Source organism: Ovis canadensis, chromosome 24 (genome assembly GCF_042477335.2).
Source record: "Ovis canadensis isolate MfBH-ARS-UI-01 breed Bighorn chromosome 24, ARS-UI_OviCan_v2, whole genome shotgun sequence".
NCBI classification, from domain to species: domain Eukaryota; kingdom Metazoa; phylum Chordata; class Mammalia; order Artiodactyla; family Bovidae; genus Ovis; species Ovis canadensis.
In genome coordinates this window covers 7,855,018-7,925,917 of record NC_091268.1, presented here as the reverse complement: position 1 = coordinate 7,925,917, position 70,900 = coordinate 7,855,018, and positions in this window count along the sequence as shown.

Here is a 70,900-nt window from a genome sequence, read left to right as displayed (position 1 = left end):
AGCACGTGGGGTCCCGCACACATCCAGGGGAGCCCCGTTTCGCCTCCTAGCTCGAGATGAGGGATCCTTTCCCTGTTTCGTAGGGAAAGAATTCCCGGCGTTCCCGTCGCATCTCAAGAGGAGGCGCTCTCCACAGGAAAGGCGAGAGGAACTCCAGGGTCGTGCCACCATTCCAAGAGTCCCCCAGATGTGTCAGTCCATTCCAGAGGAACCTGTTTTCCCTGCACTGCCTTGACGTTCAAGCCGAGGATCCACTCCCACCACGTGTGCACGTGGGACAGCCCTGTGGGAAAGCCTCGTGGGAAAGCCTCGTGGGAAAGACTCGAGGGAAAACCATAGATCTTTTGATCCACGCGGCGGACTGCGTGACACTGCTGCTACCGCTCTGGAGGAAAGCGCAAGTACATGCCCGCATTCGAGACGAGGACTGACTCCCCTGGGGAGACTCCAGAAGTACCCCATGATCCATGTCAGCACTGGAGAGGAATACTCAGGTTCCGGCCCCGACTCCACACAAGGTCTTAGGCCCCGGCATCAATGGGAGAGGAATCCCGAGAGGCCTCCGAGGAACTCGCATGGGGACTGGCCTTTCCTGAGGTCACCAGAGCGGGTCCCTGAGGTCCCCGTCGTAAGTCGAGACCACATGCCGCAACTCGAGAAAATCCAGGAGGTTTTGCCCTCCAGGCGAGATGAGGCCCATTTCCGCTGATGCTTCTCGAGGCTAATCACGTCTAACCACTGGAACTTCCAAAGGGTCCTTCACACCCTTGCTGCAACTCAAGAAGTTCCCCGACATACCCGTCTCCACTCGAGAGGAAGCACGTTGGGTCCCGCACACATCCAGGGGAGCCCCGTTTCCGCCTCCTAGCTCGAGATGAGGGATCCTTTCCCTGTTTCTTAGGGAAAGAATTCCCGGCGTTCCCGTCGCATCTCAAGAGGAGGCGCTCTCCACAGGAGAGGCGAGAGGAACTCCAGGGTCGTGCCACCATTCCAAGAGACGCCCAGATGGGTCAGTCCATTCCAGAGGAACCTGTTTTCCCTGCACTGCCTTGACGTTCAAACCGAGGAGCGACTCCCACCACCTGTGCACGTGGGACAGCCCTGTGGGAAAGCCTCGTGGGAAAGCCTCGTGGGAAAGACTCGAGGGAAAACCATAGATCCTTTGATCCACGCGGCGGACTGCGTGACACTGCTGCTACCGCTCTGGAGGAAAGCGCAAGTGCATGCCCGCATTCGAGACGAGGACTGACTCCCCTGGGGAGACTCCAGAAGTACCCCAAGATCCATGTCAGCACTGGAGAGGAATCCTCAGGTTCCGGCCCCGACTCCACACAAGGTCTTAGGCCCCGGCATCGACGGGAGAGGAATCCCGAGAGGCCCCCGAGGAACTCGCATGGGGACTGGCCTTTCCTGAGGCCACCAGAGCGGGTCCCTGAGGTCCCCGTCGTAAGTCGAGAGCACCTGCCGCAACTCGAGAAAATCCAGGAGGTTTTGCCCTCCAGGCGAGATGAGGCCCATTTCCGCTGAGGCTTCTCGAGGCTAATCACGTCTAAACACTGGAACTTCCAAAGGGTCCTTCACACCCTTGTTGCAACTCAAGAAGTTCCCCGACATACCCGTCTCCACTCGAGAGGAATCACGTGGGGTCCCGCACACATCCAGGGGAGCCCCGTTTCCGCCTCCTAGCTCGAGATGAGGGATCCTTTCCCTGTTTCGTAGGGAAAGAATTCCCGGCGTTCCCGTCGCATCTCAAGAGGAGGCGCTCTCCACAGGAAAGGCGAGAGGAACTCCAGGGTCGTGCCACCATTCCAAGAGTCCCCCAGATGTGTCAGTCCATTCCAGAGGAACCTGTTTTCCCTGCACTGCCTTGACGTTCAAGCCGAGGATCGACTCCCACCACGTGTACACGTGGGACAGCCCTGTGGGAAAGCCTCGTGGGAAAGCCTCGTGGGAAAGACTCGAGGGAAAACCATAGATCCTTTGATCCACGCGGTGGACTGGGTGACACTGCTGCTACCGCTCTGGAGGAAAGCGCAAGTGCATGCCCGCTTTCGAGACGAGGACTGACTCCCCTGGGGAGACTCCAGAAGTACCCCAAGATCCATGTCAGCACTGGAGAGGAATCCTCAGGTTCCGGCCCCGACTCCACACAAGGTCTTAGGCCCCGGCAACGACGGGAGAGGAATCCCGAGAGGCCCCCGAGGAACTCGCATGGGGACTGACCTTTCCTGAGGCCACCAGAGCGGGTCCCTGAGGTCCCCGTCGTAAGTCGAGAGCACCTGCCGCAACTCGAGAAAATCCAGGAGGTTTTGCCCTCCAGGCGAGATGAGGCCCATTTCTGCTGAGGCTTCTCGAGGCTAATCACGTCTAACCACTGGAACTTCCAAAGGGTCCTTCACACCCTTGCTGCAACTCAAGAAGTTCCCCGACATACCCGTCTGCACTCGAGAGGAAGCACGTGGGGTCCCGCACACATCCAGGGGAGCCCCGTTTCCGCCTCCTAGCTCGAGATGAGGGATCCTTTCCCTGTTTCGTAGGGAAAGAATTCCCGGCGTTCCCGTCGCATCTCAAGAGGAGGCGCTCTCCACAGGAAAGGCGAGAGGAACTCCAGGGTCGTGCCACCATTCCAAGAGTCCCCCAAATGTGTCAGTCCATTCCAGAGGAACCTGTTTCCCTGCACTGCCTTGACGTTCAAGCCGAGGATCGACTCCCACCACGTGTGCACGTGGGACAGCCCTGTGGGAAAGCCTCGTGGGAAAGCCTCGTGGGAAAGACTCGAGGGAAAACCATAGATCCTTTGATCCACGCGGCGGACTGCGTGACACTGCTGCTACCGCTCTGGAGGAAAGCCCAAGTGCATGCCCGCATTCGAGACGAGGACTGACTCCCCTGGGGAGACTCCAGAAGTACCCCAAGATCCATGTCAGCACTGGAGAGGAATCCTCAGGTTCCAGCCCCGACTCCACACAAGGTCTTAGGCCCCGGCATCGACGGGAGAGGAATCCCGAGAGGCCCCCGAGGAACTCGCATGGGGACTGGCCTTTCCTGAGGCCACCAGAGCGGGTCCCTGAGGTCCCCGTCGTAAGTCGAGAGCACCTGCCGAAACTCGAGAAAATCCAGGAGGTTTTGCCCTCCAGGCGAGATGAGGCCCATTTCCGCTGAGGCTTCTCGAGGCTAATCACGTATAACCACTGGAACTTCCAAAGGGTCCTTCACACCCTTGCTGCAACTCAAGAAGTTCCTCGACATACCCGTCTCCACTCGAGAGGAAGCACGTGGGGTCCCGCACACATCCAGGGGAGCACCGTTTCCGCCTCCTAGCTCGAGATGAGGGATCCTTTCCCTGTTTCTTAGGGAAAGAATTCCCGGCGTTCCCGTCGCATCTCAAGAGGAGGCGCTCTCCACAGGAAAGGCGAGAGGAACTCCAGGGTCGTGCCACCATTCCAAGAGTCCCCCAGATGTGTCAGTCCATTCCAGAGGAACCTGTTTTCCCTGCACTGCCTTGACGTTCAAGCCGAGGATCGACTCCCACCACGTGTGCACGTGGGACAGCCCTGTGGGAAAGCCTCGTGGGAAAGCCTCTTGGGAAAGACTCGAGGGAAAACCATAGATCCTTTGATCCACGCGGCGGACTGCGTGACACTGCTGCTACCGCTCTGGAGGAAAGCCCAAGTGCATGCCCGCATTCGAGACGAGGACTGACTCCCCTGGGGAGACTCCAGAAGTACCCCAAGATCCATGTCAGCACTGGAGAGGAATCCTCAGGTTCCGGCCCCGACTCCACAAATGGAATTAGACCCTGGCATTGACGGGAGAGGAATCCCGAGAGGCCCCCGAGGAACTCGCATGGGGACTGGCCTTTTCTGAGGCCACCAGAGCGGGTCCCTGAGGTCCCCGTCGTAAGTCGAGAGCACCTGCCACAACTCGAGAAAATCCAGGAGGTTTCGCCCTCCAGGCGAGATGAGTCCCATTTCCGCTGAGGCTTCTCGAGGCCAATCACATCTAACCACTGGAATTTCCAAACGGTCCTTCACACCCTTGCTGCAACTCAAGAAGTTCCCCGACATACCTGTCTCCACTCGAGAGGAAGCACGTGGGGTCCCGCACACATCCAGGGGAGCCCCGTTTCCGACTCCTCGCTCGAGATGAGGGATCCTTTCCCTGTTTCGTAGGGAAAGAATTCCCGGCGTTCCCGTCGCATCTCAAGAGGAGGCGCTCTCCACAGGAAAGGCGAGAGGAACTCCAGGGTCATCCCACCATTCCAAGAGTCCCCCAGATGTGTCAGTCCATTCCAGAGGAACCTGTTTTCCCTGCACTGCCTTGACGTTCAAGCCGAGGATCGACTCCCACCACGTGTGCACGTGGGACAGCCCTGTGGGAAAGCTTCGTGGGAAAGCCTCGTGGGAAAGACTCGAGGGAAAATCATAGATCCTTTGATCCACGCGGCGGACTGCGTGACACTGCTGCTACCGCTCTGGAGGAAAGCGCAAGTGCATGCCCGCATTCGAGACGAGGACGACTCCCCTTAGGAGACTCCAGAAGTTCCCCAAGATCCATGTCAGCACTGGAGAGGAATCCTCAGGTTCCAGCCCCGACTCCACACAAGGTCTTAGGCCCCGGCATCAACGGGAGAGGAATCCCGAGAGGCCCCCGAGGAACTCGCATGGGGACTGGCCTTTCCTGAGGCCACCAGAGCGGGTCCCTGAGGTCCCCGTCGTAAGTCGAGAGCACCTGCCACAACTCGAGAAAATCCAGGAGGTTTTGCCCTCCAGGCGAGATGAGGCCCATTTCCGCTGAGGCTTCTCGAGGCTGATCACATCTAACCACTGGAACTTCCAAAGGGTCCTTCACACCCTTGCTGCAACTCAAGCAGTTCGGGGACATACCCGTCTCCACTCGAGAGGAAGCACGTGGTGTCCCGCACACATCCAGGGGAGCCCCGTTTCCGCCTCCTAGCTCGAGATGAGGGATCCTTTCCCTGTTTCGTAGGGAAAGAATTCCCGGCCTTCCCGTCGCATCTCAAGAGGAGGCGCTCTCCACAGGAAAGGCCAGAGGAACTCCAGGGTCATGCCACCATTCCAAGAGTCCCCCAGATGTGTCAGTCCATTCCAGAGGAACCTGTTTTCCCTGCACTGCCTTGACGTTCAATCCGAGGATCGACTCCCACCACGTGTGCTCGTGGAACAGCCCTGTGGGAAAGCCTCGTGGGAAAGCCTCGTGGGAAAGACTCGAGGGAAAACCATAGATCCTTTGATCCACGCGGCGGACTGCGTGACACTGCTGCTACCGCTCTGGAGGAAAGCGCAAGTGCATGCCCGCATTCGAGACGAGGACTGACTCCCCTGGGGAGACTCCAGAAGTACCCCAAGATCCATGTCAGCACTGGAGAGGAATCCTCAGGTCCCGGCCCCGACTCCACACAAGGTCTTAGGCCCCGGCATCGACGGGAGAGGAATCCCGAGAGGCCCCCGAGGAACTCGCATGGGGACTGGCCTTTCCTGAGGCCACCAGAGCGGGTCCCTGAGGTCCCCGTCGTAAGTCGAGAGCACCTGCCGCAACTCGAGAAAATCCAGGAGGTTTCGCCCTCCAGGCGAGATGAGGCCCATTTCCGCTGAGGCTTCTCGAGGCCAATCACATCTAACCACTGGAACTTCCAAAGGGTCCTTCACACCCTTGCTGCAACTCAAGAAGTTCCCCGACATACCCGTCTCCACTCGAGAGGAAGCACGTGGGGTCCCGCACACATCCAGGGGAGTCCGTTTCCGCCTCCTAGCTCAAGATGAGGGATCCTTTCCCTGTTTCGTAGGGAAAGAATTCCCGGCGTTCCCGTCGCATATCAAGAGGAGGCGCTCTCCACAGGAAAGGCGAGAGGAACTCCAGGGTCATGCCACCATTCCAAGAGTCCCCCAGATGTGTCAGTCCATTCCAGAGGAACCTGTTTTCCCTGCACTGCCTTGACGTTCAAGCCGAGGATCGACTCCCACCACGTGTGCTCGTGGGACAGCCCTGTGGGAAAGCTTCGTGTGAAAGCCTCGAGGGAAAGACTCGAGGGAAAACCATAGATCCTTTGATCCACGCGGCGGAATGCGTGACACTGCTGCTACCGCTCTGGAGGAAAGCGCAAGTGCATGCCCGCATTCGAGACGAGGACTGACTCCCCTGGGGAGACTCCAGAAGTACCCCAAGATCCATGTCAGCACTGGAGAGGAATCCTCAGGTTCCGGCCCCGACTCCACACAAGGTCTTAGGCCCCGGAATCGACGGGAGAGGAATCCCGAGAGGCCCCCGAGGAACTCGCATGGGGACTGGCCTTTCCTGAGGCCACCAGAGCGGGTCCCTGAGGTCCCCGTCGTAAGTCGAGAGCACCTGCCGCAACTCGAGAAAATTCAGGAGGTTTTCACCTCCAGGCTAGATGAGGCCCATTTCCGCTGAGGCTTCTCGAGGCCAATCACATCTAACCACTGGAACTTCCAAAGGGTCCGTCACACCCTTGCTGCAACTCAAGAAGTTCCCCGACATACCCGTCGCCACTCGAGAGGAAGCACGTGGGGTCCCGCACACATCCAGGGGAGCCCCGTTTCCGCCTCCTAGCTCGAGATGAGGGATCCTTTCCCTGTTTCGTAGGGAAAGAATTCCCGGTGTTCCCGTCGCATCTCAAGAGGAGGCGCTCTCCACAGGAAAGGCGAGAGGAACTCCAGGGTCATGCCACCATTCCAAGAGTCCCCCAGATGTGTCAGTCCATTCCAGAGGAACCTGTTTTCCCTGCACTGCCTTGACGTTCAAGCCGAGGATCGACTCCCACCACGTGTGCACGTGGGACAGCCCTGTGGGAAAGCCTCGTGGGAAAGCCTCGTGGGAAAGACTCGAGGGAAAACCATAGATCCTTTGATCCACGCGGCGGACTGCGTGACACTGCTGCTACCGCTCTGGAGGAAAGCGCAAGTGCATGCCCGCATTCGAGACGAGGACTGACTCCCCTGGGGAGACTCCAGAAGTACCCCAAGTTCCATGTCAGCACTGGAGAGGAATCCTCAGGTTCCGGCCCCGACTCCACACAAGGTCTTAGGCAACGGCATCGACGGGAGAGGAATTCCGAGAGGCCCCCGAAGAACTCGCTTGGGGACTGGCCTTTCCTGAGGCCACCAGAGCGGGTCCCTGAGTTCCCCGTCGTAAGTCAAGAGCACCTGCCGCAACTCGAGAAAATCCAGGAGGTTTTGCCCTCCAGGCGAGATGAGGCCCATTTCCGCTGAGGCTTCTCGAGGCTAATCACGTCTAACCACTGAACTTCCAAAGGGTCATTCACACCCTTGCTGCAACTCAAGAAGTTCCCCGACATACCCGTCTCCACTCGAGAGGAAGCACGTGGGTCCCGCACACATCCAGGGGAGCCCCGTTTCCGCCTCCTAGCTCGAGATGAGGGATCCTTTCCCTGTTTCGTAGGGAAAGAATTCCCGGCGTTCCCGTCGCATCTCAAGAGGAGGCGCTCTCCACAGGAAAGGCGAGAGGAACTCCAGGGTCGTGCCACCATTCCAAGAGTCCCTCAGATGTGTCAGTCCATTCCAGAGGAACCTGTTTTCCCTGCACTGCCTTGACGTTCAAGCCGAGGATCGACTCCCACCACGTGTGCACGTGGGACAGCCCTGTGGGAAAGCCTCGTGGGAAAGCCTCGTGGGAAAGATTCGAGGGAAAACCATAGATCCTTTGATCCAAGCGGCAGACTGCGTGACACTGCTGCTACCGCTCTGGAGGAAAGCGCAAGTGCATGCCCGCATTCGAGACGAGGACTGACTCCCCTGGGGAGACTCCAGAAGTACCCCAAGATCCATGTCAGCACTGGAGAGGAATCCTCAGGTTCCGGCCCCGACTCCACACAAGGTCTTAGGCCCCGGCATCGACGGGAGAGGAATCCCGAGAGGCCCCCGAGGATCTCGCATCTGGACTGGCCTTTCCTGAGGCCAGCAGAGCGGTTCCCTGAGGTCCCCTTCGTAAGTCGAGAGCACCTGCCGCAACTCGAGAAAATCCAGGAGGTTTTGCCCTCCAGGCGAGATGAGGCCCATTTCCGCTGAGGCTTCTCGAGGCCAATCACGTCTAACCACTGGAACTTCCAAAGGGTCCTTCACACCCTTGCTGCAACTCAAGAAGTTCCCCGACATACCCGTCTCCACTCGAGAGGAAGCACCTGGTGTCCCGCACACATCCAGGGGAGCCCCGTTTCCGCCTCCTAGCTCGAGATGAGGGATCCTTTCCCTGTTTCTTAGGGAAAGAATTCCCGGCCTTCCCGTCGCATCTCAAGAGGAGGCGCTCTCCACAGGAAAGGCGTGAGGAACTCCAGGGTCGTGCCACCATTCCAAGAGTCCCCCAGATGTGTCAGTCCATTCCAGAGGAACCTGTTTTCCCTGCACTGCCTTGACGTTCAAGCCGAGGATCGACTCCCACCACGTGTGCACGTGGGACAGCCCTGTGGGAAAGCCTCGTTGGAAAGCCTCGTGGGAAAGACTCGAGGGAAAACCATAGATCCTTTGATCCACGCGGCGGACTGCGTGACACTGCTGCTACCGCTCTGGAGGAAAGCGCAAGTGCATGCCCGCATTCGAGACGAGGACTGACTCCCCTGGGGAGACTCCAGAAGTACCCCAAGATCCATGTCAGCACTGGAGAGGAATCCTCAGGTTCCGGCCCCCACTCCACACAAGGTCTTAGGCCCCGGCATCGACGGGAGAGGAATCCCGAGAGGCCCCCGAGGAACTCGCATGGGGACTGGCCTTTCCTGAGGCCACCAGAGCGGGTCCCTGAGGTCCCCGTCGTAAGTCGAGAGCACCTGCCGCAACTCGAGAAAATCCAGGAGGTTTTGCCCTCCAGACGAGATGAGGCCCATTTCCGCTGAGGCTTCTCGAGGCTAATCACGTCTAACCACTGGAACTTCCAAAGGGTCATTCACACCCTTGCTGCAACTCAAGAAGTTCCCCGACATACACGTCTCCACTCGAGAGGAAGCACGTGGGGTCCCGCACACATCCAGGGGAGCCCCGTTCCCGCCTCCTAGCTCGAGATGAGGGATCCTTTCCCTGTTTCGTAGGGAAAGAATTCCCGGCGTTCCCGTCGCATCTCAAGAGGAGGCGCTCTCCACAGGAAAGGCGAGAGGAACTCCAGGGTCGTGCCACCATTCCAAGAGTCCCCCAGATGTGTCAGTCCATTCAAGAGGAACCTGTTTTCCCTGCACTGCCTTGACGTTCAAGCCGAGGATCGACTCCCACCACGTGTGCACGTGGGACAGCCCTGTGGAAAAGCCTCGTGGGAAAGCCTCGTGGGAAAGACTCGAGGGAAAAACATAGATCCTTTGATCCACGCGGCGGACTGCGTGACACTGCTGCTACCGCTCTGGAGGAAAGCGCAAGTGCATGCCCGCATTCGAGACGAGGACTGACTCCCCTGGGGAGACTCCAGAAGTACCCCAAGATCCATGTCAGCACTGGAGAGGAATCCTCAGGTTCCGGCCCCGACTCCACACAAGGTCTTAGGCCCCGGCATCGACGGGAGAGGAATCCCGAGACACCCCCGAGGAACTCGCATGGGGACTGGCCTTTCCTGAGGCCACCAGAGCGGGTCCCTGAGGTCCCCGTCGTAAGTCGAGAGCACCTGCCGCAACTCGAGAAAATCCAGGAGGTTTTCACCTCCAGGCGAGATGAGGCCCATTTCCGCTGAGGCTACTCGAGGCCAATCACATCTAACCACTGGAACTTCCAAAGGGTCCTTCACACCCTTGCTGCAACTCAAGAAGTTCCCCGACATACCCGTCTCCACTCGAGAGGAAGCACGTGGGGTCCCGCACACATCCAGGGGAGCCCCGTTTCCGCCTCCTAGCTCGAGATGAGGGATCCTTTCCCTGTTTCGTAGGGAAAGAATTCCCGGCCTTCCCGTCGCATCTCAAGAGGAGGCGCTCTCCACAGGAAAGGCGAGAGCAACTCCAGGGTCGTGCCACCATTCCAAGAGTCCCCCAGATGTGTCAGTCCATTCCAGAGGAACCTGTTTTCCCTGCACTGCCTTGACGTTCAAGCCGAGGATCGACTCCCACCACGTGTGCACGTGGGACAGCCCTGTGGGAAAGCCTCGTGGGAAAGCCTCGTGGGAAAGACTCGAGGGAAAACCATAGATCCTTTGATCCACGCGGCGGACTGCGTGACACTGCTGCTACCGCTCTGGAGGAAAGCGCAAGTGCATGCCCGCATTCGAGACGAGGACTGACTCCCCTGGGGAGACTCCAGAAGTACCCCAAGATCCATGTCAGCACTGGAGAGGAATCCTCAGGTTCCGGCCCCGACTCCACACAAGGTCTTAGGCCCCGGCATCGACGGAAGAGGAATCCCGAGAGGCCCCCGTGGAACTCGCATGGGGACTGGCCTTTCCTGAGGCCACCAGAGCGGTTCCCTGAGGTCCCCGTCGTAAGTCGAGAGCACCTGCCGAAACTCGAGAAAATCCAGGAGGTTTTGCCCTCCAGGCGAGATGAGGCCCATTTCCGCTGAGGCTTCTGGAGGCCAATCACATCTAACCACTGGAACTTCCAAAGGGTCCTTCACACCCTTGCTGCAACTCAAGAAGTTCCCCGACATACCCGTCTCCACTCGTGAGGAAGCACGTGGTGTCCCGCACACATCCAGGGGAGCCCCGTTTCCGCCTCCTAGCTCGAGATGAGGGATCCTTTCCCTGTTTCGTAGGGAAAGAATTCCCGGCCTTCCCGTCGCATCTCAAGAAGAGGCGCTCTCCACAGGAAAGGCGAGAGGAACTCCAGGGTCGTGCCACCATTCCAAGAGTCCCCCAGATGTGTCAGTCCATTCCAGAGAAACCTGTTTTCCCTGCACTGCCTTGACGTTCAAGCCGAATATCGACTCCCACCACGTGTGCACGTGGGACAGCCCTGTGGGAAAGCCTCGTGGGAAAGCCTCGTGGGAAAGACTCGAGGGAAAACCATAGATCCTTTGATCCACGCGGCGGACTGCGTGACACTGCTGCTACCGCTCTGGAGGAAAGCGCAAGTGCATGCCCGCATTCGAGACGAGGACTGACTCCCCTGGGGAGACTCCAGAAGTACCCCAAGATCCATGTCAGCACTGGAGAGGAATCCTCAGGTTCCAGCCCCGACTCCACACAAGGTCTTAGGCCCCGGCATCGACGGGAGAGGAATCCCGAGAGGCCCCCGAGGAACTCGCATAGGGACTGGCCTTTCCTGAGGCCACCAGAGCGGGTCCCTGAGGTCCCCGTCGTAAGTCGAGAGCACCTGCCACAACTCGAGAAAATCCAGGAGGTTTTGCCCTCCAGGCGAGTTGAGGCCCATTTCCGCTGAGGCTTTTCGAGGCTGATCACATCTAACCACTGGAACTTCCAAAGGGTCCTTCACACCCTTGCTGCAACTCAAGCAGTTCCGGGACATACCCGTCTCCACTCCAGAGGAAGCACGTGGTGTCCCGCACACATCCAGGGGAGCCCCGTTTCCGCCTCCTAGCTCGAGATGAGGGATCCTTTCCCTGTTTCGTAGGGAAAGAATTCCCGGCCTTCCCGTCGCATCTCAAGAGGAGGCGCTCTCCACAGGAAAGGCGAGAGCAACTCCAGGGTCTTGCCACCATTCCAAGAGTCCAACAGATGTGTCAGTCCATTCCAGAGGAACCTGTTTTCCCTGCACTGCCTTGACGTTCAAGCCGAGGATCGACTCCCACCACGTGTGCACGTGGGACAGCCCTGTGGGAAAGCCTCGTGGGAAAGCCTCGTGGGAAAGACTCGAGGGAAAAACATAGATCCTTTGATCCACGCGGAGGACTGCGTGACACTGCTGCTACCGCTCTGGAGGAAAGCGCAAGTGCATGCCCGCATTCGAGACGAGGACTGACTCCCCTGGGGAGACTCCAGAAGTACCCCAAGATCCATGTCAGCACTGGAGAGGAATCCTCAGGTTCCGGCCCCGACTCCACAAATGGAATTAGACCCTGGCATTGACGGGAGAGGAATCCCGAGAGGCCCCCGAGGAACTCGCATGGGGACTGGCCTTTTCTGAGGCCACCAGAGCGGGTCCCTGAGGTCCCCGTCGTAAGTCGAGAGCACCTGCCACAACTCGAGAAAATCCAGGAGGTTTCGCCCTCCAGGCGAGATGAGGCCCATTTCCGCTGAGGCTTCTCGAGGCCAATCACATCTAACCACTGGAATTTCCAAACGGTCCTTCACACCCTTGCTGCAACTCAAGAAGTTCCCCGACATACCTGTCTCCACTCGAGAGGAAGCACGTGGGGTCCCGCACACATCCAGGGGAGCCCCGTTTCCGACACCTCGCTCGAGATGAGGGATCCTTTCCCTGTTTCGTAGGGAAAGAATTCCCGGCGTTCCCGTCGCATCTCAAGAGGAGGCGCTCTCCACAGGAAAGGCGAGAGGAACTCCAGGGTCATCCCACCATTCCAAGAGTCCCCCAGATGTGTCAGTCCATTCCAGAGGAACCTGTTTTCCCTGCACTGCCTTGACGTTCAAGCCGAGGATCGACTCCCACCACGTGTGCACGTGGGACAGCCCTGTGGGAAAGCTTCGTGGGAAAGCCTCGTGGGAAAGACTCGAGGGAAAATCATAGATCCTTTGATCCACGCGGCGGACTGCGTGACACTGCTGCTACCGCTCTGGAGGAAAGCGCAAGTGCATGCCCGCATTCGAGACGAGGACGACTCCCCTTAGGAGACTCCAGAAGTACCCCAAGATCCATGTCAGCACTGGAGAGGAATCCTCAGGTTCCCGCCCCGACTCCACACAAGGTCTTAGGCCCCGGCATCGACGGGAGAGGAATCCCGAGAGGCCCCCGAGTAACTCGCATGGGGACTGGCCTTTCCTGAGGCCACCAGAGCGGGTCCCTGAGGTCCCCGTCGTAAGTCGAGAGCACCTGCCACAACTCGAGAAAATCCAGGAGGTTTTGCCCTCCAGGCGAGATGAGGCCCATTTCCGCTGAGGCTTCTCGAGGCTGATCACATCTAACCACTGGAACTTCCAAAGGGTCCTTCACACCCTTGCTGCAACTCAAGCAGTTCCGGGACATACCCGTCTCCACTCGAGAGGAAGCACGTGGTGTCCCGCACACATCCAGGGGAGCCCCGTTTCCGCCTCCTAGCTCGAGATGAGGGATCCTTTCCCTGTTTCGTAGGGAAAGAATTCCCGGCCTTCCCGTCGCATCTCAAGAGGAGGCGCTCTCCACAGGAAAGGCCAGAGGAACTCCAGGGTCATGCCACCATTCCAAGAGTCCCCCAGATGTGTCAGTCCATTCCAGAGGAACCTGTTTTCCCTGCACTGCCTTGACGTTCAAGCCGAAGATCGACTCCCACCACGTGTGCTCGTGGGACAGCCCTGTGGGAAAGCTTCGTGTGAAAGCCTCGAGGGAAAGACTCGAGGGAAAACCATAGATCCTTTGATCCACGCGGCGGAATGCGTGACACTGCTGCTACCGCTCTGGAGGAAAGCGCAAGTGCATGCCCGCATTCGAGACGAGGACTGACTCCCCTGGGGAGACTCCAGAAGTACCCCAAGATCCATGTCAGCACTGGAGAGGAATCCTCAGGTTCCGGCCCCGACGCCACACAAGGTCTTAGGCCCCGGAATCGACGGGAGAGGAATCCCGAGAGGCCCCCGAGGAACTCGCATGGGGACTGGCCTTTCCTGAGGCCACCAGAGCGGGTCCCTGAGGTCCCCGTCGTAAGTCGAGAGCACCTGCCGCAACTCGAGAAAATTCAGGAGGTTTTCACCTCCAGGCTAGATGAGGCCCATTTCCGCTGAGGCTTCTCGAGGCCAATCACATCTAACCACTGGAACTTCCAAAGGGTCCGTCACACCCTTGCTGCAACTCAAGAAGTTCCCCAACATACCCGTCTGCACTCGAGAGGAAGCACGTGGTGTCCCGCACACATCCAGGGGAGCCCCGTTTCCGCCTCCTAGCTCGAGATGAGGGATCCTTTCCCTGTTTCGTAGGGAAAGAATTCCCGGTGTTCCCGTCGCATCTCAAGAGGAGGCGCTCTCCACAGGAAAGGCGAGAGGAACTCCAGGGTCATGCCACCATTCCAAGAGTCCCCCAGATGTGTCAGTCCATTCCAGAGGAACCTGTTTTCCCTGCACTGCCTTGACGTTCAAGCCGAGGATCGACTCCCACCACGTGTGCACGTGGGACAGCCCTGTGGGAAAGCCTCGTGGGAAAGCCTCGTGGGAAAGACTCGAGGGAAAACCATAGATCCTTTTATCCACGCGGCGGAATGCGTGACACTGCTGCTACCGCTCTGGAGGAAAGCGCAAGTGCATGCCCGCATTCGAGACGAGGACTGACTCCCCTGGGGAGACTCCAGAAGTACCCCAAGTTCCATGTCAGCACTGGAGAGGAATCCTCAGGTTCCGGCCCCGACTCCACACAAGGTCTTAGGCCCCGGCATCGACGGGAGAGGAATCCCGAGAGGCCCCCGAAGAACTCGCTTGGGGACTGGCCTTTCCTGAGGCCACCAGAGCGGGTCCCTGAGTTCCCCGTCGTAAGTCGAGAGCACCTGCCGCAACTCGAGAAAATCCAGGAGGTTTTGCCCTCCAGGCGAGATGAGGCCCATTTCCGCTGAGGCTTCTCGAGGCTAATCACGTCTAACCACTGAACTTCCAAAGGGTCATTCACACCCTTGCTGCAACTCAAGAAGTTCCCCGACATACCCGTCTCCACTCGAGAGGAAGCACGTGGGTCCCGCACACATCCAGGGGAGCCCCGTTTCCGCCTCCTAGCTCGAGATGAGGGATCCTTTCCCTGTTTCGTAGGGAAAGAATTCCCGGCGTTCCCGTCGCATCTCAAGAGGAGGCGCTCTCCACAGGAAAGGCGAGAGGAACTCCAGGGTCGTGCCACCATTCCAAGAGTCCCTCAGATGTGTCAGTCCATTCCAGAGGAACCTGTTTTCCCTGCACTGCCTTGACGTTCAAGCCGAGGATCGACTCCCACCACGTGTGCACGTGGGACAGCCCTGTGGGAAAGCCTCGTGGGAAAGCCTCGTGGGAAAGATTCGAGGGAAAACCATAGATCCTTTGATCCACGCGGCAGACTGCGTGACACTGCTGCTACCGCTCTGGAGGAAAGCGCAAGTGCATGCCCGCATTCGAGACGAGGACTGACTCCCCTGGGGAGACTCCAGAAGTACCCCAAGATCCATGTCAGCACTGGAGAGGAATCCTCAGGTTACGGCCCCGACTCCACACAAGGTCTTAGGCCCCGGCATCGACGGGAGAGGAATCCCGAGAGGCCCCCGAGGAACTCGCATCTGGACTGGCCTTTCCTGAGGCCAGCAGAGAGGTTCCCTGAGGTCCCCTTCGTAAGTCGAGAGCACCTGCCACAACTCGAGAAAATCCAGGAGGTTTTGCCCTCCAGGCGAGATGAGGCCCATTTCCGCTGAGGCTTCTCGAGGCCAATCACGTCTAACCACTGGAACTTCCAAAGGGTCCTTCACACCCTTGCTGCATCTCAAGAAGTTCCCCGACATACCCGTCTCCACTCGAGAGGAAGCACGTGGGGTCCCGCACACATCCAGGGGAGCCCCGTTCCCGCCTCCTAGCTCGAGATGAGGGATCCTTTCCCTGTTTCGTAGGGAAAGAATTCCCGGCGTTCCCGTCGCATCTCAAGAGGAGGCGCTCTCCACAGGAAAGGCGAGAGGAACTCCAGGGTCGTGCCACCATTCCAAGAGTCCCCCAGATGTGTCAGTCCATTCCAGAGGAACCTGTTTTCCCTGCACTGCCTTGACGTTCAAGCCGAGGATCGACTCCCACCACGTGTGCACGTGGGACAGCCCTGTGGAAAAGCCTCGTGGGAAAGCCTCGTGGGAAAGACTCGAGGGAAAACCATAGATCCTTTGATCCACGCGGCGGACTGCGTGACACTGCTGCTACCGCTCTGGAGGAAAGCGCAAGTGCATGCCCGCATTCGAGACGAGGACTGACTCCCCTGGGGAGACTCCAGAAGTACCCCAAGATCCATGTCAGCACTGGAGAGGAATCCTCAGGTTCCGGCCCCGACTCCACACAAGGTCTTAGGCCCCGGCATCGACGGGAGAGGAATCCCGAGAGGCCCCCGAGGAACTCGCATGGGGACTGGCCTTTCCTGAGGCCACCAGAGCGGGTCCCTGAGGTCCCCGTCGTACGTCGAGAGCACCTGCCGCAACTCGTGAAAATCCAGGAGGTTTTGCCCTCCAGGCGAGATGAGGCCCATTTCCGCTGAGGCTTCTCGAGGCTAATCACGTCTAACCACTGGAACTTCCAAAGGGTCATTCACACCCTTGCTGCAACTCAAGAAGTTCCCCGACATACACGTCTCCACTCGAGAGGAAGCACGTGGGGTCCCCCACACATCCAGGGGAGCCCCGTTCCCGCCTCCTAACTCGAGATGAGGGATCCTTTCCCTGTTTCGTAGGGAAAGAATTCCCGGCGTTCCCGTCGCATCTCAAGAGGAGGCGCTCTCCACAGGAAAGGCGAGAGGAACTCCAGGGTCGTGCCACCATTCCAAGAGTCCCCCAGATGTGTCAGTCCATTCCAGAGGAACCTGTTTTCCCTGCACTGCCTTGACGTTCAAGCCGAGGATCGACTCCCACCACGTGTGCACGTGGGACAGCCCTGTGGGAAAGCCTCGTGGGAAAGCCTCGTGGGAAAGACTCGAGGGAAAACCATAGATCCTTTGATCCACGCGGCGGACTGCGTGACACTGCTGCTACCGCTCTGGAGGAAAGCGCAAGTGCATGCCCGCATTCGAGACGAGGACTGACTCCCCTGGGGAGACTCCAGAAGTACCCCAAGATCCATGTCAGCACTGGAGAGGAATCCTCAGGTTCCGGCCCCGACTCCACACAAGGTCTTAGGCCCCGGCATCGACGGGAGAGGAATCCACAGAGGCCCCCGAGGAACTCGCATGGGGACTGGCCTTTCCTGAGGCCACCAGAGCGGGTCCCTGAGGTCCCCGTCGTAAGTCGAGAGCACCTGCCGCAACTCGAGAAAATCCAGGAGGTTTTCACCTCCAGGCGAGATGAGGCCCATTTCCGCTGAGGCTTCTCGAGGCCAAACACATCTAACCACTGGAACTTCCAAAGGGTCCTTCACACCCTTGCTGCAACTCAAGAAGTTCCCCGACATACCCGTCTGCACTCGAGAGGAAGCACGTGGGGTCCCGCACACATCCAGGGGAGCCCCGTTTCCGCCTCCTAGCTCGAGATGAGGGATCCTTTCCCTGTTTCGTAGGGAAAGAATTCCCGGCCTTCCCGTCGCATCTCAAGAGGAGGCGCTCTCCACAGGAAAGGCGAGAGGAACTCCAGGGTCATGCTACCATTCCAAGAGTCCCCCAGATGTGTCAGTCCATTCCAGAGGAACCTATTTTCCCTGCACTGCCTTGACGTTCAAGCCGAGGATCGACTCCCACCACCTGTGCACGTGGGACAGCCCTGTGGGAAAGCCTCGTGGGAAAGCCTCGTGGGAAAGACTCGAGGGAAAACCATAGATCCTTTGATCCACGCGGCGGACTGCGTGACACTGCTGCTACCGCTCTGGAGGAAAGCGCAAGTGCATGCCCGCATTCGAGACGAGGACTGACTCCCCTGGGGAGACTCCAGAAGTACCCCAAGATCCATGTCAGCACTGGAGAGGAATCCTCAGGTTCCGGCCCCGACTCCACACAAGGTCTTAGGCCCCGGCATCGACGGGAGAGGAATCCCGAGAGGCCCCCGAAGAACTCGCTTGGGGACTGGCCTTTCCTGAGGCCACCAGAGCGGGTCCCTGAGGTCCCCGTCGTAAGTCGAGAGCACCTGCCGCAACTCGAGAAAATCCAGGATGTTTTGCCCTCCAGGCGAGATGAGGCCCATTTCCGCTGAGGCTTCTCGAGGCTAATCACGTCTAACCACTGAACTTCCAAAGGGTCATTCACACCCTTGCTGCAACTCAAGAAGTTCCCCGACATACACGTCTCCACTCGAGACGAAGGACGTGGGTCCCTCACACATCCAGGGGAGCCCCGTTTCCGCCTCCTAGCTCGAGATGAGGGATCCTTTCCCTGTTTCGTAGGGAAAGAATTCGCGGCGTTCCCGTCGCATCTCAAGAGGAGGCGCTCTCTACAGGAAAGGCGAGAGGAACTCCAGGGTCGTGCCACCATTCCAAGAGTCCCCCAGATGTGTCAGTCCATTCCAGAGGAACCTGTTTTCCCTGCACTGCCTTGACGTTCAAGCCGAGGATCGACTCCCACCACGTGTGCACGTGGGAGAGCCCTGTGGGAAAGCCTCGTGGGAAAGCCTCGTGGGAAAGACTCGAGGGAAAACCATAGATCCTTTGATCCACGCGGCAGACTGCGTGACACTGCTGCTACCGCTCTGGAGGAAAGCGCAAGTGCATGCCCGCATTCGAGACGAGGACTGACTCCCCTGGGGAGACTCCAGAAGTACCCCAAGATCCATGTCAGCACTGGAGAGGAATTCTCAGGTTCCGGCCCCGACTCCACACAAGGTCTTAGGCCCCGGCCTCGACGGGAGAGGAATCCCGAGAGGCCCCCGAGGAACTCGCATGGGGATTGGCCTTTCCTGAGGACAGCAGAGCGGTTCCCTGAGGTCCCCTTCGTAAGTCGAGAGCACCTGCCGCAACTCGAGAAAATCCAGGAGGTTTTGCCCTCCAGGCGAGATGAGGCCCATTTCCGCTAAGGCTTCTCGAGGCCAATCACGTCTAACCACAGAACTTCCAAAGGGTCATTCACACCCTTGCTGCAACTCAAGAAGTTCCCCGACATACCCGTCTCCACTCGAGAGGAAGCACCTGGGTTCCGCACACATCCAGGGGAGCCCCGTTTCCGCCTCCTAGCTCGAGATGAGGGATCCTTTCCCTGTTTCGTAGGGAAAGAATTCCCGGCGTTCCCGTCCCATCTCAAGAGGAGGCGCTCTCCACAGGAATGGCGAGAGGAACTCCAGGGTCGTGCCACCATTCCAAGAGTCCCCCAGATGTGTCAGTCCATTCCAGAGGAACCTGTTTTCCCTGCACTGCCTTGACGTTCAAGCCGAGGATCGACTCCCACCACGTGTGCACGTGGGACAGCCCTGTGGGAAAGCCTCGTGGGAAAGCCTCGTGGGAAAGACTCGAGGGAAAACCATAGATCCTTTGATCCACGCGGCGGACTGCGTGACACTGCTGCTACCGCTCTGGAGGAAAGCGCAAGTGCATGCCCGCATTCGAGACGAGGACTGACTCCCCTGGGGAGACTCCAGAAGTACCCCAAGATCCATGTCAGCACTGGAGAGGAATCCTCACATTCCGGCCCCGACTCCACACAAGGTCTTAGGCCCCGGCATCGACGGGAGAGGAATCCCGAGAGGCCCCCGAGGAACTCGCATGGGGACTGGCCTTTCCTGAGGCCACCAGAGCGGGTCCCTGAGGTCCCCGTCGTAAGTCGAGAGCACCTGCCGCAACTCGAGAAAATCCAGGAGGTTTTGCCCTCCAGACGAGATGAGGCCCATTTCCGCTGAGGCTTCTCGAGGATAATCACGTCTAAGCACTGGAACTTCCAAACGGTCATTCACACCCTTGCTGCAACTCAAGAAGTTCCCCGACATACCCGTCTCCACTCGAGAGGAAGCACGTGGGGTCCCGCACACATCCAGGGGAGCCCCGTTCCCGCCTCCTAGCTCGAGATGAGGGATCCTTTCCCTGTTTCGTAGGGAAAGAATTCCCGGCGTTCCCGTCGCATCTCAAGAGGAGGCGCTCTCCACAGGAAAGGCGAGAGGAACTCCAGGGTCGTGCCACCATTCCAAGAGTCCCCCAGATGTGTCAGTCCATTCCAGAGGAACCTGTTTTCCCTGCACTGCCTTGACGTTCAAGCCGAGGATCGACTCCCACCACGTGTGCACGTGGGACAGCCCTGTGGGAAAGCCTCGTGGGAAAGCCTCGTGGGAAAGACTCGAGGGAAAACCATAGATCCTTTTATCCACGCGGCGGAATGCGTGACACTGCTGCTACCGCTCTGGAGGAAAGCGCAAGTGCATGCCCGCATTCGAGACGAGGACTGACTCCCCTGGGGAGACTCCAGAAGTACCCCAAGATCCATGTCAGCACTGGAGAGGAATCCTCAGGTTCCGGCCCCGACTCCACACAAGGTCTTAGGCCCCGGCATCGACGGGAGAGGAATCCCGAGAGGCCCCCGAGGAACTCGCATGGGGACTGGCCTTTCCTGAGGCCACCAGAGTTGGTCCCTGAGGTCCCCGTCGTAAGTCGAGAGCACCTGCCGCAACTCGAGAAAATCCAGGAGGTTTTGCCCTCCAGGCGAGATGAGGCCCATTTCCGCTGAGGCTTCTCGAGGCTAATCACATCTAACCACTGGAACTTCCAAAGGGTCCTTCACACCCTTGCTGCAACTCAAGAAGTTCCCCGACATACCCGTCTCCACTCGAGAGGAAGCACGTGGGGTCCCGCACACATCCAGGGGAGCCCCGTTTCCGCCTCCTAGCTCGAGATGAGGGATCCTTTCCCTGTTTCGTAGGGAAAGAATTCCCGGCGTTCCCGTCGCATCTCAAGAGGAGGCACTCTCCACAGGAAAGGCGAGAGGAACTCCAGGGTCGTGCCACCATTCCAAGAGTCCCCCAGATGTGTCAGTCCATTCCAGAGGAACCTGTTTTCCCTGCACTGCCTTGACGTTCAAGCCAAGGATCGACTCCCACCACGTGTGCACGTGGGAGAGCCCTGTGGGAAAGCCTCGTGGGAAAGCCTCGTGGGAAAGACTCGAGGGAAAACCATAGATCCTTTGATCCACGCGGCGGACTGCGTGACACTGCTGCTACCGCTCTGGAGGAAAGCGCAAGTGCATTCCCGCATTCGAGACGAGGACTGACTCCCCTGGGGAGACTCCAGAAGTACCCCAAGATCCATGTCAGCACTGGAGAGGAATCCTCAGGTTCCGGCCCCGACTCCACACAAGGTCTTAGGCCCCGGCATCGACGGGAGAGGAATCCCCAGAGGAACTCGCATGGGGACTGGCCTTTCCTGAGGCCACCAAAGCGGGTCCCTGAGGTCCTCGTCGTAAGTCGAGAGCACATGCCGCAACTCGAGAAAATCTCGGAGGTTTTGCCCTCCAGGCGAGATGAGGCCCGTTTCCGCTGAGGCTTCTCGAGGCCAATCACATCTAACAACTGGAACTTCCAAAGGGTCCTTCACACCCTTGCTGCAACTCAAGAAGTTCCCCGACATACCCGTCTGCACTCGAGAGGAAGCACGTGGTGTCCCGCACACATCCAGGGAAGCCCCGTTTCCGCCTCCTAGCTCGAGATGAGGGATCCTTTCCCTGTTTCGTAGGGAAAGAATTCCCGGCGTTCCCGTCGCATCTCAAGAGGAGGCGCTCTCCACAGGAAAGGCGAGAGGAACTCCAGGGTCATGCCACCATTCCAAGAGTCCCCCAGATGTGTCAGTCCATTCCAGAGGAACCTGTTTTCCCTGCACTGCCTTGACGTTCAAGCCGAGGATCGACTCCCACCACGTGTGCACGTGGGACAGCCCTGTGGGAAAGCCTCGTGGGAAAGCCTCGTGGGAAAGACTCGAGGGAAAACCATAGATCCTTTGATCCACGCGGCGGACTGCGTGACACTGCTTCTACCGCTCTGGAGGAAAGCGCAAGTGCATGCCCGCATTCGAGACGAGGACTGACTCCCCTGGGGAGACTCCAGAAATACCCAAAGATCCATGTCAGCACTGGAGAGGAATCCTCAGGTTCCGGCCCCGACTCCACACAAGGTCTTAGGCCCCGGCATCGACGGGAGAGGAATCCCGAGACGCCCCCGAGGAACTCGCATGGGGACTGGCCTTTCCTGAGGCCACCAGAGCGGGTCCCTGAGGTCCCCGTCGTAAGTCGAGAGCACCTGCCGCAACTCGAGAAAATCCAGGAGGTTTCGCCCTCCAGGCGAGATGAGGCCCATTTCCGCTGAGGCTTCTCGAGGCTGATCACATCTAACCACTGGAACTTCCAAAGGGACCTTCACACCCTTGCTGCAACTCAAGCAGTCCCGCGACATACACGTCTCCACTCGAGAGGAAGCACGTGGTGTCCCGCACACATCCAGGGGAGCCCCGTTTCCGCCTCCTAGCTCGAGATGAGTGATCCTTTCCCTGTTTCATAGAGAAAGAATTCCCGGCGTTCCCGTCGCATCTCAAGAGGAGGCGCTCTCCACAGGAAAGGCGAGAGGAACTCCAGGGTCGTGCCACCATTCCAAGAGTCCCCCAGATGTGTCAGTCCATTCCAGAGGAACCTGTTTTCCCTGCACTGCCTTGACGTTCAAGCCGAGGATCGACTCCCACCACGTGTGCACGTGGGACAGCCCTGTGGGAAAGCCTCGTGGGAAAGCCTCGTGGGAAAGACTCGAGGGAAAACCATAGATCCTTTGATCCACGCGGCGGACTGCGTGACACTGCTGCTACCGCTCTGGAGGAAAGCGCAAGTGCATGCCCGCATTCGAGACGCGGACTGACTCCCCTGGGGAGACTCCAGAAGTACCCCAAGATCCATGTCAGCACTGGAGAGGAATCCTCAGGTTCCGGCCCCGACTCCACACAAGGTCTTAGGCCCCGGCATCGACGGGAGAGGAATCCCGAGAGGCCCGCGAGGAACTCGCATGGGGACTGGCCTTTCCTGAGGCCACCAGAGCGGGTCCCTGAGGTCCCGTCGTAAGTCGAGAGCACCTGCCGCAACTCGAGAAAATCCATGATGTTTTGCCCTCCAGGCGAGATGAGGCCCATTTCCGCTGAGGCTTCTCGAGGCTAATCATATCTAACCACTGGAACATCCAAATGGTCCTTCACACCCTTGCTGCAACTCAAGGAGTTCCGCGACATACCCGTCTCCACTCGAGAGGAAGCCCGTGGGGTGCCGCACACATCCAGGGGAGCCCCGTTTCCGCCTCCTAGTTCGAGATGAGGGATCCTATCCCTGTTTTGTAGGGAAAGAATTCCCGGCGTTCCCTTCGCATCTCAAGAGGAGGCGCTCTCCACAGGAAAGGCGAGAGGAACTGCAGGGTCGTGCCACCATTCCAAAAGTCCCCCATTTATGTCAGTCCATTCCAGAGGAACCTGTTTTCCCTGAACTGCCTTGACGTTCAAGCCGAGGATCGACTCCCACCACGTGTGCACGTGGGACAGCCCTGTGGGAAAGCCTCGTGGGACAGCCTCGTGGGAAAGACTCGAGGGAAAACCATAGATCCTTTGATCCACGCGGCGGACTGCGTGACACTGCTGCTACCGCTCTGGAGGAAAGCGCAAGTGCATGCCCGCATTCGAGACGAGGACTGACTCCCCTGGGGAGACTCCAGAAGTACCCCAAGATCCATGTCAGCACTGGAGAGGAATCCTCAGGTTCCGGCCCCGACTCCACACAAGGTCTTAGGCCCCGGCATCGACGGGAGAGGAATCCCGAGAGGCCCCCGAGGAACTCGCATGGGGACTGGCCTTTCCTGAGGCCTCCAGAGCGGGTCCCTGAGGCCGTCGTAAGTCGAGAGCACCTGCCGCAACTCGAGAAAATCCAGGAGGTTTTGCCCTCCAGGCGAGATGAGGCCCATTTCCGCTGAGGCTTCTCGAGGCTAATCACATCTAACCACTGGAACTTCCAAAGGGTCCTTCACACCCTTGCTGCAACTCAAGAAGTTCCCCGACATACCCGTCTCCACTCGAGAGGAAGCACGTGGGTTCCCGCACACATCCAGGGGAGCCTCGTATCCGCCTCCTAGCTCGAGATGAGGGATCCTTTCCCTGTTTCGGAGGGAAAGAATTCCCGGCGTTCCCGTCGCATCTCAAGAGGAGGCGCTCTCCACAGGAAACGCGAAAGGAACTCCACGGTCGTGTCACCATTCCAAGAGCCCCCCGGATGTGTCAGTCCATTCCAGAGGAACCTGTTTTCCCTGCACTGCCTTGACGTTCAACCCGAGGATCGAGTCCCACCACGTGTGCACGTGTGACAGCCCTGTGGGAAAGCCTCGTGGGAAAGCCTCGTGGGAAAGCCTCGTGGGAAAGACTCGAGGGAAAAGCATAGATCCTTTGATCCACGCGGCGGACTGCGTGACAATGCTGCTACCGCTCTGGAGGAAAGCGCAAGTGCATGCCCGCATTCGAGACGAGGACTGACTCCCCTGGGGACACTCCAGAAGTACCCCAAGATCTATGTCAGCACTGGAGAGGAATCCTCAGGTTCCGGCCCCGACTCCACACAAGGTCTTAGGCCCCGGCATCGACCGGAGAGGAATCCCGAGAGGCCCCCGAGGAAGTCGCATGGGGACTGGCCTTTCCTGAGGCCACCAGAGCGGGTCCCTGAGGTCCCCGTCGTAAGTCGAGAGCACCTGCCGCAACTCGAGAAAATCCAGGAGGTTTTGCCCTCCAGGCGAGATGAGGCCCATTTCCGCTGAGGCTTCTCGAGGCTAATCACATCTAACCACTGGAACTTCCAAAGGGTCCTTCACACCCTTGCTGCAACTCAAGAAGTTCCCCGACATACCCGTCTCCACTCGAGAGGAAGCACGAGGGTCCCGCACACATCCAGGGGAGACCCGTTTCCGCCTCCTAGCTCGAGATGAGGGATCCTTTCCCTGTTTCGTAGGGAAAGAATTCCCGGCGTTCCCGTCGCATCTCAAGAGGAGGCGCTCTCCACAGGAAAGGCGAGAGGAACTCAGGGTCGTGGCACCATTCCAAGAGTCCCCCAGATGTGTCAGTCCATTCCAGAGGACCTGTTTTCCCTGCACTGCCTTTACGTTCAACCCGAGGATCGACTCCCACCACGTGTGCACGTGGGACATCCCTGGGGGAACGCCTCGTGGGAAAGCCTCGTGGGAAAGACTCGAGGGAAAAGCATAGATCCTTTCATCCACGCGGTGGACTGCGTGACACTTCTGCTACCGCTCTGGAGGAAAGCGCAAGTGCATGCCCGCATTCGAGACGAGCACTGACTCTTCTGGGGAGACTCCAGAAGTACCCCAAGATCCATGTCAGCACTGGAGAGGAATCCTCAGGTTCCGGCCCCGACTCCACACAAGGTCTTAGGCCCCGGCATCAACGGGAGAGGAATCCCGAGAGGCCCCCGAGGAACTCGCATGGGGACTGGCCTTTCCTGAGGCCACCAGAGCGGGTCCCTGATGTCACCGTCGTAAGTCGAGAGCACCTGCCGCAACTCGAGAAAATCCAGGAGATTTTGCCCTCCAGGCGAGATGAGGCCCATTTCCGCTGAGGCTTCTCGAGGCTAATCACATCTAACCACTTGAACTTCCAAAGGGTCCTTCACACCCTTGCTGCAACTCAAGCAGTTCCGCAACATACCCGTCTCCAATCGAGAGGAAGCACGAGGGTCCAGCACACATCCAGGGGAGCCCCGTTTCCGCCTCCTAGCACGAGATGAGGGATCCTTTCCCTGTTTCGTAGGGAAAGAATTCCCGGTGTTCCCGTCGCATCTCAAGAGGAGGCGCTCTCCACAGGAAAGGCGAGAGGAACTCCAGGGTCGTGCCACCATTCCAAGAGTCCCCCAGATGTGTCAGTCCATTCCAGAGGAACCTGTTTTCCCTGCACTGCCTTGACGTTCAAGCCGAGGATCGACTCCCACCACGTGTGCACGTGGGACAGCCCTGTGGGAAAGCCTCGTGGGAAAGACTCGAGGGAAAACTATAGATTCTTTGATCCCCGCGGCGGACTGCGTGACACTGCTGCTACCGCTCTGGTGGAAAGCGCAAGTGCATGCCCGCATTCGAGACGAGGACTGACTCCCCTGGGGAGACTCCAGAAGTACCCCAAGATCCATGTCAGCACTGGAGAGGAATCCTCAGGTTCCGGCCCCGACTCCACGCAAGGTCTTAGACCCCGGCATCGACGGCAGAGGAATCCCGAGAGGCCCCCGAGGAACTCGCATGGGGACTGGCCTTTCCTGAGGCCTCCAGAGCGGGTCCCTGACGTCCCCGTCGTAAGTCGAGAGCACCTGCCGCAACTCGAGAAAATCCAGGAGGTTTTGCCCTCCAGGCGAGATGAGGCCCATTTCCGCTGAGGCTTCTCGAGGCTATTCACATCTAACCACTGGAACTTCCAAAGGGTCCTTCACACCCTTGCTGCAACTCAAGAAGTTCCCCGACATAACCGTCTCCACTCGAGAGGAAGCTCGTGGGCTCCCGCACACATCCAGGGGAGCTCCGTTTCCCCCTCCTAGCTCGAGATGAGGGATCCTTTCCCTGTTTAGTAGGGAAAGAATTCCCGGCGTTCCCGTCGCATCTCAAGAGGAGGCGCTCTCCACAGGAAAGGCGAGAGGAACTCCAGGGTCGTGCCACCATTCCAAGAGTCCCCCAGATGTGTCATTCCATTCCAGAGGAACCTGTTTTCCCTGCACTGCCTTGACGTTCAAGCCGAGGATCGACTCCCACCACGTGTGCACGTTGGACAGCCCTGTGGGAAAGCCTCGTGGGAAAGCCTCGTGGGAAAGACTCGAGGGAAAAACATAGATCCTTTGATCCACGCGGCGGACTTCGTGACACTGCTGCTACCGCTCTGGAGGAAAGCGCAAGTGCATGCCCGCATTCGAGACGAGGACTGACTCCCCTGGGGAGACTCCAGAAGTACCCCAAGATCCATGTCAGCACTGGAGAGGAATCCTCAGGTTCCGGCCCCGACTCCACACAAGGTCTTAGGCCCCGGCATCGACGGGAGAGGAATCCCGAGAGGCCCCCGAGGAACTCGCATGGGGACTGGCCTTTCCTGAGGCCACCAGAGCGGGTCCCTGAGGTCCCCGTCGTAAGTCGAGAGCACCTGCCGCAACTCGACAAAATCCAGGAGGTTTTTCCCTCCAGGCGTGATGAGGCCCATTTCCGCTGAGGCTTCTTGAGGCTAATCACATCTAACCACTGGAACTTCCAAAGGGTCCTTCACACCCTTGCTGCAACTCAAGCAGTTCCGCGACATACCCGTCTCCACTCGAGAGGAAGCACGTGGGGTGCCGCACACATCCAGGGGAGCCCCGTTTCAGCATCCTAGCTCGAGATGAGGGATCCTTTCCCTGTTTCGTAGGGAAAGAATTCCCGGCGTTCCCGTCGCATCTCAAGAGGAGGCGCTCTCCACAGGAAAGGCGAGAGGAACTCCAGGGTCGTGCCACCATTCCAAGAGACCCCCAGATGTGTCAGTCCATTCCAGAGGAACCTGTTTTCCCTGCACTGCCTCGAGGTTTCTCGAGGCTAATCACATCTAACCACTGGAACTTCCAAAGTGTCCTTCACACCCTTGCTGCAACTCAAGAAGTTCCGCGACATACCCGTCTCCACTCTAGAGGAAGCACGTGGAGTCCCGCACACATCCAGGGGAGCCCCGTTTCCGCCTCCTAACTAGAGATGAGGGATCCTTTCCTTGTTTCGTAGGGAAAGAATTCCCGGCGTTCCCCTCGCATCTCAAGAGGAGGCGCTCTCGACAGAAAAGGCGATAGGAACTCCAGGGTCGTGACACCATTCCCGGAGTCCCACAGATGTGTCAGTCCATTCCAGAGGAACCTGTTTTCCCTGCACTGCCTTGACGTTTAAGCCGAGGATCGACTCCCACCACGTGTGCACGTGGGACAGCCCTGTGGGAAAGCCTCGTGGGAAAGCCTCGTGGGAAAGACTCGAGGGAAAACCATAGATCCTTTGATCCACGCGGCCGACTGCGTGACACTGCTGCTACCGCTCTGGAGGAAAGCGCAAGTGCATGCCCACATTCGAGACGAGGACTGACTCCCCTGGGGAGACTCCAGAAGTACCCCAAGATTCATGTCAGCACTGGAGAGGAATCCTCAGGTTCCGGCCCCTACTCCACACAAGGTCTTAGGCCCCGGCATCGAAGGGAGAGGAATCCCAAGAGGCCCCCGAGGAACTGGCATGGGGACTGGCCTTCCTGAGGTCACCAGAGCGGGTCCCTGAGGTCCCCGTCGTAAGTCGAGAACACCTGCCGGAACTCGAGAAAATCCAGGAGGTTTTGCCCTCCAGGCGAGATGAGGCCCATTTCCGCTGAGGCTTCTCGAGGCTAATCACATCTAACCACTGGAACTTCCAAAGGGTCCTTCACACCCTTGCTGCAACTCAAGAAGTTCCCCGACATACCCGTCTCCACTCGAGAGGAAGCACGTGGGGTCCCGCACACATCCAGGGGAGCCCCGTTTCCGCCTCCTAGCTCGAGATGAGGGATCCTTTCCCTGTTTCGGAGGGAAAGAATTCCCGGCGTTCCCGTCGCATCTCAAGAGGAGGCGCTCTCCACAGGAAAGGGGAGAGGAACTCCAGGGTCGTGCCACCATTCCAAGAGACCCCCAGATGTGTCAGTCCATTCCAGAGGAACCTGTTTTCCCTGCACTGCCTTGACGTTCAAGCCGAGGATCGACTCCCACCACGTGTGCACATGGGACAGCCCTGTGGGAAAGCCTCGTGGGAAAGCCTCGTGGGAAAGACTCGAGGGAAATCCATAGATCCTTTGATCCTCGCGGCGGACTGCGTGACACTGCTGCTACCGCTCTGGAGGAAAGCGCAAGTGCATGCCCACATTCGAGACGAGGACTGACTCCCCTGGGGAGACTCCAGAAGTACCCCAAGATCCATGTCAGCACTGGAGAGGAATCCTCAGGTTCCGGCCCCGACTCCACACAAGGTCTTAGGCCCCGGCAACGACGGGAGAGGAATCCCGAGAGGCCCCCGAGAAACTCGCATGGGGATTGGCCTTTCCTGAGGCCACCAGAACTTGTCCCTGAGGTCCCTGTCATAAGTTGAGAGCACCTGCCCCAACTCGAGAAAATCCAGGAGGTTTAGCCCTCCAGGCGAAATGAGGCCCATTTCCGCTGAGGCTTCTTGAGGCTAATCACATCTAACCACTGGAACTTCCAAAGGGTCCTTCACACCCTTGCTGCAACTCAAGAAGTTCCCCGACATACCCGTCTCCACTCGAGAGGAAGCACGTGGGGTCATGCACACATCCAGGGGAGCCCCGTTTCCGCCTCCTAGCTCGAGATGAGGGATCCTTTCCCTGTTTCGTAGCGAAAGAATTTCCGGCGTTCCCGTCGCATCTCAAGAGCAGGCGCTCTCCACAGGAAAGGCGAGAGGAACTCCAGGGTCGTGCCAGCATTCCAAGAGACACCCAGATGTGTCAGTCCATTACAGAGGAACCTGTTTTCCCTGCACTGCCTTGACGTTCAAGCCGAGGATCGACTCCCACCACGTGTGCACGTGGGACAGCCCTGTGGGAAAGCCTCGTGGGAAAGCCTCGTGGGAAAGACTCGAGGGAAAACCATAGATCCTTTGATCCACGCGGCGGACTGCGTGACACTGCTGCTACCGTTCTGGAGGAAAGCGCAAGTGCATGCCCACATTCGAGACGAGGACTGACTCCCCTGGGGAGACTCCAAAAGTACCCCAAGATCCATGTCAGCACTGGAGAGGAATCCTCAGTTTCCGGCCCCGACTCCACACAAGGTCTTAGGCCCCGGCATCGACGGGAGAGGAATCCCGAGAGGCCCCCGAGGAACTCGCATGGGGACTGGCCTCTCCTGAGGCCACCAGAGCGGGTCCCTGAGGTCCCCGTCGTAAGTCGAGAGGACCTGCCGCAACTCGAGAAAATCCAGAAGGTTTTGCCCTCCAGGCGAGATGAGGCCCATTTCCGCTGAGGCTTCTCGAGGCTAATCACATCTAACCACTGGAACTTTCAAAGGGTCCTTCACACCCTTGCTGCAACTCAAGAAGTTCCACGACATACCCGTCTCCACTCGAGAGGAAGCACGAGGGTCCCGCACACATCCACGGGAGCCCTGTTTCCGCCTCCTAGCTTGAGATGAGGGATCCTTTCCCTGTTTTGTAGGGAAAGAATTCCCAGCGTTCCCGTCGCATCTCAAGAGGAGGCGCTCTCCACAGGAAAGGCGAGAGGAACTCCAGGGTCGTGCCACCATTCCAAGAGTCCCCCAGATGGGTCAGTCCATTCCAGAGGAACCTGTTTTCCCTGCACTGCCTTGACGTTCAAGCCGAGGATCGACTCCCACCACGTGTGCACGTGGGACAGCCCTGTGGGAAAGCCTCGTGGGAAAGCCTCGTGGGAAAGACTCGAGGGAAAACCACAGATCCTTTGATCCAAGCGGCGGACTGCGTGACACTGCTGCTACCGCTCTGGAGGAAAGCGCAAGTGCATGCCCGCATTCGAGACGAGGACTGACTCCCCTGGGGAGACTCCAGAAGTACCCCAAGATCCATGTCAGCACTGGAGAGGAATCCTCAGGTTCCGGCCCCGACTCCACACAAGGTCTTAGGCCCCGGCATCGACGGGAGAGGAATCCCGAGAGGCCCCCGAGGAACTCGCATGGGGACTGGCCTTTCCTGAGGCCATCAGAACGGGTCCCTGTGGTCCCTGTCGTAACTTGAGAGCACCTGCCGCAACTCGGGAAAATCCAGGAGGTTTTGCCCTCCAGGCGTGATGAGGCCCATTTCCGCTGAGGCTTCTCGAGGCTAATCACATCTAACCACTGGAACTTCCAAAGGGTCCTTCACACCCTTGCTGCAACTCAAGAAGTTCCCCGACATACCCGTCTCCACTCGAGAGGAAGCACGTGGGGACATGCACACATCCAGGGGAGCCTCTTTTCCGCCTCCTAGCTCGAGATGAGGGATCCTTTCCCTGTTTCGTAGCGAAAGAATTCCCGGCGTTCCCGTCGCATCTCAAGAGCAGGCGCTCTCCACAGGAAAGGCGAGAGGAACTCCAGGGTCGTGCCAGCATTCCAAGAGACACCCAGATGTGTCAGTCCATTACAGAGGAACCTGTTTTCCCTGCACTGCCTTGACGTTCAAGCCGAGGATCGACTCCCACCACGTGTGCACGTGGGACAGCCCTGTGGGAAAGCCTCGTGGGAAAGCCTCGTGGGAAAGACTCGAGGGAAAACCATAAATCCTTTGATCCACGCGGCGGACTGCGTGACACTGCTGCTACCGCTCTGGAGGAAAGCGCAAGTGCAGGCCCGCATTCGAGACGAGGACTGACTCCCCTAGGGAGACTCCAGAAGTACCCCAAGATCCATGTCAGCACTGGAGAGGAATCCTCAGGTTCCGGCCCCGACTAGACACAAGGCCTTAGGCCCCGGCATCGACCTGAGAGGAATCCCGAGAGGCCCCCGAGGAACTCGCATGGGGACTGGCCTTTCCTGAGGCCACCAGAGCGGGTCCCTGAGGTCCCAGTCGTAAGTCGAGAGCACCTGCCGCAACTCGAGAAAATCCAGGAGATTTTGCCCTCCAGGCGAGATGAGGCCCATTTCCGCTGAGGCTTCTCGAGGCTAATCACATCTAACCACTGGAACTTCCAAAGGGTCCTTCACACCCTTGCTGCAACTCAAGCAGTTCCGCGACATACCCGTCTCCACTCGAGAGGAAGCACTTGGGGTCCCGCACACATCCAGGGGAGCCCCGTTTCCGCCTCCTAGCTCTAGAGCAGGGATCCTTTACCTGTTTCGTAGGGAAAGAATTCCCGGCGATTCCGTCGCATCTCAAGAGGAGGCGCTCTCCACAGGAAAGGCGAGAGGAACTCCAGGGTCGTGCCACCATTCCAAGAGTCCCCCAGATGGGTCAGTCCATTCCAGAGGAACCTGTTTTCCCCGCACTGCCTTGACGTTCAAGCCGAGGATCGACTCCCACCACGTGTGCACGTGGGACGGCCCTGTGGGAAAGCCTCGTGGGAAAGCCTCGAGGGAAAGACTCGAGGGAAAACCATAGATCCTTTGATCCACGCGGCGGACTGCGTGACACTGCTGCTACCGCTCTGGAGGAAAGCGCAAGTGCATGCCCGCATTCGAGACGAGGACTGACTCCCCTGGGGAGACTCCAGAAGTACCCCAAGATCCATGTCAGCACTGGAGAGGAATCCTTAGGTTCCGGCCCCGAATCCACACAAGGTCTTAGTCCCCGGCATCGACGGGAGAGGAATCCCGAGAGGCCCCCGAGGAACTCGCATGGGGACTGGCCGTTCCTGAGGCCACCAGACCGGGTCCCTGAGGTCCCCGTCATAAGTCGAGAGCACCTGCCGCAACTCGAGAAAATCCAGGAGGTTTTGCCCTCCAGGCGAGATGAGGCCCATTTCCGCTGAGGCTTCTCGAGGCTAATTATATCTAACCACTGGAACTTCCAAAGGGTCCTTCACACCCTTGCTGCAACTCAAGCAGTTCCGCGACATACCCGTCTCCACTCGAGAGGAAGCACGTGGGGTCCCGCACACATCCAGGGGAGCCCCGTTTCCGCCTCCTAGCTCGAGATGAGGGATCCTTTCCCTGTTTCGTAGGGAAAGAATTCCCGTCGTTCCCGTCGCATCTCAAGAGGAGGCGCTCTCCACAGGAAAGGCGAGAGGAACTCCAGGGTCGTGGCACCATTCCAAGAGACCCTCAGATGTGTCAGTCCATTCCAGAGGAACCTGTTTTCCCTGCACTGCCTTGACGTTCAAGCCGAGGATCGAGTCCCACCACGTGTGTACGTGGGACAGCCCTGTGGGATAGCCTCGTGGGAAAGCCTCGTGGGAAAGACTCGAGGGAAAACCATAGATCCTTTCATCCACGCTGTGGATTGCGTGACACTGCTGCTACCGCTCTGGAGGAAAGCGCAAGTGCATGCCCGCATTCGAGACGAGGACTGACTCCCCTGGGGAGACTCCAGAAGTACCCCAAGATCCATGTCAGCACTGGAGAGGAATCCTCAGGTTCCGACCCCGAATCCAGACAAGGTCTTAGGCCCCGGCATCGACGGGAGAGGAATCCCGAGAGGCCCCCGAGGAACTCGCATGGGGACTGGCCTTTCCTGAGGCCACCAGAGCGGGTCCCTGAGGTCCCCGTCGTAAGTCGAGAGCACCTGCCGCAACTCGAGAAAATCCAGGAGTTTTGCCCTCCAGGCAAGATGAGGCCCATTTCCGCTGAGGCTTCTCGAGGCTAATCACGTCTAACCACTGGAACTTCCACAGGGTCCTTCACACCCTTGCTGCAACTCAAGATTTTCCCCGACATACCCGTCTCCACTCGAGAGGAAGCACGTGGGGTCCCGCACACATCCAGGGGAGCCCCGTTTCCGCCTCCTAGCTCGAGATGAGGGATCCTTTCCCTGTTTCATAGGGAAAGAATTCCCGGCGTTCCCGTCGCATCTCAAGAGGTGGCTCTCTCAACAGGAAAGGCGAGAGGAACTCCAGGGTCGTGCCACCATTCCAAGAGACCCCCAGATGTGTCAGTCCATTACAGAGGAACCTGTTTTCCCTGCACTGCCTTGAACTTCAAGCCGAGGATCGACTCCCACCACGTGTGCACGTGGGACAGCCCTGTGGGAAAGCCTCGTGGGAAAGCCTCGTGGGAAATACTCGAGGGAAAACCATAGATCCTTTGATCCAAGCGGCGGACTGCGTGACACTGCTGCTACAGCTTTGGAGGAAAGCGCAAGTGCATGCCCGCATTCGAGACGAGGACTGACTCCCCTGGGGAGACTCCAGAAGTACCCCAAGATCCATGTCAGCACTGGAGAGGAATCCTCACGTTCCGGCCCCGACTCCACACAAGGTCTTAGGCCCCGGCATCGACGGGAGAGGAATCCCGAGAGGCCCGCTAGGAACTCGCATGGGGACTGGCCTTTCCTGAGGCCACCAGAGCGGGTCCCTGAGGTCCCGTCGTAAGTCGAGAGCACCTGCCGCAACTCGAGAAAATCCATGATGTTTTGCCCTCCAGGCGAGATGAGGCCCATTTCCGCTGAGGCTTCTCGAGGCTAATCATATCTAACCACTGGAACATCCAAATGGTCCTTCACACCCTTGCTGCAACTCAAGGTGTTCCGCGACATACCCGTCTCCACTCGAGAGGAAGCCCGTGGGGTGCCGCACACATCCAGGGGAGCCCCGTTTCCGCCTCCTAGTTCGAGATGAGGGATCCTATCCCTGTTTTGTAGGGAAAGAATTCCCGGCGTTCCCTTCGCATCTCAAGAGGAGGCGCTCTCCACAGGAAAGGCGAGAGGAACTGCAGGGTCGTGCCACCATTCCAAAAGTCCCCCAGATATGTCAGTCCATTCCAGAGGAACCTGTTTTCCCTGAACTGCCTTGACGTTCAAGCCGAGGATCGACTCCCACCACGTGTGCACGTGGGACAGCCCTGTGGGAAAGCCTCGTGGGACAGCCTCGTGGGAAAGACTCGAGGGAAAACCATAGATCCTTTGATCCACGCGGCGGACTGCGTGACACTGCTGCTACCGCTCTGGAGGAAAGCGCAAGTGCATGCCCGCATTCGAGACGAGGACTGACTCCCCTGGGGAGACTCCAGAAGTACCCCAAGATCCATGTCAGCACTGGAGAGGAATCCTCAGGTTCCGGCCCCGACTCCACACAAGGTCTTAGGCCCCGGCATCGACGGGAGAGGAATCCCGAGAGGCCCCCGAGGAACTCGCATGGGGACTGGCCTTTCCTGAGGCCTCCAGAGCGGGTCTCTGAGGTCCCTGTCGTAAGTCGAGAGCACCTGCCGCATCTCGAGAAAATCCAGGAGGTTTTGCCCTCCAGGCGAGATGAGGCCCATTTCCGCTGAAGCTTCTCGAGGCTAATCACATCTAACCACTGGAACTTCCAAAGGGTCCTTCACACCCTTGCTGCAACTCAAGAAGTTCCCCGACATACCCGTCTCCACTCGAGAGGAAGCACGTGGGGTCCCGCACACATCCAGGGGAGCCCCGTTTCCGCCTCGTAGTTCGAGATGAGGGATCCTATCCCTGTTTCGTAGGGAAAGAATTCCCGGCGTTCCCGTCGCATCTCAAGAGGAGGCGCTCTCCACAGGAAAGGCGAGAGGAACTCCAGGGTCGTGCCACCATTCCAAAAGTCCCCCAGATGTGTCAGTCCATTCCAGAGGAACCTGATTTCCCTGAACTGCCTTGACGCTCAAGCCGAGGATCGACACTCACCACGTGTGCACGTGGGACAGCCCTGTGGGAAAGCCTCGTGGGACAGCCTCGTGGGAAAGACTCGAGGGAAAACCATAGATCCTTTGATCCACGCGGCGGACTGCGTGACACTGCTGCTACCGCTTGGAGGAAAGCGCAAGGGCATGCCCGCATTCGAGACGAGGACTGACTCCCCTGGGGAGACTCCAGAAGTACCCCAAGATCCATGTCAGCACTGGAGAGGAATCCTCAGGTTCCGGCCCCGACTCCACACAAGGTCTTAGGCGCCGGCATCGACGGGAGAGGAATCCCAAGAGGCCCCCGAGGAACTCGCATGGGGACTGGCCTTTCCTGACGCCACCAGAGCGGGTCCCTGAGGTCCCCGTTGTAAGTCGAGAGCACCTGCCGCAACTCGAGAAAATCCAGGAGGTTTTGCCCTCCAGGCGAGATGAGGCCCATTTCCGCTGAGGCTTCTCGAGGCTAATCACATCTAACCACTGGAACTTCCAAAGGGTCTTTCACACCCTTGCTGCAACTCAAGGAGTTCCACGACATACCCGTCTCCACTCGAGAGGAAGCCCGTGGGGTTCCGCACACATCCAGGGGAGCCCCGTTTCCGCCTCCTAGCTCGAAATGAGGGATCCTTTCCCTGTTTCGTAGGGAAAGAATTCCCGGCGTTCCCGTCGCATCTCAAGAGGAGGCGCTCTCCACAGGAAAGGCGAGAGGAACTCCAGGGTCGTGCTACCATTCCAAGAGACTCCAGATGTGTCAGTCCATTCCAGAGGAACCTCTTTTCCCTGTACTGCCTTGACGTTCAAGCCGAGGATCGACTCCCACCACGTGTGCACGTGGGACAGCCCTGTGGAAAAGCCTCGTGGGAAAGCCTCGTGGGAAAGACTCGAGGGAAAACCATAGATCCTTTGATCCACGCGGCGGAATGCGTGACACTGCTGCTACCGCTCTGGAGAAAAGCGCAAGTGCATGCCCGCATTCGAGACGAGGACTGACTCCCCTGGGGAGACTCCAGAAGTACCCCAAGATCCATGTCAGCACTGGAGAGGAATCCTCAGGTTCCGGCCCCGACTCCACACAAGGTCTTAGGCCCCGGCATCGACGGGAGAGGAATCCCGAGAGGCCCCCGAGGAACTCGCATGGGGACTGGCCTTTCCTGAGGCCACCAGAGTGGGTCCCTGAGGTCCCCGTCGTAAGTCGAGAGCACCTGCCGCAACTCGAGAAAATCCAGGAGGTTTTGCCCTCAAGGCGAGATGAGGCCCATTTCCGCTGAGGCTTCTCGAGGCTAATCACATCTAACCACTGGAAATTCCAAAGGGTCCTTCACACCCTTGCTGCAACTCAAGCAGTTCCGCGACATACCCGTCTCCACTCGAGAGGAAGCACGTGGGGTCCCGTACACATCCAGGGGAGCCCCGCTTCCGCCTCCTAGCTCGACATGAGGGATCCTTTCCCTCTTTCGTAGGGAAAGAATTCCCGGCGTTCCCGTCGCATCTCAAGAGGATGCGCTCTCGACAGTAAAGGCGAGAGGAACTCCTGGGTCATGCCACCATTCCAAGAGTCCCCCAGATGTGTCAGTCCATTCCAGAGGAACCTGTTTTCCCTGCACTGCCTTGACGTCCAAGCCGAGGATCGACTCCCACCACGTGTGCACGTGGGACAGCCCTGTGGGAAAGCCTCGTGGGAAAGAGTTGTGGGAAAGACTCGAGGGAAAACCATAGAACCTTTGTTCCACGCGGCGGACTGCGTGACACTGCTGCTACCGCTCTAGAGGAAAGCGCAAGTGCATGCCCGCATTCGAGACGAGGACTGACTCCCCTGGGGAGACTCCAGAAGTACCCCAAGATCCATGTCAGCACTGGAGAGGAATCCTCAGGTTCCGGCCCCGACTCCACACAAGGTCTTAGGCCCCGGCATCGACGGGAGAGGAATCCCGAGAGGCCCGCGAGGAACTCGCATGGGGACTGGCCTTTCCTGAGGCCACCAGAGCGGGTCCCTGAGGTCCCGTCGTAAGTCGAGAGCACCTGCCGCAACTCGAGAAAATCCAGGAGGTTTTGCCCTCCAGGCGAGATGAGGCCCATTTCCGCTGAGGCTTCTCGAGGCTAATCACGTCTAACCACTGGAACTTCCTAAGGGTCCTTCACACCCTTGCTGCAACTCAAGAAGTTCCCCGACATACCCGTCTCCACTCGAGAGGAAGCACGTGGGTCCCGCACACATCCAGAGGAGCCCCGTCTGCCTCGTAGCTCGAAATGAGGGATCCTTTCCCTGTTTCGTAGGGAAAGAATTCCCGGCGTTGCCGTCGCATCTCAAGAGGAGGCGCTCTCCAAAGGAAAGGCGAGAGAAACTCCAGGGACGTGCCACCATTCCAAGAGACCCCAGATGTGTCAGTCTATTCCAGAGGAACCTCTTTTCCCTGTACTGCCTTGACGTTCAAGCCGAGGATTGACTCCCACCACGTGTGCACGTGGGACAGCCCTGTGGGAAAGCCTCGTGGGAAAGCCTCGTGGGAAAGACTCGAGGGAAAAACATAGATCCTTTGATCCACGCGGCGGACTGCCTGACACTGCTGCTACCGCTCTGGAGGAAAGCGCAAGTGCATGCCCGCATTCGAGACGAGGACTGACTCCCCTGGGGAGACTCCAGAAGTACCCCAAGATCCATGTCAGCACTGGAGAGGAATCCTCAGGTTCCGGCCCCGACTCCACACAAGGTCTTAGGCCCCGGCATCGACGGGAGAGGAATCCCGAGAGGCCCGCGAGGAACTCGCATGGGGACTGGCCTTTCCTGAGGCCACCAGAGCGGGTCCCTGAGGTCCCGTCGTAAGTCGAGAGCACCTGCCGCAACTCGAGAAAATCCATGAGGTTTTGCCCTCCAGGCGAAATGAGGCCCATTTCCGCTGAGGCTTCTCGAGGCTAATCACATCTAACCACTGGAAATTCCAAAGGGTCCTTCACACCCTTGCTGCAACTCAAGGAGTTCCACGACATACCCGTCTCCACTCGAGAGGAAGCACGAGGGTCCCGCACACATCCACGGGAGCCCTGTTTCCGCCTCCTAGCTTGAGATGAGGGATCCTTTCCCTGTTTTGTAGGGAAAGAATTCCCGGCGTTCCCGTCGCATCTCAAGAGGAGGCGCTCTCCACAGGAAAGGCGAGAGGAACTCCAGGGTCGTGCCACCATTCCAAGAGTCCCCCAGATGGGTCAGTCCATTCCAGAGGAACCTCTTTTCCCTGCTATGCCTTGACGTTCAAGCCGAGGATCGACTCCCACCACGTGTGCACGTGGGACAGCCCTGTGGGAAAGCCTCGTGGGAAAGCCTCGTGGGAAAGACTCGAGGGAAAACCACAGATCCTTTGATCCACGCGGCGGACTGCGTGACACTGCTGCTACCGCTCTGGAGGAAAGCGCAAGTGCATGCCCGCATTCGAGACGAGGACTGACTCCCCTGGGGAGACTCCAGAAGTACCCCAAGATCCATGTCAGCACTGGAGAGGAATCCTCAGGTTCCGGCCCCGACTCCACACAAGGTCTTAGGCCCCGGCATCGACGGGAGAGGAATCCCGAGAGGCCCCCGAGGAACTCGCATGGGGACTGGCCTTTCCTGAGGCCACCAGAACGGGTCCCTGTGGTCCCTGTCGTAACTTGAGAGCACCTGCCGCAACTCGGGAAAATCCAGCAGGTTTTGCCCTCCAGGCGAGATGAGGCCCATTTCCGCTGAGGCTTCTCGAGGCTAATCACATCTAACCACTGGAACTTCCAAAGGGTCCTTCACACCCTTGCTGCAACTCAAGAAGTTCCCCGACATACCCGTCTCCACTCGAGAGGACGCACGTGGGGTCATGCACACATCCAGGGGAGCCTCGTTTCCGCCTCCTAGCTCGAGATGAGGGATCCTTTCCCTGTTTCGTAGCGAAAGAATTCCCGGCGTTCCCGTCGCATCTCAAGAGCAGGCGCTCTCCACAGGAAAGGCGAGAGGAACTCCAGGGTCGTGCCAGCATTCCAAGAGACACCCAGATGTGTCAGTCCATTACAGAGGAACCTGTTTTCCCTGCACTGCCTTGACGTTCAAGCCGAGGATCGACTCCCACCACGTGTGCACGTGGGACAGCCCTGTGGGAAAGCTTCGTGGGAAAGCCTCGTGGGAAAGACTCGAGGGAAAACCATAAATCCTTTGATCCACGCGGCGGACTGCGTGACACTGCTGCTACCGCTCTGGAGGAAAGCGCAAGTGCAGGCCCGCATTCGAGACGAGGACTGACTCCCCTAGGGAGACTCCAGAAGTACCCCAAGATCCATGTCAGCACTGGAGAGGAATCCTCAGGTTCCGGCCCCGACTAGACACAAGGCCTTAGGCCCCGGCATCGACCTGAGAGGAATCCCGAGAGGCCCCCGAGGAACTCGCATGGGGACTGGCCTTTCCTGAGGCCACCAGAGCGGGTCCCTGAGGTCCCCGTCGTAAGTCGAGAGCACCTGCCGCAACTCGAGAAAATCCAGGAGGTTTTGCCCTCCAGGCGAGATGAGGCCCATTTCCGCTGAGGCTTCTCGAGGCTAATCACATCTAACCACTGGAACTTCCAAAGGGTCTTTCACACCCTTGCTGCAACTCAAGGAGTTCCGCGACATACCCGTCTCCACTCGAGAGGAAGCCCGTGGGGTTCCGCACACATCCAGGGGAGCCCCGTTTCCGCCTCCTAGCTCGAAATGAGGGATCCTTTCCCTGTTTCGTAGGGAAAGAATTCCCGGCGTTCCCGTCGCATCTCAAGAGGAGGCGCTCTCCACAGGAAAGGCGAGAGGAACTCCAGGGTCGTGCTACCATTCCAAGAGACTCCAGATGTGTCAGTCCATTCCAGAGGAACCTCTTTTCCCTGTACTGCCTTGACGTTCAAGCCGAGGATCGACTCCCACCACGTGTGCACGTGGGACAGCCCTGTGGAAAAGCCTCGTGGGAAAGCCTCGTGGGAAAGACTCGAGGGAAAACCATAGATCCTTTGATCCACGCGGCGGAACGCGTGACACTGCTGCTACCGCTCTGGAGAAAAGCGCAAGTGCATGCCCGCATTCGAGACGAGGACTGACTCCCCTGGGGAGACTCCAGAAGTACCCCAAGATCCATGTCAGCACTGGAGAGGAATCCTCAGGTTCCGGCCCCGACTCCACACAAGGTCTTAGGCCCCGGCATCGACGGGAGAGGAATCCCGAGAGGCCCCCGAGGAACTCGCATGGGGACTGGCCTTTCCTGAGGCCACCAGAGCGGGTCCCTGAGGTCCCCGTCGTAAGTCGAGAGCACCTGCCGCAAGTCGAGAAAATCCAGGAGGTTTTGCCCTCAAGGCGAGATGAGGCCCATTTCCGCTGAGGCTTCTCGAGGCTAATCACATCTAACCACTGGAAATTCCAAAGGGTCCTTCACACCCTTGCTGCAACTCAAGCAGTTCCGCGACATACCCGTCTCCACTCGAGAGGAAGCACCTGGGGTCCCGTACACATCCAGGGGAGCCCCGCTTCCGCCTCCTAGCTCGACATGAGGGATCCTTTCCCAGTTTCGTAGGGAAAGAATTCCCGGCGTTCCCGTCGCATCTCAAGAGGAGGCGCTCTCCACAAGAAAGGCGAGAGGAACTCCAGGGTCGTGCCACCGTTCCTAGAGTCCCCCAGATGTGTCAGTCCATTCCAGAGGAACCTGTTTTCCCTGCACTGCCTTGACGTTCAAGCCGAGGATCGAATCCCACCACGTGTGCACGTGGGACAGCCCTGTGGGAAAGCCTCGTGGGAAAGCCTCGTGGGAAAGACTCGAGGGAAAACCATAGATCCTTTGATCCACGTGGCGGACTGCGTGACACTGCTGCTACCGCTCTGGAGGAAAGCGCAAGTGCATGCCCGCATTCGAGACGAGGACTGACTCCCCTGGGGAGACTCCAGAAGTACCCCAAGATCCATGTCAGCACTGGAGAGGTATCCTTAGGTTCCGGTCCTGACTCCACACAAGGACTTATGCCCCGGCATCGACGGGAGAGGAATCCCGAGAGGCCCTCGAGGAACTCGCATGGGGACTGGCCTTTCCTGAGGCCACCAGAGCGGGTCCCTGAGGTCCCCGTCATAAGTCGAGAGCACCTGCCGCAACTCGAGAAAATCCAGGAGGTTTTGCCCTCCAGGCGAGATGAGGCCCATTTCCGCTGAGGCTTCTCGACGCTAATCACATGTAACCACTGGAACTTCCAAAGGGTCCTTCACACCCTTGCTGCAACTCAAGAAGTTCCCCAACATATCCGTCTCCACTCGAGAGGAAGCACGTGAGGTCCCGCACACATCCAGGGGAGCCCCGTTTCCGCCTCCTAGCTCGAGATGAGGGATCCTTTCCCTGTTTCGTAGGGAAAGAATTCCCGGCGTTCCTGTCGCATTTCAAGAGGAGGCGCTCTCCACAGGAAAGACGAGAGGAACTCTAGGATCGTGCCACCATTCCAAGAGTCCCCCAGATGTGTCAGTCCATTCCAGAGGAACCTGTTTTCCCTGCACTGCCTTGACGTTCAAGCCGAGGATCGAATCCCACCACGTGTGCACGTGGGACAGCCCTGTGGGAAAGCCTCGTGGGAAAGCCTCGTGGGAAAGACTCGAGGGAAAACCATAGATCCTTTGATCCACGCGGCGGACTGCGTGACACTGCTGCTACTGCTCTGGAGGAAAGCGCAAGTGCATGCCCGCATTCGAGACGAGGACTGACTCCCCTGGGGAGACTCCAGAAGTACCCCAAGATCCATGTCAGCACTGGAGAGGAATACTCAGGTTCCGGCCTCGACTCCACACAAAGTCTTAGGCCCCGGCATCGACGGGAGAGGAATCCCGAGAGGCCCCCGAGGAACTCGCATGGGGACTGGCCTTTCCTGAGGCCACCAGAGCGTGTCCCTGAGGTCCCTGCCGTAAGTCGAGAGCACCTGCCGCAACTCGAGAAAATGCATGAGGTTTTGCCCTCCAGGCGAGATGAGGCCCATTTCCGCTGAGGCTTCTCGAGGCTAATCACATCTAACCACTGGAAATTCCAAAGGGTCCTTCACACCCTTGCTGCAACTCAAGCAGTTCCGCGACATACCCGTCTCCACTCGAGAGTAAGTCCGTGGGGTGCCGCACACATCCAGGGGAGCCCCGTTTCCGCCTCCTAGTTCGAGATGAGGGATCCTATCCCTGTTTCGTAGGGAAAGAATTCCCGGCGTTCCCTTCGCATCTCAAGAGGAGGCGCTCTCCACAGGAAAGGCGAGAGGAACTGCAGGGTCGTGCCACCATTCCAAAAGTCCCCCAGATATGTCAGTCCATTCCAGAGGAACCTGTTTTCCCTGAACTGCCTTGACGTTCAAGCCGAGGATCGACTCCCACCACGTGTGCACGTGGGACAGCCCTGTGGGAAAGCCTCGTGGGACAGCCTCGTGGGAAAGACTCGAGGGAAAACCATAGATCCTTTGATCCACGCGGCGGACTGCGTGACACTGCTGCTACCGCTCTGGAGGAAAGCGCAAGTGCATGCCCGCATTCGAGACGAGGACTGACTCCCCTGGGGAGACTCCAGAAGTACCCCAAGATCCATGTCAGCACTGGAGAGGAATCCTCAGGTTCCGGCCCCGACTCCACACAAGGTCTTAGGCCCCGGCATCGACGGGAGAGGAATCCCGAGAGGCCCCCGAGGAACTCGCATGGGGACTGGCCTTTCCTGAGGCCTCCAGAGCGGGTCTCTGAGGTCCCTGTCGTAAGTCGAGAGCACCTGCCGCATCTCGAGAAAATCCAGGAGGTTTTGCCCTCCAGGCGAGATGAGGCCCATTTCCGCTGAAGCTTCTCGAGGCTAATCACATCTAACCACTGGAACTTCCAAAGGGTCCTTCACACCCTTGCTGCAACTCAAGAAGTTCCCCGACATACCCGTCTCCACTCGAGAGGAAGCACGTGGGGTCCCGCACACATCCAGGGGAGCCCCGTTTCCGCCTCGTAGTTCGAGATGAGGGATCCTATACCTGTTTCGTAGGGAAAGAATTCCCGGCGTTCCCGTCGCATCTCAAGAGGAGGCGCTCTCCACAGGAAAGGCGAGAGGAACTCCAGGGTCGTGCCACCATTCCAAAAGTCCCCCAGATGTGTCAGTCCATTCCAGAGGAACCTGATTTCCCTGAACTGCCTTGACGCTCAAGCCGAGGATCGACTCCCACCACGTGTGCACGTGGGACAGCCCTGTGGGAAAGCCTCGTGGGACAGCCTCGTGGGAAAGACTCGAGGGAAAACCATAGATCCTTTGATCCACGCGGCGGACGGCGTGACACTGCTGCTACCGCTTGGAGGAAAGCGCAAGGGCATGCCCGCATTCGAGACGAGGACTGACTCCCCTGGGGAGACTCCAGAAGTACCCCAAGATCCATGTCAGCACTGGAGAGGAATACTCAGGTTCCGGCCTCGACTCCACACAAAGTCTTAGGCCCCGGCATCGACGGGAGAGGAATCCCGAGAGGCCCCCGAGGAACTCGCATGGGGACTGGCCTTTCCTGAGGCCACCAGAGCGTGTCCCTGAGGTCCCTGCCGTAAGTCGAGAGCACCTGCCGCAACTCGAGAAAATCCAGGAGGTTTTGCCCTCCAGGCGAGATGAGGCCCATTTCCGCTGAGGCTTCTCGAGGCTAATCACATCTAACCACTGGAACTTCCAAAGGATCCTTCACACCCTTGCTGCAACTCAAGAAGTTCCCCGACATACCCGTCTCCACTCGAGAGGAAGCACGAGGGTCCCGCACACATCCAGGGGAGCCCCGTTTTCGCCTCCTAGCTCGAGATGAGGGTTCCTTTCCCTGTTTCGTAGGGAAAGAATTCCGGGCGTTCCCGTCGCATCTCAAGAGGAGGCGCTCTCCACAGGAAAGGCGAGAGGAACTCCAGGGTCGTGCCACCATTCCAAGAGTCCCCCAGATATGTCAGTCCATTACAGAGGAACCTGTTTCCCTGCACTGCCTTGACGTTCAAGCCGAGGATCGACTCCCACCACGTGTGCACGTGGGACAGCCCTGTGGGAAAGCCTCGTGGGAAAGCCTCTTGGGAAAGACTCGAGGGAAAAAAATAGATCCTTTGATCCACGCGGCGGACTGCGTGACACTGCTGCTACCGCTCTGGAGGAAAGCGCAAGTGCATGCCCGCATTCGAGACGAGGACTGACTCCCCTGGGGAGACTCCAGAAGTACCCCAAGATCCATGTCAGCACTGGAGAGGAATCCTCAGGTTCCGGCCCCGACTCCACACAAGGTCTTAGGCCCCGGCATCGACGGGAGAGGAATCCCGAGAGGCCCGCGAGGAACTCGCATGGGGACTGGCCTTTCCTGAGGCCACCAGAGCGGGTCCCTGAGGTCCCGTCGTAAGTCGAGAGCACCTGCCGCAACTCGAGAAAATCCAGGAGGTTTTGCCCTCCAGGCGAGATGAGGCCCATTTCCGCTGAGGCTTCTCGAGGCTAATCACGTCTAACCACTGGAACTTCCTAAGGGTCCTTCACACCCTTGCTGCAACTCAAGAAGTTCCCCGACATACCCGTCTCCACTCGAGAGGAAGCACGTGGGTCCCGCACACATCCAGAGGAGCCCCGTCTGCCTCGTAGCTCGAAATGAGGGATCCTTTCCCTGTTTCGTAGGGAAAGAATTCCCGGCGTTGCCGTCGCATCTCAAGAGGAGGCGCTCTCCAAAGAAAAGGCGAGAGAAACTCCAGGGACGTGCCACCATTCCAAGAGACCCCCGATGTGTCAGTCTATTCCAGAGGAACCTCTTTTCCCTGTACTGCCTTGACGTTCAAGCCGAGGATTGACTCCCACCACGTGTGCACGTGGGACAGCCCTATGGGAAAGCCTCGTGGGAAAGCCTCGTGGGAAAGACTCGAGGGAAAAACATAGATCCTTTGATCCACGCGGCGGACTGCCTGACACTGCTGCTACCGCTCTGGAGGAAAGCGCAAGTGCATGCCCGCATTCGAGACGAGGACTGACTCCCCTGGGGAGACTCCAGAAGTACCCCAAGATCCATGTCAGCACTGGAGAGGAATCCTCAGGTTCCGGCCCCGACTCCACACAAGGTCTTAGGCCCCGGCATCGACGGGAGAGGAATCCCGAGAGGCCCGCGAGGAACTCGCATGGGGACTGGCCTTTCCTGAGGCCACCAGAGCGGGTCCCTGAGGTCCCGTCGTAAGTCGAGAGCACCTGCCGCAACTCGAGAAAATGCATGAGGTTTTGCCCTCCAGGCGAGATGAGGCCCATTTCCGCTGAGGCTTCTCGAGGCTAATCACATCTAACCACTGGAAATTCCAAAGGGTCCTTCACACCCTTGCTGCAACTCAAGCAGTTCCGCGACATACCCGTCTCCACTCGAGAGTAAGTCCGTGGGGTGCCGCACACATCCAGGGGAGCCCCGTTTCCGCCTCCTAGTTCGAGATGAGGGATCCTATCCCTGTTTCGTAGGGAAAGAATTCCCGGCGTTCCCTTCGCATCTCAAGAGGAGGCGCTCTCCACAGGAAAGGCGAGAGGAACTGCAGGGTCGTGCCACCATTCCAAAAGTCCCCCAGATATGTCAGTCCATTCCAGAGGAACCTGTTTTCCCTGAACTGCCTTGACGTTCAAGCCGAGGATCGACTCCCACCACGTGTGCACGTGGGACAGCCCTGTGGGAAAGCCTCGTGGGACAGCCTCGTGGGAAAGACTCGAGGGAAAACCATAGATCCTTTGATCCACGCGGCGGACTGCGTGACACTGCTGCTACCGCTCTGGAGGAAAGCGCAAGTGCATGCCCGCATTCGAGACGAGGACTGACTCCCCTGGGGAGACTCCAGAAGTACCCCAAGATCCATGTCAGCACTGGAGAGGAATCCTCAGGTTCCGGCCCCGACTCCACACAAGGTCTTAGGCCCCGGCATCGACGGGAGAGGAATCCCGAGAGGCCCCCGAGGAACTCGCATGGGGACTGGCCTTTCCTGAGGCCTCCAGAGCGGGTCTCTGAGGTCCCTGTCGTAAGTCGAGAGCACCTGCCGCATCTCGAGAAAATCCAGGAGGTTTTGCCCTCCAGGCGAGATGAGGCCCATTTCCGCTGAAGCTTCTCGAGGCTAATCACATCTAACCACTGGAACTTCCAAAGGGTCCTTCACACCCTTGCTGCAACTCAAGAAGTTCCCCGACATACCCGTCTCCACTCGAGAGGAAGCACGTGGGGTCCCGCACACATCCAGGGGAGCCCCGTTTCCGCCTCGTAGTTCGAGATGAGGGATCCTATACCTGTTTCGTAGGGAAAGAATTCCCGGCGTTCCCGTCGCATCTCAAGAGGAGGCGCTCTCCACAGGAAAGGCGAGAGGAACTCCAGGGTCGTGCCACCATTCCAAAAGTCCCCCAGATGTGTCAGTCCATTCCAGAGGAACCTGATTTCCCTGAACTGCCTTGACGCTCAAGCCGAGGATCGACTCCCACCACGTGTGCACGTGGGACAGCCCTGTGGGAAAGCCTCGTGGGACAGCCTCGTGGGAAAGACTCGAGGGAAAACCATAGATCCTTTGATCCACGCGGCGGACGGCGTGACACTGCTGCTACCGCTTGGAGGAAAGCGCAAGGGCATGCCCGCATTCGAGACGAGGACTGACTCCCCTGGGGAGACTCCAGAAGTACCCCAAGATCCATGTCAGCACTGGAGAGGAATCCTCAGGTTCCGGCCCCGACTCCACACAAGGTCTTAGGCCCCGGCATCGACGGGAGAGGAATCCCGAGAGGCCCCCGAGGAACTCGCATGGGGACTGGCCTTTCCTGAGGCCACCAGAGCGGGTCCCTGAGGTCCCCGTCGTAAGTCGAGAGCACCTGCCGCAACTCGAGAAAATCCAGGAGGTTTTGCCCTCAAGGCGAGATGAGGCCCATTTCCGCTGAGGCTTCTCGAGGCTAATCACATCTAACCACTGGAAATTCCAAAGGGTCCTTCACACCCTTGCTGCAACTCAAGCAGTTCCGCGACATACCCGTCTCCACTCGAGAGGAAGCACGTGGGGTCCCGTACACATCCAGGGGAGCCCCGCTTCCGCCTCCTAGCTCGACATGAGGGATCCTTTCCCAGTTTCGTAGGGAAAGAATTCCCGGCGTTCCCGTCGCATCTCAAGAGGAGGCGCTCTCCACAAGAAAGGCGAGAGGAACTCCAGGGTCGTGCCACCGTTCCTAGAGTCCCCCAGATGTGTCAGTCCATTCCAGAGGAACCTGTTTTCCCTGCACTGCCTTGACGTTCAAGCCGAGGATCGAATCCCACCACGTGTGCACGTGGGACAGCCCTGTGGGAAAGCCTCGTGGGAAAGCCTCGTGGGAAAGACTCGAGGGAAAACCATAGATCCTTTGATCCACGTGGCGGACTGCGTGACACTGCTGCTACCGCTCTGGAGGAAAGCGCAAGTGCATGCCCGCATTCGAGACGAGGACTGACTCCCCTGGGGAGACTCCAGAAGTACCCCAAGATCCATGTCAGCACTGGAGAGGTATCCTTAGGTTCCGGTCCTGACTCCACACAAGGACTTATGCCCCGGCATCGACGGGAGAGGAATCCCGAGAGGCCCTCGAGGAACTCGCATGGGGACTGGCCTTTCCTGAGGCCACCAGAGCGGGTCCCTGAGGTCCCCGTCATAAGTCGAGAGCACCTGCCGCAACTCGAGAAAATCCAGGAGGTTTTGCCCTCCAGGCGAGATGAGGCCCATTTCCGCTGAGGCTTCTCGACGCTAATCACATGTAACCACTGGAACTTCCAAAGGGTCCTTCACACCCTTGCTGCAACTCAAGAAGTTCCCCAACATATCCGTCTCCACTCGAGAGGAAGCACGTGAGGTCCCGCACACATCCAGGGGAGCCCCGTTTCCGCCTCCTAGCTCGAGATGAGGGATCCTTTCCCTGTTTCGTAGGGAAAGAATTCCCGGCGTTCCTGTCGCATTTCAAGAGGAGGCGCTCTCCACAGGAAAGACGAGAGGAACTCTAGGATCGTGCCACCATTCCAAGAGTCCCCCAGATGTGTCAGTCCATTCCAGAGGAACCTGTTTTCCCTGCACTGCCTTGACGTTCAAGCCGAGGATCGAATCCCACCACGTGTGCACGTGGGACAGCCCTGTGGGAAAGCCTCGTGGGAAAGCCTCGTGGGAAAGACTCGAGGGAAAACCATAGATCCTTTGATCCACGCGGCGGACTGCGTGACACTGCTGCTACTGCTCTGGAGGAAAGCGCAAGTGCATGCCCGCATTCGAGACGAGGACTGACTCCCCTGGGGAGACTCCAGAAGTACCCCAAGATCCATGTCAGCACTGGAGAGGAATACTCAGGTTCCGGCCTCGACTCCACACAAAGTCTTAGGCCCCGGCATCGACGGGAGAGGAATCCCGAGAGGCCCCCGAGGAACTCGCATGGGGACTGGCCTTTCCTGAGGCCACCAGAGCGTGTCCCTGAGGTCCCTGCCGTAAGTCGAGAGCACCTGCCGCAACTCGAGAAAATCCAGGAGGTTTTGCCCTCCAGGCGAGATGAGGCCCATTTCCGCTGAGGCTTCTCGAGGCTAATCACATCTAACCACTGGAACTTCCAAAGGATCCTTCACACCCTTGCTGCAACTCAAGAAGTTCCCCGACATACCCGTCTCCACTCGAGAGGAAGCACGAGGGTCCCGCACACATCCAGGGGAGCCCCGTTTTCGCCTCCTAGCTCGAGATGAGGGTTCCTTTCCCTGTTTCGTAGGGAAAGAATTCCGGGCGTTCCCGTCGCATCTCAAGAGGAGGCGCTCTCCACAGGAAAGGCGAGAGGAACTCCAGGGTCGTGCCACCATTCCAAGAGTCCCCCAGATATGTCAGTCCATTACAGAGGAACCTGTTTCCCTGCACTGCCTTGACGTTCAAGCCGAGGATCGACTCCCACCACGTGTGCACGTGGGACAGCCCTGTGGGAAAGCCTCGTGGGAAAGCCTCTTGGGAAAGACTCGAGGGAAAAAAATAGATCCTTTGATCCACGCGGCGGACTGCGTGACACTGCTGCTACCGCTCTGGAGGAAAGCGCAAGTGCATGCCCGCATTCGAGACGAGGACTGACTCCCCTGGGGAGACTCCAGAAGTACCCCAAGATCCATGTCAGCACTGGAGAGGAATCCTCAGGTTCCAGCCCCGACTCCACACAAGGTCTTAGGCCCCGACATCGACGGGAGAGGAATCCCGAGAGGCCCCCGAGGAACTCGCATGGGGACTGGCCTTTCCTGAGGCCACCAGAGCGGGTCCCTGAGGTCCCCGTCGTAAGTCGAGAGCAGCTACCACAACTCGAGAAAATCCAGGAGGTTTTGCCCTCCAGGCGAGATAAGGCCCATTTCCGCTGAGGCTTCTCGAGGCTAATCACATCTAACCACTGGAACTTTCAAAGGGTCCTTCACACCCTTGCTGCAACTCAAGAAGTTCCCCGACATACCCGTCTTCACTCGAGACGAAGAACGAGGGTCCCGCACACATCCAGGGGAGCCCCGTTTCCGCCTCCTAGCTCGAGATGAGGGATCCTTTCCCTGTTTCGTAGGGAAAGAATTCCCGGCGTTCCCGTCGCAACTCAAGAGGAGGCGCTCTCCACAGGAAAGGCGAGAGGAACTCCAGGGTCGTGCCACCATTCCAAGAGTCCCCCAGATGGGTCAGTCCATTACAGAGGAACCTGTTTTCCCTGCACTGCCTTGACGTTCAAGCCGAGGATCGACTCCCACCACGTGTGCACGTGAGACAGCCCTGTGGGAAAGCCTCGTGGGAAAGCCTCGTGGGAAAGACTCGAGGGAAAACCATAGATCCTTTGATCCACGCGGCGGACTGCGTGACACTGCTGCTACCGCTCTGGAGGAAAGCGCAAGTGCATGCCCGCATTCGAGACGAGGACTGACTCCCCTGGGGAGACTCCAGAAGTACCCCAAGATCCATGTCAGCACTGGAGAGGAATCCTCAGGTTCCGGCCCCGACTCCACACAAGGTCTTAGGCCCCGGCATCGACGGGAGAGGAATCCCGAGGGGCCCCTGAGGAACTCGCATGGGGACTGGCCTTTCCTGAGGCCACCAGAGCGGGTCCCTGAGGTCCCCGTCGTAAGTCGAGAGCACCTGCCGCAACTCGAGAAAATCCAGGAGGTTTTGCCCTCCAGGCGAGATGAGGCCCATTTCCGCTGAGGCTTCTCGAGGCTAATCACATCTAACCAATAGAACTTCCAAAGAGTCCTTCACACCCTTGCTGCAACTCAAGAAGTTCACCGACATACCCGTCTCCACTCGAGAGGAAGCACGAGGGTCCCGCACACATCCAGGGGAGCCCCGTTTCCGCCTCCTAGCTCGAGATGAGGGATCCTTTCCCTGTTTCGTAGGGAAAGAATTCCCGGCGTTCCCGTCGCAACTCAAGAGGAGGCGCTCTCCACAGGAAAGGCGAGAGGAACTCCAGGGTCGTGCCACCATTCCAAGAGTCCCCCAGTTGGGTCAGTCCATTACAGAGGAACCTGTTTTCCCTGCACTGCCTTGACGTTCAAGCCGAGGATCGACTCCCACCACGTGTGCACGTGGGACAGCCCTGTGGGAAAGCCTCGTGGGAAAGCCTCGTGGGAAAGACTCGAGGGAAAACCATAGATCCTTTGATCCACGCGGCGGACTGCGTGACACTGCTGCTACCGCTCTGGAGGAAAGCGCAAGTGCATGCCCGCATTCGAGACGAGGACTGACTCCCCTGGGGAGACTCCAGAAGTACCCCAAGATCCATGTCAGCACTGGAGAGGAATCCTCAGGTTCCGGCCCCGACTCCACACAAGGTCTTAGGCCCCGGCATCGACGGGAGAGGAATCCCGAGAGGCCCGCGAGGAACTCGCATGGGGACTGGCCTTTCCTGAGGCCACCAGAGCGGGTCCCTGAGGTCCCGTCGTAAGTCGAGAGCACCTGCCGCAACTCGAGAAAATCCAGGAGGTTTTGCCCTCCAGGCGAGATGAGGCCCATTTCCGCTGAGGCTTCTCGAGGCTAATCACGTCTAACCACTGGAACTTCCTAAGGGTCCTTCACACCCTTGCTGCAACTCAAGAAGTTCCCCGACATACCCGTCTCCACTCGAGAGGAAGCACGTGGGTCCCGCACACATCCAGAGGAGCCCCGTCTGCCTCGTAGCTCGAAATGAGGGATCCTTTCCCTGTTTCGTAGGGAAAGAATTCCCGGCGTTGCCGTCGCATCTCAAGAGGAGGCGCTCTCCAAAGAAAAGGCGAGAGAAACTCCAGGGACGTGCCACCATTCCAAGAGACCCCCGATGTGTCAGTCTATTCCAGAGGAACCTCTTTTCCCTGTACTGCCTTGACGTTCAAGCCGAGGATTGACTCCCACCACGTGTGCACGTGGGACAGCCCTATGGGAAAGCCTCGTGGGAAAGCCTCGTGGGAAAGACTCGAGGGAAAAACATAGATCCTTTGATCCACGCGGCGGACTGCCTGACACTGCTGCTACCGCTCTGGAGGAAAGCGCAAGTGCATGCCCGCATTCGAGACGAGGACTGACTCCCCTGGGGAGACTCCAGAAGTACCCCAAGATCCATGTCAGCACTGGAGAGGAATCCTCAGGTTCCGGCCCCGACTCCACACAAGGTCTTAGGCCCCGGCATCGACGGGAGAGGAATCCCGAGAGGCCCGCGAGGAACTCGCATGGGGACTGGCCTTTCCTGAGGCCACCAGAGCGGGTCCCTGAGGTCCCGTCGTAAGTCGAGAGCACCTGCCGCAACTCGAGAAAATGCATGAGGTTTTGCCCTCCAGGCGAGATGAGGCCCATTTCCGCTGAGGCTTCTCGAGGCTAATCACATCTAACCACTGGAAATTCCAAAGGGTCCTTCACACCCTTGCTGCAACTCAAGCAGTTCCGCGACATACCCGTCTCCACTCGAGAGTAAGTCCGTGGGGTGCCGCACACATCCAGGGGAGCCCCGTTTCCGCCTCCTAGTTCGAGATGAGGGATCCTATCCCTGTTTCGTAGGGAAAGAATTCCCGGCGTTCCCTTCGCATCTCAAGAGGAGGCACTCTCCACAGGAAAGGCGAGAGGAACTCCAGGGTCGTGCCACCATTCCAAAAGTCCCCCAGATATGTCAGTCCATTCCAGAGGAACCTGTTTTCCCTGAACTGCCTTGACGTTCAAGCCGAGGATCGACTCCCACCACGTGTGCACGTGGGACAGCCCTGTGGGAAAGCCTCGTGGGACAGCCTCGTGGGAAAGACTCGAGGGAAAACCATAGATCCTTTGATCCACGCGGCGGACTGCGTGACACTGCTGCTACCGCTCTGGAGGAAAGCGCAAGTGCATGCCCGCATTCGAGACGAGGACTGACTCCCCTGGGGAGACTCCAGAAGTACCCCAAGATCCATGTCAGCACTGGAGAGGAATCCTCAGGTTCCGGCCCCGACTCCACACAAGGTCTTAGGCCCCGGCATCGACGGGAGAGGAATCCCGAGAGGCCCCCGAGGAACTCGCATGGGGACTGGCCTTTCCTGAGGCCTCCAGAGCGGGTCTCTGAGGTCCCTGTCGTAAGTCGAGAGCACCTGCCGCATCTCGAGAAAATCCAGGAGGTTTTGCCCTCCAGGCGAGATGAGGCCCATTTCCGCTGAAGCTTCTCGAGGCTAATCACATCTAACCACTGGAACTTCCAAAGGGTCCTTCACACCCTTGCTGCAACTCAAGAAGTTCCCCGACATACCCGTCTCCACTCGAGAGGAAGCACGTGGGGTCCCGCACACATCCAGGGGAGCCCCGTTTCCGCCTCGTAGTTCGAGATGAGGGATCCTATACCTGTTTCGTAGGGAAAGAATTCCCGGCGTTCCCGTCGCATCTCAAGAGGAGGCGCTCTCCACAGGAAAGGCGAGAGGAACTCCAGGGTCGTGCCACCATTCCAAAAGTCCCCCAGATGTGTCAGTCCATTCCAGAGGAACCTGATTTCCCTGAACTGCCTTGACGCTCAAGCCGAGGATCGACTCCCACCACGTGTGCACGTGGGACAGCCCTGTGGGAAAGCCTCGTGGGACAGCCTCGTGGGAAAGACTCGAGGGAAAACCATAGATCCTTTGATCCACGCGGCGGACGGCGTGACACTGCTGCTACCGCTTGGAGGAAAGCGCAAGGGCATGCCCGCATTCGAGACGAGGACTGACTCCCCTGGGGAGACTCCAGAAGTACCCCAAGATCCATGTCAGCACTGGAGAGGAATCCTCAGGTTCCGGCCCCGACTCCACACAAGGTCTTAGGCCCCGGCATCGACGGGAGAGGAATCCCGAGAGGCCCCCGAGGAACTCGCATGGGGACTGGCCTTTCCTGAGGCCACCAGAGCGGGTCCCTGAGGTCCCCGTCGTAAGTCGAGAGCACCTGCCGCAACTCGAGAAAATCCAGGAGGTTTTGCCCTCAAGGCGAGATGAGGCCCATTTCCGCTGAGGCTTCTCGAGGCTAATCACATCTAACCACTGGAAATTCCAAAGGGTCCTTCACACCCTTGCTGCAACTCAAGCAGTTCCGCGACATACCCGTCTCCACTCGAGAGGAAGCACGTGGGGTCCCGTACACATCCAGGGGAGCCCCGCTTCCGCCTCCTAGCTCGACATGAGGGATCCTTTCCCAGTTTCGTAGGGAAAGAATTCCCGGCGTTCCCGTCGCATCTCAAGAGGAGGCGCTCTCCACAAGAAAGGCGAGAGGAACTCCAGGGTCGTGCCACCGTTCCTAGAGTCCCCCAGATGTGTCAGTCCATTCCAGAGGAACCTGTTTTCCCTGCACTGCCTTGACGTTCAAGCCGAGGATCGAATCCCACCACGTGTGCACGTGGGACAGCCCTGTGGGAAAGCCTCGTGGGAAAGCCTCGTGGGAAAGACTCGAGGGAAAACCATAGATCCTTTGATCCACGTGGCTGACTGCGTGACACTGCTGCTACCGCTCTGGAGGAAAGCGCAAGTGCATGCCCGCATTCGAGACGAGGACTGACTCCCCTGGGGAGACTCCAGAAGTACCCCAAGATCCATGTCAGCACTGGAGAGGTATCCTTAGGTTCCGGTCCTGACTCCACACAAGGACTTATGCCCCGGCATCGACGGGAGAGGAATCCCGAGAGGCCCTCGAGGAACTCGCATGGGGACTGGCCTTTCCTGAGGCCACCAGAGCGGGTCCCTGAGGTCCCCGTCATAAGTCGAGAGCACCTGCCGCAACTCGAGAAAATCCAGGAGGTTTTGCCCTCCAGGCGAGATGAGGCCCATTTCCGCTGAGGCTTCTCGACGCTAATCACATGTAACCACTGGAACTTCCAAAGGGTCCTTCACACCCTTGCTGCAACTCAAGAAGTTCCCCAACATATCCGTCTCCACTCGAGAGGAAGCACGTGAGGTCCCGCACACATCCAGGGGAGCCCCGTTTCCGCCTCCTAGCTCGAGATGAGGGATCCTTTCCCTGTTTCGTAGGGAAAGAATTCCCGGCGTTCCTGTCGCATTTCAAGAGGAGGCGCTCTCCACAGGAAAGACGAGAGGAACTCTAGGATCGTGCCACCATTCCAAGAGTCCCCCAGATGTGTCAGTCCATTCCAGAGGAACCTGTTTTCCCTGCACTGCCTTGACGTTCAAGCCGAGGATCGAATCCCACCACGTGTGCACGTGGGACAGCCCTGTGGGAAAGCCTCGTGGGAAAGCCTCGTGGGAAAGACTCGAGGGAAAACCATAGATCCTTTGATCCACGCGGCGGACTGCGTGACACTGCTGCTACTGCTCTGGAGGAAAGCGCAAGTGCATGCCCGCATTCGAGACGAGGACTGACTCCCCTGGGGAGACTCCAGAAGTACCCCAAGATCCATGTCAGCACTGGAGAGGAATACTCAGGTTCCGGCCTCGACTCCACACAAAGTCTTAGGCCCCGGCATCGACGGGAGAGGAATCCCGAGAGGCCCCCGAGGAACTCGCATGGGGACTGGCCTTTCCTGAGGCCACCAGAGCGTGTCCCTGAGGTCCCTGCCGTAAGTCGAGAGCACCTGCCGCAACTCGAGAAAATCCAGGAGGTTTTGCCCTCCAGGCGAGATGAGGCCCATTTCCGCTGAGGCTTCTCGAGGCTAATCACATCTAACCACTGGAACTTCCAAAGGATCCTTCACACCCTTGCTGCAACTCAAGAAGTTCCCCGACATACCCGTCTCCACTCGAGAGGAAGCACGAGGGTCCCGCACACATCCAGGGGAGCCCCGTTTTCGCCTCCTAGCTCGAGATGAGGGTTCCTTTCCCTGTTTCGTAGGGAAAGAATTCCGGGCGTTCCCGTCGCATCTCAAGAGGAGGCGCTCTCCACAGGAAAGGCGAGAGGAACTCCAGGGTCGTGCCACCATTCCAAGAGTCCCCCAGATATGTCAGTCCATTACAGAGGAACCTGTTTCCCTGCACTGCCTTGACGTTCAAGCCGAGGATCGACTCCCACCACGTGTGCACGTGGGACAGCCCTGTGGGAAAGCCTCGTGGGAAAGCCTCTTGGGAAAGACTCGAGGGAAAAAAATAGATCCTTTGATCCACGCGGCGGACTGCGTGACACTGCTGCTACCGCTCTGGAGGAAAGCGCAAGTGCATGCCCGCATTCGAGACGAGGACTGACTCCCCTGGGGAGACTCCAGAAGTACCCCAAGATCCATGTCAGCACTGGAGAGGAATCCTCAGGTTCCAGCCCCGACTCCACACAAGGTCTTAGGCCCCGACATCGACGGGAGAGGAATCCCGAGAGGCCCCCGAGGAACTCGCATGGGGACTGGCCTTTCCTGAGGCCACCAGAGCGGGTCCCTGAGGTCCCCGTCGTAAGTCGAGAGCAGCTACCACAACTCGAGAAAATCCAGGAGGTTTTGCCCTCCAGGCGAGATAAGGCCCATTTCCGCTGAGGCTTCTCGAGGCTAATCACATCTAACCACTGGAACTTTCAAAGGGTCCTTCACACCCTTGCTGCAACTCAAGAAGTTCCCCGACATACCCGTCTTCACTCGAGACGAAGAACGAGGGTCCCGCACACATCCAGGGGAGCCCCGTTTCCGCCTCCTAGCTCGAGATGAGGGATCCTTTCCCTGTTTCGTAGGGAAAGAATTCCCGGCGTTCCCGTCGCAACTCAAGAGGAGGCGCTCTCCACAGGAAAGGCGAGAGGAACTCCAGGGTCGTGCCACCATTCCAAGAGTCCCCCAGATGGGTCAGTCCATTACAGAGGAACCTGTTTTCCCTGCACTGCCTTGACGTTCAAGCCGAGGATCGACTCCCACCACGTGTGCACGTGAGACAGCCCTGTGGGAAAGCCTCGTGGGAAAGCCTCGTGGGAAAGACTCGAGGGAAAACCATAGATCCTTTGATCCACGCGGCGGACTGCGTGACACTGCTGCTACCGCTCTGGAGGAAAGCGCAAGTGCATGCCCGCATTCGAGACGAGGACTGACTCCCCTGGGGAGACTATAGAAGTACCCCAAGATCCATGTCAGCACTGGAGAGGAATCCTCAGGTTCCGGCCCCGACTCCACACAAGGTCTTAGGCCCCGGCATCGACGGGAGAGGAATCCCGAGGGGCCCCTGAGGAACTCGCATGGGGACTGGCCTTTCCTGAGGCCACCAGAGCGGGTCCCTGAGGTCCCCGTCGTAAGTCGAGAGCACCTGCCGCAACTCGAGAAAATCCAGGAGGTTTTGCCCTCCAGGCGAGATGAGGCCCATTTCCGCTGAGGCTTCTCGAGGCTAATCACATCTAACCAATAGAACTTCCAAAGAGTCCTTCACACCCTTGCTGCAACTCAAGAAGTTCACCGACATACCCGTCTCCACTCGAGAGGAAGCACGAGGGTCCCGCACACATCCAGGGGAGCCCCGTTTCCGCCTCCTAGCTCGAGATGAGGGATCCTTTCCCTGTTTCGTAGGGAAAGAATTCCCGGCGTTCCCGTCGCAACTCAAGAGGAGGCGCTCTCCACAGGAAAGGCGAGAGGAACTCCAGGGTCGTGCCACCATTCCAAGAGTCCCCCAGTTGGGTCAGTCCATTACAGAGGAACCTGTTTTCCCTGCACTGCCTTGACGTTCAAGCCGAGGATCGACTCCCACCACGTGTGCACGTGGGACAGCCCTGTGGGAAAGCCTCGTGGGAAAGCCTCGTGGGAAAGACTCGAGGGAAAACCATAGATCCTTTGATCCACGCGGCGGACTGCGTGACACTGCTGCTACCGCTCTGGAGGAAAGCGCAAGTGCATGCCCGCATTCGAGACGAGGACTGACTCCCCTGGGGAGACTCCAGAAGTACCCAAAGATCCATGTCAGCACTGGAGAGGAATCCTCAGGTTCCGGCCCCGACTCCACACAAGGTCTTAGGCCCCGGCATCAACGGGAGAGGAATCCCGAGGGGCCCCTGAGGAACTCGCATGGGGACTGGCCTTTCCTGAGGCCTCCAGAGCGGGTCCCTGAGGTCCCCGCCGAAAGTCGAGAGCACCTGCCGCAACTCGAGAAAATCCAGGAGGTTTTGCCCTCCAGGCGAGATGAGGCCCATTTCTGCTGAGGCTTCTCGAGGCTAATCACATCTAACCACTGGAACTTCCAAAGGGTCCTTCACACCCTTGCTGCAACTCAAGAAGTTCCCCGACATACCCGTCTCCACTCGAGAGGAAGCACGAGGGTCCCGCACACATCCAGGGGAGCCCCGTTTCCGCCTCCCAGCTCGAGATGAGGGATCCTTTCCCTGTTTCCTAGGTAAAGAATTCCCGGCATTCCCATCGCATCTCAAGAGGAGGCGCTCTCCACAGGAAAGGCGAGAGGAACTCCAGGGTCGTGCCAACATTCCAAGAGTCCCCCAGATGTGTCAGTCCATTCCAGAGGAACCTGTTTTCCCTGCACTGCCTTGACGTTCAAGCCGAGGATCGACTCCCACCACGTGTGCACGTGGGACAGCCCTGTGGGAAAGCCTCGTGGGAAAGCCTCGTGGGAAAGCCTCGAGGGAAAACCATAGATCCTTTGATCCACGCGGCGGACTGCGTGACACTGCTGCTACCGCTCTGGAGGAAAGCGCAAGTGCATGCCCGCATTCGAGACGAGGACTGACTCCCCTGGGGAGACTCCAGAAGTACCCCAAGATCCATGTCAGCACTGGAGAGGAATCCTCAGGTTCCGGCCCCGACTCCACACAAGGTCTTAGGCCCCGGCATCGACGGGAGAGGAATCCCCAGAGGCCACCGAGGAACTCGCATGGGGACTGGCCTTTCCTGAGGCCACCAGAGCGGGTCCCTGAGGTCCCCGTCGTAAGTCGAGAGCACCTGCCGCAAGTCGAGAAAATCCAGGAGGTTTTGCCCTCCAGGAGAGATGAGGCCCATTTCCGCTGAGGCTTCTCGAGGCCAATCACATCTAACCACTGGAACTTCCAAAGGGTCCTTCACACCCTTGCTGCAACTCAAGAAGTTCCCCGACATACCCGTCTCCACTCGAGAGGAAGCACGTGGGGTCCCACACACATCCAGGGAAGCCCCGTTTCCGCCTGCTAGCTCGAGATGAGGGATCCTTTCCCTGTTTCGTAGGGAAAGAATTCCCGGCGTTCCCGTCGCATCTCAAGGGGAGGCGCTCTCCACAGGAAAGGCTAGAGGAACTCCAGGGTCGTGCCACCATTCCAAGAGTCCCCCAGATGTGTCAGTCCATTCCAGAGGAACCTGTTTTCCCTGCACTGCCTTGACGTTCAAGCCGAGGATCGACTCCCACCACGTGTGCACGTGGGACAGCCCTGTGGGAAAGCCTCGTGGGAAAGCCTCGTGGGAAAGACTCGAGGGAAAACCATAGATCCTTTGATCCACGCGGCGGACTGCGTGACACTGCTGCTACCGCTCTGGAGGAAAGCGCAAGTGCATGCCCGCATTCGAGATGAGGACTGACTCCCCTGGGGAGACTCCAGAAGTACCCCAAGATCCATGTCAGCACTGGAGAGGAATCCTCAGGTTCCGGCCCCGACTCCACACATGGTCTTAGGCCCCGGCATCGACGGGAGAGGAATCCCGAGAGGCCCCCGAGGAACTCGCATGGGGACTGGCCTTTCCTGAGGCCACCAGAGCGGGTCCCTGAGGTCCCCGTCGTAAGTCGAGAGCACCTGCCGCAACTCGAGAAAATCCAGGAGGTTTTGCCCTCCAGGCGAGATGAGGCCCATTTCCGCTGAGGCTTCTCGAGGTCAATCACATCTAACCACTGGAACTTCCAAAGGGCCCTTCACACCCTTGCTGCAACTCAAGAAGTTCCCCGACATACCCGTCTCCACTCGAGAGGAAGCACGTGGTGTCCCGCACACATCCAGGGGAGCCCCGTTTCGCCTCCTAGCTCGAGATGAGGGATCCTTTCCCTGTTTCGTAGGGAAAGAATTCCCGGCGTTCCGGTCGCATCTCAAGAGGAGGCGCTCTCCACAGGAAAGGCGAGAGGAACTCCAGGGTCGTGCCACCATTCCAAGAGTCCCCCAGATGTGTCAGTCCATTCCAGAGGAACCTGTTTTCCCTGCACTGCCTTGACGTTCAAGCCGAGGATCGACTCCCACCACGTGTGCACGTGGGACAGCCCTGTGGGAAAGCCTCGTGGGAAAGCCTCGTGGGAAAGACTCGAGGGAAAACCATAGATCCTTTGATCCACGCGGCGGACTGCGTGACACTGCTGCTACCGCTCTGGAGGAAAGCGCAAGTGCATGCCCGCATTCGAGACGAGGACTGACTCCCCTGGGGAGACTCCAGAAGTACCCCAAGATCCATGTCAGCACTGGAGAGGAATCCTCAGGTTCCGGCCCCGACTCCACACAAGGTCTTAGGCCCCGGCATCGACGGGAGAGGAATCCCGAGAGGCCCCCGAGGAACTCGCATGGGGACTGGCCTTTCCTGAGGCCACCAGAGCGGGTCCCTGAGGTCCCCGTCGTAAGTCGAGAGCACCTGCCGCAACTCGAGAAAATCCAGGAGGTTTTGCCCTCCAGGCGAGATGAGGCCCATTTCCGCTGAGGCTTCTCGAGGTCAATCACATCTAACCACTGGAACTTCCAAAGGGTCCTTCACACCCTTGCTGCAACTCAAGAAGTTCCCCGACATACCCGTCTCCACTCGAGAGGAAGCACGTGGTGTCCCGCACACATCCAGGGGAGCCCCGTTTCGCCTCCTAGCTCGAGATGAGGGATCCTTTCCCTGTTTCGAAGGGAAAGAATTCCCGGCGTTCCGGTCGCATCTCAAGAGGAGGCGCTCTCCACAGGAAAGGCGAGAGGAACTCCAGGGTCGTGCCACCATTCCAAGAGTCCCCCAGATGTGTCAGTCCATTCCAGAGGAACCTGTTTTCCCTGCACTGCCTTGACGTTCCAGCCGAGGATCGACTCCCACCACGTGTGTACGTGGGACAGCCCTGTGGGAAAGCCTCGTGGGAAAGCCTCGTGGGAAAGACTCGAGGGAAAACCATAGATCCTTTGATCCACGCGGCGGACTGCGTGACACTGCTGCTACCGCTCTGGAGGAAAGCGCAAGTGCATGCCCGCATTCGAGACGAGGACTGACTCCCCTGGGGAGACTCCAGAAGTACCCCAAGATCCATGTCAGCACTGGAGAGGAATCCTCAGGTTCCGGCCCCGACTCCACACAAGGTCTTAGGCCCCGACATCGACGGGAGAGGAATCCCGAGAGGCCCCCGAGGAACTCGCATGGGGACTGGCCTTTCCTGAGGCCACCAGAGCGGGTCCCTGAGGTCCCCGTCGTAAGTCGAGAGCACCTGCCGCAACTCGAGAAAATCCAGGAGGTTTTGCCCTCCAGGCGAGATGAGGCCCATTTCCGCTGAGGCTTCTCGAGGCCAATCACATCTAACCACTGGAACTTCCAAAGGGTCCTTCACACCCTTGCTGCAACTCAAGAAGTTCCCCGACATACCCGTCTCCACTCGAGAGGAAGCACGTGGGGTCCCACACACATCCAGGGGAGCCCCGTTTCCGCCTCCTAGCTCGAGATGAGGGATCCTTTCCCTGTTTCGTAGGGAAAGAATTCCCGGCGTTCCCGTCGCATATCAAGGGGAGGCGCTCTCCACAGGAAAGGCTAGAGGAACTCCAGGGTCGTGCCACCATTCCAAGAGTCCCCCAGATGTGTCAGTCCATTCCAGAGGAACCTGTTTTCCCTGCACTGCCTTGACGTTCAAGCCGAGGATCGACTCCCACCACGTGTGCACGTGGGACAGCCCTGTGGGAAAGCCTCGTGGGAAAGCCTCGTGGGAAAGACTCGAGGGAAAACCATAGATCCTTTGATCCACGCGGCGGACTGCGTGACACTGCTGCTACCGCTCTGGAGGAAAGCGCAAGTGCATGCCCGCATTCGAGACGAGGACTGACTCCCCTGGGGAGACTCCAGAAGTACCCCAAGATCCATGTCAGCACTGGAGAGGAATCCTCAGGTTCCGGCCCCGACTCCACACAAGGTCTTAGGCCCCGGAATCGACGGGAGAGGAATCCCGAGAGGCCCCCGAGGAACTCGCATGGGGACTGGCCTTTCCTGAGGCCACCAGAGCGGGTCCCTGAGGTCCCCGTCGTAAGTCGAGAGCACCTGCCGCAACTCGAGAAAATCCAGGAGGTTTTGCCCTCCAGGCGAGATGAGGCCCATTTCCGCTGAGGCTTCTGGAGGTCAATCACATCTAACCACTGGAACTTCCAAAGGGCCCTTCACACCCTTGCTGCAACTCAAGAAGTTCCCCGACATACCCGTCTCCACACGAGAGGAAGCACGTGGGGTCCCGCACACATCCAGGGGAGCCCCGTTTCCGCCTCCTAGCTCGAGATGAGGGATCCTTTCCCTGTTTCGTAGGGAAAGAATTCCCGGCGTTCCCGTCGCATCTCAAGAGGAGGCGCTCTCCACAGGAAAGGCGAGAGGAACTCCAGGGTCGTGACACCATTCCAAGAGTCCCCCAGATGTGTCAGTCCATTCCAGAGGAACAAGTTTTCCCTGTACTGCCTTGACGTTCAAGCCGAGGATCGACTCCCACCACGTGTGCACGTGGGACAGCCCTGTGGGAAAGCCTCGTGGGAAAGCCTCGTGGAAAAGACTCGAGGGAAAACCATAGATCCTTTGATCCACGCGGCGGACTGCGTGACACTGCTGCTACTGCTCTGGAGGAAAGCGCAAGTGCATGCCCGCATTCGAGACGAGGACTGACTCCCCTGGGGAGACTCCAGAAGTACCCCAAGATCCATGTCAGCACTGGAGAGGAATCCTCAGGTTCCGGCCCCGACTCCACACAAGGTCTTAGGCCCCGGCATCGACGGGAGAGGAATCCCGAGAGGCCCCCGAGGAACTCGCATGGGGACTGGCCTTTCCTGAGGCCACCAGAGCGGGTCCCTGAGGTCCCCGTCGTAAGTCGAGAGCACCTGCCGCAACTCGAGAAAATCCAGGAGGTTTTGCCCTCCAGGCGAGATGAGGCCCATTTCCGCTGAGGCTTCTCGAGGCCAATCACATCTAACCACTGGAACTTCCAAAGGGTCCTTCACACCATTGCTGCAACTCAAGAAGTTCCCCGACATACCCGTCTCCACTCGAAAGGAATCACGTGGGGTCCCGCACACATCCAGGGGAGCCCAGTTTCCGCCTCCTAGCTCGAGATGAGGGATCCTTTCCCTGTTTCGTAGGGAAAGAATTCCCGGCGTTCCCGTCGCATCTCAAGAGGAGGCGCTCTCCACAGGAAAGGCGAGAGGAACTCCAGGGTCGTGACACCATTCCAAGAGTCAACCAGATGTGTCAGTCCATTCCAGAGGAACCTGTTTTCCCTGCAGTGCCTTGAGTTCAAGCCGAGGATCGACTCCCACCACGTGTGCACGTGGGACAGCCCTGTGGGAAAGCCTCGTGGGAAAGCCTCGTGGGAAAGACTCGAGGGAAAACCATAGATATTTTGATCGACGCGGCGGACTGCGTGACACTGCTGCTACCGCTCTGGAGGAAAGCGCAAGTGCATGCCCGTATTCGAGACGAGGACTGACTCCCCTGGGGAGACTCCAGAAGTACCCCAAGATCCATGTCAGCACTGGAGAGGAATCCTCAGGTTCCGGCCCCGACTCCACACAAGGTCTTAGGCCCCGGCATCGACGGGAGAGGAATCCCGAGAGGCCCCCGAGGAACTCGCATGGGGACTGGCCTTTCCTGAGGCCACCAGAGCGGGTCCCTGAGGTCCCCGTCGTAAGTCGAGAGCACCTGCTGCAACTCCAGAAAATCCAGGAGGTTTTGCCCTCCAGGCGAGATGAGGCCCATTTCCGCTGAGGCTTCTCGAGGCTAATCACATCTAACCACTGGAACTTCCAAAGGGTCCTTCACACCCTTGCTGCAACTCAAAAGGTCCCCGACATACCCGTCTCCACTCGAGAGGAAGCACGTGGGGTCCCGCACACATCCAGGGGAGCCCCGTTTCCGCCTCCTAGCTCGAGATGAGGGATCCTTACCCTGTTTCGTAGGGAAAGAATTCCCGGCGTTCCCGTCGCATCTCAAGAGGAGGCGCTCTCCACAGGAAAGGCGAGAGGAACTCCAGGGTCGTGCCTCCATTCCAAGAGTCTCCCAGATGTGTCAGTCCATTCCAGAGGAACCTGTTTTCCCTGCACTGCCTTGACGTTCAAGCCGAGGATCGACTCCCACCACGTGTGCACGTGGGACAGCCCTGTGGGAAAGCCTCGTGGGAAAGCCTCGTGGAAAGACTCGAGGGAAAACCATAGATCCTTTGATCCACGCGGCAGACTGCGTTACACTGCTGCTACCGCTCTGGAGGAAAGCGCAAGTGCATGCCCGCCTTCGAGACGAGGACTGACTCCCCTGGGGAGACTCCAGAAGTACCCCAAGATCCATGTCAGCACTGGAGAGGAATCCTCAGGTTCCGGCCCCGACTCCACACAAGGTCTTAGGCCCCGGCATCGACGGGAGAGGAATCCCGAGAGGCCCCCGAGGAACTCGCATGGGGACTGCCCTTTCCTGAGGCCACCAGAGCGGGTCCCTGAGTTCCCCGTCGTAAGTCGAGAGCACCTGCCGCAACTCGAGAAAATCCAGGAGATTTTGCCCTCCAGGCGAGATGAGGCCCATTTCCGCTGAGGCTTCTCGAGGCCAATCACATCTAACCACTGGAACATCCAAAGGGTCCTTCACACCCTTGCTGCAATTCAAGAAGTTCCCCGACATACCCGTCTCCACTCGAGAGGAAGCACGTGGGGTCCCGCACACATCCAGGGGAGCCCCTTTTTCCCCTCCTAGCTCGAGATGAGGGATCCTTTCCCTTTTTCGTAGGGAAAGAATTCCCGGCGTCCCGTCGCATCTCAAGAGGAGGCGCTCTCCACAGGAAAGGCGAGAGGAACTCCAGGGTCGTGCCACCATTCCAAGAGTCCCCCAGATGTGTCTGTCCATTCCTGAGGAACCTGTTTTCCCTGCACTGCCTTGACGTTCAAGCCGAGGATCGACTCCCACCACGTGTGCACGTGGGACAGCCCTGTGGGAAAGCCTCGTGGGAAAGCCTCGTGGGAAAGACTCGAGGGAAAACCATAGATCCTTTGATCCACACGGCGGACTGCATGACACTGCTGCTACCGCTCTGGAGGAAGGCGCAAGTGCATGCCCGCATTCGAGACGAGGACTGACTCCCCTGGGGAGACTCCAGAAGTACCCCAAGATCCATGTCAGCACTGGAGAGGAATCCTCAGGTTCCGGCCCCGACTCCACACAAGGTCTTAGGCCCCGGCATCGACGGGAGAGGAATCCCGAGAGGCCCCCGAGGAACTCGCATGGGGACTGGCCTTTCCTGAGGCCACCAGAGCGGGTCCCTGAGGTCCCCGTCGTAAGTCGAGAGCACCTGCCGCAACTCGAGAAAATCCAGGAGGTTTTGCCCTCCAGGCGAGATGAGGCCCATTTCCGCTGAGGCTTCTCGAGGTCAATCACATCTAACCACTGGAACTTCCAAAGGGTCCTTCACACCCTTGCTGCAACTCAAGAAGTTCCCCGACATACCCGTCTCCACTCGAGAGGAAGCACGTGGTGTCCCGCACACATCCAGGGGAGCCCCGTTTCGCCTCCTAGCTCGAGATGAGGGATCCTTTCCCTGTTTCGAAGGGAAAGAATTCCCGGCGTTCCGGTCGCATCTCAAGAGGAGGCGCTCTCCACAGGAAAGGCGAGAGGAACTCCAGGGTCGTGCCACCATTCCAAGAGTCCCCCAGATGTGTCAGTCCATTCCAGAGGAACCTGTTTTCCCTGCACTGCCTTGACGTTCCAGCCGAGGATCGACTCCCACCACGTGTGTACGTGGGACAGCCCTGTGGGAAAGCCTCGTGGGAAAGCCTCGTGGGAAAGACTCGAGGGAAAACCATAGATCCTTTGATCCACGCGGCGGACTGCGTGACACTGCTGCTACCGCTCTGGAGGAAAGCGCAAGTGCATGCCCGCATTCGAGACGAGGACTGACTCCCCTGGGGAGAGTCCAGAAGTACCCCAAGATCCATGTCAGCACTGGAGAGGAATCCTCAGGTTCCGGCCCCGACTCCACACAAGGTCTTAGGCCCCGACATCGACGGGAGAGGAATCCCGAGAGGCCCCCGAGGAACTCGCATGGGGACTGGCCTTTCCTGAGGCCACCAGAGCGGGTCCCTGAGGTCCCCGTCGTAAGTCGAGAGCACCTGCCGCAACTCGAGAAAATCCAGGAGGTTTTGCCCTCCAGGCGAGATGAGGCCCATTTCCGCTGAGGCTTCTCGAGGTCAATCACATCTAACCACTGGAACTTCCAAAGGGTCCTTCACACCCTTGCTGCAACTCAAGAAGTTCCCCGACATACCCGTCTCCACTCGAGAGGAAGCACGTGGTGTCCCGCACACATCCAGGGGAGCCCCGTTTCGCCTCCTAGCTCGAGATGAGGGATCCTTTCCCTGTTTCGTAGGGAAAGAATTCCCGGCGTTCCCGTCGCATCTCAAGAGGAGGCGCTCTCCACAGGAAAGGCGAGAGGAACTCCAGGGTCGTGCCACCATTCCAAGAGTCCCCCAGATGTGACAGTCCATTCCAGAGGAACCTGTTTTCCCTGCACTGCCTTGACGTTCCAGCCGAGGATCGACTCCCACCACGTGTGCATGTGGGACAGCCCTGTGGGAAAGCCTCGTGGGAAAGCCTCGAGGGAAAACCATAGATCCTTTGATCCACGCGGCGGACTGCGTGACACTGCTGCTACCGCTCTGGAGGAAAGCGCAAGTGCATGCCCGCATTCGAGACGAGGACTGACTCCCCTGGGGAGACTCCAGAAGTACCCCAAGATCCATGTCAGCACTGGAGAGGAATCCTCAGGTTCCGGCCCCGACTCCACACAAGGTCTTAGGCCCCGGCATCGACGGGAGAGGAATCCCCAGAGGCCACCGAGGAACTCGCATGGGGACTGGCCTTTTCTGAGGCCACCAGAGCGGGTCCCTGAGGTCCCCGTCGTAAGTCGAGAGCACCTGCCGCAACTCGAGAAAATCCAGGAGGTTTTGCCCTCCAGGCGAGATGAGGCCCATTTCCGCTGAGGCTTCTCGAGGCCAATCACATCTAACCACTGGAACTTCCAAAGGGTCCTTCACACCCTTGCTGCAACTCAAGAAGTTCCCCGACATACCCGTCTCCACTCGAGAGGAAGCACGTGGGGTCCCACACACATCCAGGGGAGCCCCGTTTCCGCCTCCTAGCTCGAGATGAGGGATCCTTTCCCTGTTTCGTAGGGAAAGAATTCCCGGCGTTCCCGTCGCATATCAAGGGGAGGCGCTCTCCACAGGAAAGGCTAGAGGAACTCCAGGGTCGTGCCACCATTCCAAGAGTCCCCCAGATGTGTCAGTCCATTCCAGAGGAACCTGTTTTCCCTGCACTGCCTTGACGTTCAAGCCGAGGATCGACTCCCACCACGTGTGCACGTGGGACAGCCCTGTGGGAAAGCCTCGTGGGAAAGCCTCGTGGGAAAGACTCGAGGGAAAACCATAGATCCTTTGATCCACGCGGCGGACTGCGTGACACTGCTGCTACCGCTCTGGAGGAAAGCGCAAGTGCATGCCCGCATTCGAGACGAGGACTGACTCCCCTGGGGAGACTCCAGAAGTACCCCAAGATCCATGTCAGCACTGGAGAGGAATCCTCAGGTTCCGGCCCCGACTCCACACAAGGTCTTAGGCCCCGGCATCGACGGGAGAGGAATCCCGAGAGGCCCCCGAGGAACTCGCATGGGGACTGGCCTTTCCTGAGGCCACCAGAGCGGGTCCCTGAGGTCCCCGTCGTAAGTCGAGAGCACCTGCCGCAACTCGAGAAAATCCAGGAGGTTTTGCCCTCCAGGCGAGATGAGGCCCATTTCCGCTGAGGCTTCTGGAGGTCAATCACATCTAACCACTGGAACTTCCAAAGGGCCCTTCACACCCTTGCTGCAACTCAAGAAGTTCCCCGACATACCCGTCTCCACACGAGAGGAAGCACGTGGGGTCCCGCACACATCCAGGGGAGCCCCGTTTCCGCCTCCTAGCTCGAGATGAGGGATCCTTTCCCTGTTTCGTAGGGAAAGAATTCCCGGCGTTCCCGTCGCATCTCAAGAGGAGGCGCTCTCCACAGGAAAGGCGAGAGGAACTCCAGGGTCGTGACACCATTCCAAGAGTCCCCCAGATGTGTCAGTCCATTCCAGAGGAACAAGTTTTCCCTGTACTGCCTTGACGTTCAAGCCGAGGATCGACTCCCACCACGTGTGCACGTGGGACAGCCCTGTGGGAAAGCCTCGTGGGAAAGCCTCGTGGAAAAGACTCGAGGGAAAACCATAGATCCTTTGATCCACGCGGCGGACTGCGTGACACTGCTGCTACTGCCCTGGAGGAAAGCGCAAGTGCATGCCCGCATTCGAGACGAGGACTGACTCCCCTGGGGAGACTCCAGAAGTACCCCAAGATCCATGTCAGCACTGGAGAGGAATCCTCAGGTTCCGGCCCCGACTCCACACAAGGTCTTAGGCCCCGGCATCGACGGGAGAGGAATCCCGAGAGGCCCCCGAGGAACTCGCATGGGGACTGGCCTTTCCTGAGGCCACCAGAGCGGGTCCCTGAGGTCCCCGTCGTAAGTCGAGAGCACCTGCTGCAACTCCAGAAAATCCAGGAGGTTTTGCCCTCCAGGCGAGATGAGGCCCATTTCCGCTGAGGCTTCTCGAGGCTAATCACATCTAACCACTGGAACTTCCAAAGGGTCCTTCACACCCTTGCTGCAACTCAAAAGGTCCCCGACATACCCGTCTCCACTCGAGAGGAAGCACGTGGGGTCCCGCACACATCCAGGGGAGCCCCGTTTCCGCCTCCTAGCTCGAGATGAGGGATCCTTACCCTGTTTCGTAGGGAAAGAATTCCCGGCGTTCCCGTCGCATCTCAAGAGGAGGCGCTCTCCACAGGAAAGGCGAGAGGAACTCCAGGGTCGTGCCTCCATTCCAAGAGTCTCCCAGATGTGTCAGTCCATTCCAGAGGAACCTGTTTTCCCTGCACTGCCTTGACGTTCAAGCCGAGGATCGACTCCCACCACGTGTGCACGTGGGACAGCCCTGTGGGAAAGCCTCGTGGGAAAGCCTCGTGGAAAGACTCGAGGGAAAACCATAGATCCTTTGATCCACGCGGCAGACTGCGTTACACTGCTGCTACCGCTCTGGAGGAAAGCGCAAGTTCATGCCCGCCTTCGAGACGAGGACTGACTCCCCTGGGGAGACTCCAGAAGTACCCCAAGATCCATGTCAGCACTGGAGAGGAATCCTCAGGTTCCGGCCCCGACTCCACACAAGGTCTTAGGCCCCGGCATCGACGGGAGAGGAATCCCGAGAGGCCCCCGAGGAACTCGCATGGGGACTGCCCTTTCCTGAGGCCACCAGAGCGGGTCCCTGAGTTCCCCGTCGTAAGTCGAGAGCACCTGCCGCAACTCGAGAAAATCCAGGAGGTTTTGCCCTCCAGGCGAGATGAGGCCCATTTCCGCTGAGGCTTCTCGAGGCCAATCACATCTAACCACTGGAACATCCAAAGGGTCCTTCACACCCTTGCTGCAATTCAAGAAGTTCCCCGACATACCCGTCTCCACTCGAGAGGAAGCACGTGGGGTCCCGCACACATCCAGGGGAGCCCCTTTTTCGCCTCCTAGCTCGAGATGAGGGATCCTTTCCCTTTTTCGTAGGGAAAGAATTCCCGGCGTCCCGTCGCATCTCAAGAGGAGGCGCTCTCCACAGGAAAGGCGAGAGGAACTCCAGGGTCGTGCCACCATTCCAAGAGTCCCCCAGATGTGTCTGTCCATTCCTGAGGAACCTGTTTTCCCTGCACTGCCTTGACGTGCAAGCCGAGGATCGACTCCCACCACGTGTGCACGTGGGACAGCCCTGTGGGAAAGCCTCGTGGGAAAGCATCGTGGGAAAGACTCGAGGGAAAACCATAGATCCTTTGATCCACACGGCGGACTGCATGACACTGCTGCTACCGCTCTGGAGGAAGGCGCAAGTGCATGCTCGCATTCGAGACGAGGACTGACTCCCCTGGGGAGACTCCAGAAGTACCCCAAGATCCATGTCAGCACTGGAGAGGAATCCTCAGGTTCCGGCCCCGACTCCACAGAAGGTCTTAGGCCCCGGCATCGACGGGAGAGGAATCCCGAGAGGCCCCCGAGGAACTCGCATGGGAACTGGCCTTTCCTGAGGCCACCAGAGCGGGTCCCTGAGGTCCCCGTCGTAAGTCGAGAGCACCTGCCGCAACTCGAGAAAATCCAGGAGGTTTTGCCCTCCAGGCGAGATGAGGCCCATTTCCGCTGAGGCTTCTCGAGGCCAATCACATCTAACCACTGGAACTTCCAAAGGGTCCTTCACACCATTGCTGCAACTCAAGAAGTTCCCCGACATACCCGTCTGCACTCGAGAGGAAGCACGTGGTGTCCCGCACACATCCAGGGGAGCCCCGTTTCCGCCTCCTAGCTCGAGATGAGGGATCCTTTCCCTGTTTCGTAGGGAAAGAATTCCCGGCGTTCCCGTCGCATCTCAAGAGGAGGCGCTCTCCACAGGAAAGGCGAGAGGAACTCCAGGGTCGTGCCACCATTCCAAGAGTCCCCCAGATGTGTCAGTCCATTCCAGAGGAACCTGTTTTCCCTGCACTTCCTTGACGTTCAAGCCAAGGAACGACTCCCACCACGTGTGCACGTGGGACAGCCCTGTGGGAAAGCCTCGTGGGAAAGCCTCGTGGGAAATACTCGAGGGAAAACCATAGATCCTTTGATCCATGCGGCGGACTGCGTGACACTGCTGCTACCGCTCTGGAGGAAAGCGCAAGTGCATGCCCGCATTTGAGAAGAGGACTGACTCCCCTGGGGAGACTCCAGAAGTACCCCAAGATCCATGTCAGCACTGGAGAGGAATCCTCAGGTTCCGGCCCCGACTCCACACAAGGTCTTAGGCCCCGGCATCGACGGGAAAGGAATCCCCAGAGGAACTCGCATGGGGACTGGCCTTTCCTGAGGCCACCAGAGCGGGTCCCTGAGGTCCCCGTCGTAAGTCGAGAGCACCTGCTGCAACTCCAGAAAATCCAGGAGGTTTTGCCCTCCAGGCGAGATGAGGCCCATTTCCGCTGAGGCTTCTCGAGGCTAATCACATCTAACCACTGGAAATTCCAAAGGGTCCTTCACACCCTTGCTGCAACTCAAAAGGTCCCCGACATACCCGTCTCCACTCGAGAGGAAGTACGTGGGGTCCCGCACACATCCAGGGGAGCCCCGTTTCCGCCTCCTAGCTCGAGATGAGGGATCCTTACCCTGTTTCGTAGGGAAAGAATTCCCGGCGTTCCCGTCGCATCTTAAGAGGAGGCGCTCTCCACAGGAAAAGCGAGAGGAACTCCAGGGTCGTGACATCATTCCAAGAGTCCCCCAGATGTGTCAGTCCATTCCAGAGGAACCTGTTTTCCCTGCACTGCCTTGACGTTCAAGCCGAGGATCGACTCCCACCACGTGTGCACGTGGGACAGCCCTGTGGGAAAGCCTCGTGGGGAAGCCTG